Source organism: Pseudochaenichthys georgianus, chromosome 21, assembly GCF_902827115.2.
Source record: "Pseudochaenichthys georgianus chromosome 21, fPseGeo1.2, whole genome shotgun sequence".
In the NCBI taxonomy this organism is placed as follows: domain Eukaryota; kingdom Metazoa; phylum Chordata; class Actinopteri; order Perciformes; family Channichthyidae; genus Pseudochaenichthys; species Pseudochaenichthys georgianus.
Genome location: NC_047523.1, coordinates 5,449,516 through 5,521,604, shown reverse-complemented (window position 1 = coordinate 5,521,604; position 72,089 = coordinate 5,449,516).

Here is a 72,089-nt window from a genome sequence, read left to right as displayed (position 1 = left end):
CAATAACAGGCTACAGACGCGGACACACACACACACACACACACACACACACACACACACACACACACACACACACACACACACACACACACACACACACACACATATATATATATTTATATAAATATATACAAGTTCAGATTCAAACAAGTATGAGAGCACTCTCATAATAACGTAACACAATCAGAGACTGGATATATCCCCCCCCCTCTCTGGTCGCTGAAATGGGGAATTGAAATTACGGGCCAACAGTTTTATTTACAAGTATTAAAAGTAAGCATAGGACACCAAACCAACTGAGACCTGTCTGTCTATGCACATGCACGTGCACGTGCGCGCACACACACACACACACACACACGCACACACACACACACGCTTCCCCCAGACCAGTAATCCAAACGAAAATATCTTCCCTCCGTACTACTTTGATCATTTGCTAATAATCGATCAGATCGATGGATCCAGAGGAGAGGAAACTTTAAAGGCCTTTTTCTCAAAATGATGACTCGGTGAAAGTCATTATATAATGTGACATATTTTGCTTAATATTTGGAGTACAACAACAATCCTGATATCATTAGAAAGCTGGGAATATCCTCTTTCCAACAGTGTATACAACTCAAAATGTGTCTTCGGATCAATGCGACTGATTTCGATGGAGCAGGTCACTTTGCATTAGGTAAAATAGCAGGCAGACATAACAGGAAGAATATGTACATTTTAACCCAATCAAATAGGACATTGTCAGACCATTCAAATGTATCCATGTACATTACAACCAATAACAAAGCTTAGATGTGTTTATTTGTTACGTTGTTTACGTTATGTGTTACGTTGTTCAGTGTGTGTCAGCCGTTAACCGAGATAGATAAACTTGCAAACATGTCAGAAGAACCGACGCATAAGAAAACAAAATACAGTCAAACTAAGCTGAAATTCAACAACTTGAATGTCACATCCCTGACATCCACACCTCCGGAGCCTGGTCCTTCAACCATAGAACCAGCGCAGCCAGATGAACCCCAGCAGCAGCTCTGCGGCCGCAGAGGCTGTCAAAACCACCGCCGCCGGCATCGTTGAACCGAAACAGGCTGGTTCCGACTTCATGGAGGTTTGTTGTCCGGACATTGTGACGGGCAAATTAAAGCTTATTTGGGAAAAGAGAAAGGTACTTCAATGCAGAATGGTACAAAAACAGAGACCACTAAACGAGCCTTCTGTGAAATATGCAGATGTGCTGCTGTCAAACGGCTTGTAACTTTCTCCAAATGTGGAGATGACAGCTTTGTAAATACCGAGTTAATAACTGGAACTTTTCACAGAGCTTACTTCAGTCAAACACCAGTCAACATTCAGCGTGTCAAACAAGAGCGTAGCAGGAAAAAAGAAGAGATGGAATGAGCAACTGCACTGTCATATGTGGGCTGGTCTGTATAGTTTAATTTACAGGAAAGGAGTGAGCAGAGGGTTGAGTTGTCCATTCTTGTTCTGTTTTCGCTGACTATCTTCCTCCTGAAGACCCTCTCAGACTTTCATTTGCTCGCGCTACTAAAGAGACACGTTACATGGAAACCAAACAATGGTGTAGCTGTATTGAAGTCCGAGTGGAAACAGTAACATTTGGTGCGTTATGTTAGAATGAAACAAATCAGATTTAGTCAGAAATCGGGAGAAATGCGGGATAAATATGACCCCGGGAGGAAAACGGGAGTCTCCCACGAAAATCGGGAGGGTTGACAAGTATGTCACATACACACACACCTTTTGCCCCCCCCCCCCCCACTTCTGAAATGAATCCGGCACTGCTGCCCCCAGTCACGTGACTTTGTTTACAATCTGACAGCTGAATGCAAAGGACAGCCCTCCGGCCTCATATGGCTATGGTGATCATACCAAATGCCCACCTGGCTTTGGTGGCAAATCCCCGGGTCAATCTGTCCCCGGAAATGTCCATCCATCCATCTTTTCCCACTTATCCGTGGTCGGGTCGTGGGGGTAGCAGTTCCAGCAGAGAGCCCCAAACTTTCTTTTCCCTGGCGACATCAACCAGGTCTGACTGGGGGATCCCAAGGCGCTCCCAGGCCAGCGAAGAGATATAATCCCTCCACCTGGTCCTAGGTCTACCCCTTGGTCTCTTCCCAGCTGGACGTGCCTGGAACACCTCCCTAGGGAGGCGCCCAGGTGGCATCCTTACTAGGTGCCCAAACCACCTCAACTGGCTCCTTTTGACGCGAAGGAGGAGCGGCTCAACTCCGAGTCCCTCCCGGATTACCGAACTTCTCACCTTATCCCTAAGGGAGACACCAGCCACCCTGCGGAGAAAACCCATCTCGGCCGCTTGTATCCGCGATCTCGTTCTTTCGGTCATGACCCATCCTTCATGACCATAGGTGAGGGTAGGAACGAAAATGGCCCGGTAGACAGAGAGCTTTGCCTTCTGGCTCAGCTCCCTTTTCGTCACAACGGTGCGGTAAAGCGACTGCAGTACCGCTCCCGCTGCTCCGATTCTCCGGCCCATCTCACGCTCCATTGTTCCCTCACTCGAGAACAAGACCCCGAGATACTTGAACTCCTTCCCGGAAATGTCCCCGTTTTTAAATATGCTTAACCCTTGTGTGGTGTTCGGTTCAAATTGACCCGATTTCCATTTTCAAGGAATAAAAAAAAAAATAAGGATATTTTTGTTCAACCTGAAACTCAATGGCCGGGGCTTATTTATTGTGAAGGACATGTGGAATTGTTTTTTTCCACTTCCACTTTGCCCACCCGCATTTATGTCCTTTATAAGATGTTCGGGTCAGACAGAGAAAAACACACACACACACACACACACACACACACACACACACACACACACACACACACACACACACACACACACACACACACACACACACACACACACACACACACACACACACACACACACACACACACACACACACACACACTCACACACTGTTTGATCCTGTTTTACCTTGATCTTTACCCTTTGTAGTGTGTACACAAAACCATCCTAGAACATTATAAACATTTTAGATCTTCCAGAAATGTATAAACATTTTAAATTTTCTCGCACTGTCCCCCTCGCACCTGCACGCCGGAGGAGGGACTACACAGAGACATAACCTCACATTACAGTGTAGTGCAGAACTACAATTATCTACCAGCAAAATGGCCAAAAGATATTCTGCTCAGAGCCTTGGAGCTCCAGAGTGGAATGCATTAGAAGAACACGGTGAAGTGGGACAGGAAGACATTTCTGAAGATGAGGATGATGTGGAGGTAAACTCAGAATTTGACAGCAAATTGGAAGATGAACTTGACTCAGAGCCAGCTGCTGGAAGACCCCCACAGCCAGCCGCTGAAGGACCCCCACAGCCAGCCGCAAGAAGACCCCCATAGTCAGCTTCTGAAAGACCCTTTCTGTGGATCCTCAAAGGACTCAAAGACACAGACTACATGCAGAAACTACAACAAGTACATCTGTGCTATACACACGAAGAAGTTCTGTACATCATGTGTTTCCTAAACGGACTTGCCCATTGACTCACATGTTGTTCTGCAGCGTCACTTCATCAATATAGTTTTCGGATGTACTGTATTTTATGAATAGTGACTGTTAATTGTTTTTATTTGCTTTGTGTTTATATCTGTTCTATGTAATTTATAGGATGTTTCATTCCCTCTATATTTCACAGCCAAATACTTTGGATGTGTGGTTCTTGTGTTCCAATTGCTGCTAAATTGCTTTATTTCCTTCAGGGCTTTGATTATTATATGACAGATTAAACATAATAAACATTAATGAAAAAATATTTCATTTACATTTGTCCTAGAAAAGCATGAGCAAAATGTAAACCTAGTTTTTATTAGTGTATTTTTTTTAACATAAATTTAATTGTTATCAGAAAAAACGATGGACACTTCCATTGTTAAATTTGATCTAGCAAAGAGTATTTTCAAAAACTAATCATATATTTCATTGATATTGTTGGGGAATGATTTAAAGACAATATATACAAGGAATTGTGCAAGTTGAATTTAGTTCTGTATTTTTTTTAAACCCTGAAATATGTCCTGGGTCAATTTGACCCGAACATTACCAAAGGGTGCAAAATGTGAACATAACACAAGGGTTACATTGATTTTGAGTTTTCTCATGGCAGTTAGAGTAGGGGACAAACCAGGGGACTTCCTCTCGACACCGTTGGTTACTTACACCAAAAACAAATAGGCTATACTTGTTATTGTGCTTCTGTCTTTCTGTGTCTTTTCATCTGCTCCGTAAACTCCCTCAACGTCAACGGGGCTGCTCGCTCTCTTTTCTTGATCACCCTCTCACGGAGAACACTTCACTGTCCCGCTTCATTGTAGGATTTCTGCCATGTCTCTACTTTAGTTTGACCATCTCTGTTATTAAGTTATGGAATACTAAATAAATAAGTAATTAGATACCTTACCATTACTGCGCTCATAAAGAATGATAAGAATAAGAATAATGCATATTGAACTGGTTTAATTAATTAGTGAGTTTATTTAAGAAAATTACTTAGAAGCCCTATTTTATCAGTATGTCTGCACAGAAGTTACAATGGTCAAACTAGCCTACATTAAAACAGAATATGGACCGCAAAACAAAAGATTTCCCTGGATTTCATTTAGAAACAAATTCAAAAGGTCTTATGTTTTTTTTGGGGGGGGGGGGCAGGGCCCTTTTTCTAGTTTAGAGCAATATCCCCTCCAAATGTCTGTGCACGTCCCTGGCTCCTCCAGAGAGCCTCCTCGATGCTCGGTCCTCAGTCCTCGAAGTGCATTTAGAGAAATTAGATGTCCTTCAACATGGCGCGCTGAAATCCATTTCTGGGTCACTACCGGAGGACCGAGGATTCGAGGAGTCGAGGGGGGGTAATTAGTGAAATGAGAAAGGGCCATGGACCGATGCGGTGCTTCCCTGAGCGTCAAATACCGCCGCCGATGGGAATACATTGCAATCAGTTGAAAGCTCTTTGCGTCCGCTTATGAAGCTGAAGGAGCGTCGGCGCGTCACAACTGCACGCCATGGGACCCTGACCAAGCGTCACTATTGGCCTATCAGGGAGTGATACTATGTCAATGAGAGACCATGAAAGCCGCTGTTACTTTGGTAGAGTGGAGTTGAAGGAGGGGGGGTTGGGGGGTCGCTGCGATTTGCCCCTTCTGGTTCCCAGCATGACTCAGCTGCTGCTGTCATGGCAGCTCTCCTACAGCACAGGTGGTTTGTTTCAATATGTATCCGGTTCTACCTTGGCCAATGCTATATGTTTCAAACAAGTTTCATTAAAAGGTGACACAGTCGATCTATGGCAATCCTTCTGAAAAACAATCATGATCTTGGTTTTGTTAGTGTTTTTGGGTTGGAAATTGGGTGACATCTTGATTTCTTTGACTTTGTTTTGAAATACGCCAAATAATAGGTTGACAAATACGAAATAACTAAAGCATGATGCAATAAGAGTATCAAAGCAGTCGGATGAATTCCTCCGGAACATTATTACATCTGAATCAAAACAATTATTTATCCTTTCTTCTCACATTTCTGTCTTTCCATATGTTAATCCAACATTCCCATCGTAAATACAACTGACCTTGGTTTAAGTGTTACCCAATCAGAGAGCTGTATTGTTTTGGCAGTGCTCTGTTGTTCAGCATGTTCATATTAGATGATATAATGTGTTATATTGTCTGGTGTACCATAGACACACTGATTGGGGATGGAAAACATTATGGGTACATGTTCAGCTTGTAATGCAGTAGTGGCTGCTTCCCACTTAATAGCACTTACGCAGTGAAAAAGTGCTGGGTTAAAAAATAACCCAATTACTGTGTGAACACAGTGATCAGGTCAGAACACATGCTGGGATGTTTAGCTCCGACTAACCACATTTATGCGACTACAGCTGTATTAATATAAGCTCTGTATTAAATTGTAGCATATTTCTGACGCTGTGTTTTTATAATCAAACCCAATATCAAGAACAGTAACAATACACAACCCAAGAGGGCAGTTACACAACACAGGGTCAGGGGAGATGTCTGGATGTATTAAAATCCTTATTTAAAACATCCACAAGCAACATTTCAATGCATGTTTGGGTAGGAATGATACATGAAAGGAATTAATTTGTAGGAAAAAAGCAAAAATAGTTCAGTTTAAAAACAATTAAAAAAAACTATTAACTTGTAAAAAATTAAGAGAAATGTTTACACAAAATATAAATGCATGAACATCTATGAACAAGAAACACAAAAGATAGCGAAATACTAGAATTTGAAGTTGTTGTTTTTTTGTGTATTAATGTAGTGCATATTGCATAGATCCTCTGCTAGTCTGTCCAATTATGTGATAATACGAGAAGTAGGACTTCTAATGTTTGTCAAAAAGATTTTATTCATGACAAAGACTAGATGATGAGGTCATCAACAAATCACTTTGACAATAAGAACATGCAAAATCGTTGTTTTGTAACAGAAAGCAATTTGAAGCAGGATGAAGACCAACATATAGTAGCTGTTAATCTATTTAGATTTTTTTTAATAATGAAACCCGATACTTTGATACAAAAACAATCAACTTTATCATGATTTTTTACAAGCTATTAGAATATATCAAGAGAGAGACTAATGAATAATAGACGTATTAATATATGTTGAATACTGTTTATTTCACTGATCCAAACATCAAAATAAAGGATTGCATTTTACTATCCTAACAACAACAGCGGCTGTATGTGATGCACTGTCTCTGATTAGAATGCATACAGCTCCAGCCTTCCTGACTCATGTCTTTACTCACTATCCTTGGCTGTTGAATTTGTCACGGTATGGGAAAGGTAGGACCCAAAAGCAGACTACAAAAAAGGTAAGTTGGTCTAGAAAACAAAAAGCGAGCTTTATTCCAAAGCTGATCACAAAAACATGGCATGAATCAAACGGTAGCTCAGGAAAACAATAACATAACAACTGACCGTGAAACACATGGAGGAAGACCGAAGAGAAATACATGAGACGTGACCTGAAGGGAGGACAGACAAACAATGAACCAACACCGAACACAGGAAGAGACTAAATACAGGGAGGGGTAATCACGAGACGAGATACAGCCGGGCAGGGGAGGCAGAAACACAAGGGCAACAGGTGAACACAATCAGACAATCAGACACACCAGGGAAACTAACGACGGGAGGAAGACAGAGGGAAAAGGACCAGACAAGACACAAGGAGGAAAACATGAAACAGGGAGAACAGAACAGCAACAAAAAAACACAACTAGACACAACAAAACTCAAACCCTGACATCATCTCCTTATCCGTGTGAAACCTCACTAAACCTTTCGTCATATTTCTCTCACTTTTTTCTGCACATAATGCTTTCCTTATTCCCTGTCTCTGAACTTCCCTCTTCTTTTTATTTTCTTTGATGAAAGATGAATACAGATGCAGATTTGCATATGTGTTTAATATTTAAAGGCCTTCCAGAACTGGAGGAAAATTAACGCACTAGGCATTAACAAAGCCAAATGCAACGTGTTATCTAACGTTGATTTCTGCTTCAAACCACTTGTTAAGAAAAGTGGAACGTTTCATCATCAAAGACCCGGTTATCCAAATACATGTTTACATTGATCCAGGTGTACAATCCTGTTTATTAAAAGAGGACATATCAGTATGTAGTGTCTCTCCTGGGACATGTCTCCCTCCATGCTTTAATGTTCAAAAAGCTCTTTGTTTTTCTGTGCTGCAGCACCTCTTTTACCCTCCGTCTGAAACCAGAGCCCAGTGTGCTCTGATTGGTTAACCTAACACACTACAGGAATGGGAACACCCACATACACAACTTACTAATGAATTCAGTAGACCATACAGCTCTCTTCAATTAACCAGCATTTATCCATATCCCCTTTGATGTTCACTAGTGTCTGTTGCAGCAGTGGCCCTGCTATGGGTGACTGCATATTAACCCCGGCTACTAATGAATGCAAATGACAGACTGTGTCAGCCTATTAGCAAAAAGCCATTTACAGTGCATCCGCTCACATTCTGTACACTTACTGAAGAAGAGCTTATTTATAAATCCAGCATGTGTCCTCTCTTCCCACTGCTCTCTATGCTAAGATTGTTGCCTTTATCCAGGTAACAACGCTTAAACTGCTGATCCGCCTTGACCCCGTTGTGTCCTCCTGCTCTCCCCGTAGCTTCCTTCCCCCCTCATGTCAATCCCAGTCATTTTCTTTTCAGAATGAACCCCTAAAAAAGCTATCAACTCCACGAGCATTCACCGGGAATGACTTGTCAAGGATTGATACCCCGGTGCCCTGTAATCAGCTGGCAGAGGAGGAATGAGATGGAGAGCGCCCCTGCACGCTCTCTGTTGTTGCCTCTCAGATCTGGGCAAAGGAGGCATTGATAGATTGAGGTTGTCATTCCCTAAGAGGAGCCCTGGCTTTGCATATTACCCTGTTTCTCCATCACTCTAATGAAAACACCGTAGAGATACCTGGGCCGCGATTGCTTTCTAAGACCCGGAGCGCCGTGATATCTTTATCCATCACGCAGCCTCCGGCATCCGGGTCATAAATGTGTCTCATGCGGCTGCACATCGCGCCGCATCCCAGGGCTTCCTGTACATATGCTAGACAAATGCTTCATGAAACCCCATTGTCCTTCTAGGGAATATACCTTCAGCTTAAATTTGCAGTCATTCAAATAAGACTATAATACCTGAGGACGCTAGCCGGGGCTTTTTACGGTCAAGGGCAGTGATATACAACGTTGGGGTGATATAATGTCACCACCTGTTTGAACACAGCCATGGTGAGTTCAAGGTGGCAACCGTCGCGCTTTTGGTATAGGTCATCCATTCCTAAAGCAAAAACGTTCTACTGATTGTGGGCAAAAATAAGCTTTTAATTTGCTAATGAGGATATAAGCCTCTGGGTGAATATTAATTTGTTGTTGGTCAACTGTTAATGAACATAAGACTGCAGGGAATCCTGTTCTTCAAAGCAAATGACATTTTGTTAGCAAGTATGGAGGTTTACCTCAGGAAAGCAATTAGTCTCCCATTCAGCCTGAAAAGTCCCAACTGTTGTGTCCAATCCCAGTTTGTGACAGTCACTTAAACACTCGCCTGTAATGCCTTCTGGCCTCAGGGAAAGTCAAGTGTGTCACCTCCCTCTCCGCCATGTATCTGTCCCATCTTTTTTCCATCCTCTCAATGAAACTGAATGGAGCCATTTAGGCTGTCCTGCTCTCTGTATCCTTAAATGACATATTTCAGAATGAAATCAATTCAAATGTGTATTACTACCATATTCATATAATATATTTATAATAAATCCAGCATTTATTGGACTCTTTCATCATCACTCTTTGTATAGTCCTACCCACCTCACCCCCTAAAGCTGGTCCCAGCAATATGCAGAACAACACACACCTACAGCAGAGTAGACACGCTCCCGCCCCGCACCCGCGACGTGCAATACCGAACCCGCCCCGCTACCCGCACATATTATTAATAATATAATAATTGTTTGTAACTGTAAAACTGTCTGAAACTGTGCTGTTACCATTCGTGGGCCAGGACTCTCTTGAAAAAGAGATGTTTAATCTCAATGAGACCTATCCTGGTTAAATAAAGGTGAAAATAAAATGAAAAAATATTGCCAATTAGTTCCGCAACCCGACCCGACCCGTCGGCACAAGGTCCGCAACCCGACCCAAGGACATATAACCACTGTAGGACCCTGCCGTACAGTGGTTATATGTACAGTAAAATGTTAGCTTACTCCCATTGCACCACTGCAGCACAAGACTTATTCTACATGATAAAGCCATATCTTGCTGTGATTACATTCCTCATAGTGACATTGTTTGTAGTCTCGTTCGCATTAAGCATAAGAATCTATGCTGACAAAAGCACTGCTTGCAGTCTTCATGTGCCATGAAGTAGTTGCCATATATTGATAAAGCATGTGCTACAGATTCTTCCAGAGCCCACATTGGGTCAGTGCAACATTACAGTGTATAGCAGCAGCTGTGGCAGCAACAAGTCCTCCAACTCATACGACCAAATGGGCCGATTGTTCAGGCCCTTATTATGACCAAATATGTCATTTGTTCAAGCGCTTAATACGTCCTATAATTACGTTTTAAAGTGTTCGGCCTCTAGTGCTCCCGTTGAATGCAAACGTTACAGATGGTCGTTTATTCACAAATAACCCTCTCTGGAAAATCCTACATTGTAGGATAGTTTGGCCATTAAAACGCTTTTTGATTAGATTTCTAGCGAGAAGTGTATATTGTACTTTTAAAATCCACGTCCAGTCGATATGTAGGATCTATAGTTTGATAGATATTACGAAGATGATTTGAGGTATGCGGCAGCCTCCATGTAAAGTTACGGGTTGAAAACAGTATTTCCGGTCTCAACGTTTTCATAATAAAACCAATGATCAAATGATTTTACTGTGATATCTGATTTATCAGCCGCAGAAAGGTCAGGGAGGACTTTTTAAACCATCTCTACCTCGACCATCATCACAAGTTAGAACGCTGAATGTAACCCTGAGCCATGTCTACAAACAGCATCTGACTTCTCTGACAAGTTACTGTTTTCAAGATAATCAATCTTATATTGTTTTTAAGGTTTAAAGTTAAGCTCAATGCTATAATGTCCTTACCTGCATCACACAGGTGTGCAGCATCAGTGTCTGAGGGTTAACCACCGGGATGGGGCTGTGAGGATCGTCGCTCATCTCATATGGACAAGAAGAACAAAGAATAAAGTCAGGCAAAGGGCAGTTGGATGTCTGGATATACATACAACACGATGTGTTCTAGTGGTTCATGTAAGATTGAGACTATTTTTCTTTAAGTCTTAATTGTTTTTTTAGCAAAAAGCTGAACGTGATTTTGGAGCGACTTTGTAGACTCCAGGTGTGGACCTTTGTCACTCCCTTTTCTCTCACACAATCATGTCTGTTAAATGAAAGTTTGAAAGTCATAAAAGCCATTTTTAAATAAAGACAAATGGTCTTGTGATTTTATTGGGATCTTTTTGAGATGGTTACCTTTAACAAATAGCAGTTCAGTCTGTCATTCACTCCAAAGATATGTCCTTCTCTCCTTGTAGGTTTGAGAAGAAAAGTCTTGTTGGAACTGACATACCCTTAACAAAGCCATGAACACAGACTTTCAAAAGTCAATTTTAAAAATGAGCTTTGAAGGTGTTTGATGTACATTGCTGCAATTTCAGACTTTAAGATCGCTGAGATAGATAAAAGATGACTGGATGGATGACTCGAGGACAGAAGGACAGACACAGATCTTTATGTTGGTTCCTTCTCTTTCCAGCTTGCAGCTCACAGCTCACTCGACAGCATTAGGAAATGGTAAGACCATTGGCAATAACCTCTTTTATAATTGTCCTAAACATATGTACCTACTGTGAAAGTACCGCTGCTTACCTTTGCATTCTAAAGCAGACTATAAAGACAGAGTGGATACAGGGTTGTGTTTATTTGCTTTATGATGATATATTATTGTAGTGATTCTGTGTGGCGCTGCATTATTCACACCTTTGGTAGATGCCCTTGTCCTGAATGGACCTCTGGCTACATTGTAGGTACTGAACAGAGAACATACAAATCAGCTGACACTGAGCTTCAGAAATATCACTCTCACTCACACACACACACACACACACACACACACACACACACACACACACACACACACACACACACACACACACACACACACACACACACACACACACACACACACACACACACACACACACACACACACACACACACACACACACACAGTGTAACACAAGGAGGAAGTGTGTCTGTCACATTATGCATGAGCATGAGGGATACACACAAGCATGCATAGAAACAAATACACACCTTCAGATGAGTAAACAGATGCAGACACTCGCTCATCCATACTGTGAATACATATGTGCAGTCATGCATATTGACACTGACTTATAAGGTCAAAATTCAAACTGATAACGAGAGTAAGTAAAAAGGTAAATATCATGTTCATAATGTCAGCCGTTTCACTGAGGCCTTATCGTGTAGGATGGGCGTACCTGGGGGCTGTGCTGTCAGCGGCATTAGCTCCTGATAGGGCCTCACAGGGTAAACTAGTCCCAGGGGCGGGCCACACTTCTCTGGTGTCCAGCCCTTGACCAGTGTTGGGAGGGTTACTTTAAAAATATGCTCAAATACTTGTCAAAACATGTCATCCGTAACCTAATCTGAGTTTCACATTATACAAGTAATATAACCTTACCTATATCCTTAGATCCTTAACTTTAGAAATATCAAGAAGAAGTTTTTTTACAATTTGGCAGATATACATTTGTACTGTTCTAATATATTCATATTCATCAGTTTTGGGATCGGCAACCCTAGGCAATCGTGCCACCATTGGCACGTGGTACCATAACCAGTAGGAACTAGGAATAAGTGGAATAAGTGTGAAAAATATTTAAATTGTATTTACGGATCCTGAACGAGACCGCCGCCAGAGCGCCTCTCCCTGTCACCTGCAGAAGGAAACAAAACAATTAAATAATCTAGACCGCAACAGAATTAAACAAGGACAGGTTCCTTGAACACAACACTGCCGGAACGCCGCTCCAGAATTTCAAAATCTGCGTGGCTGTGTCATTAGTTGTAAGCCCAATGGCAATCTGTTCATCTGACCTAGGCCTACTGATCATACATTACAGTACAACTACTTCTGGGTCTATGTGTGTCACTCAAGCTCAGCTCTGTGTGTGTGGCCAACGACCTGGGAGTGAGGATGTGTTGGTGTGGCATGAGCACATGTTGTGTGTGTGTGAGAGAGAGTGAGAGTGAGAGTGAGAGTGAGAGTGAGAGTGAGAGAGAGAGAGAGAGAGAGAGAGGATTATTGCATCTGGTTAGCTAGCTATGCTAACAAATATAAGAAGCTTTTTCTACAACCAGGTGGAAGAAAGCTCCCCGGTGCGTTGGGGAACTCAAGCAGCGTCAGAAAATAAACCCTTTCTCTTTTCCTCCATACCCACATCTTTTAAAAACGGGGGTACAACGAGCGGATACAGATTTGCTGCCAATATGACGTCAAATCGGCCGCGAACCCACATAAAGTTGCTATCAGAGACAATGCCTGACGTGTTTTGGACGTAATCTCGTCTTTGTTGACATTAGCAAGCCTCGCTAACACTCAGAGCTAACCTGTACTGTAAGCACATGTGTTTTAAAAAGCAGGAAATACAAAAAGGAACTCACCTTGTGATAAACCCGCAAGAGAAAAATCATTTGAGCTCCATACTGTTTCAGAAAGAATCCTTGATGTGGTTTAGAACAGGACGGCGTTTTATCACTTTATGTCCGGTATAATTCTGATCAGGCATTAGCTCCGCCTCCTCTTTCTTTTTTTTCAAGCTAAGGACCCAAAATCCGCGAGGGGTATGAGCAGTATGAGCTATGGCTACAATGGGTGATCTGTTTAGTATTTTAAGCAAAAAACTTCACAGACATGTTTTGTATATGTATGGCCCTACAATATGTTTTGCCAATATAGTATAATAGGTCCACTTTAATGTTGCTCTCAAAGTGCACCAGATTGATGCTTTTAACTTCAATATAAAAAAAATCTTCCCGGGGGAGCATGTCCCCGGACCCCCCTAGAGGAGGTTAGGTCCCCCCCCACTTAAATCATGTTCACATGGATAGGATACTAAATACATTTGCACACATCTCGTGTCCATATCTTTCTGTTTTGGTGGTCATGCCACAACCGTGCACGTGCATGCATGCGCGAGTCATAGTAATCTTAATGTGGATTTGGCACACTGGTCACATTTTTTTTTTTAAATGGCACTTGAGTATGTGTGTATATATATATATATATATATATATATATAAGTGGGTGAACAGGTGTGTATGTATGTGTATATATACACATATATGTATATATATATATATTTTGATTCTTTGGGATGGTGAGAAACAGAATTTCGATCTCTCTGTCTGTATGACACACAGAGGAATTAATAATAAAGTTACATTCACTTTGGGGGTGGAAGATCCCGGGGTAGAATCATTACAACTCCCCAAGAAGAGCTGGAGAATGTGAGAGCTTGGAAACAAACAGTCCGAGTTATCTGACTCAGTATTCTGCCAACACTACCTGACCCTGGATAACCACCCACAAATGGATGGTTGGATGGTACCGGCTAACAATGGCTTAATAGTGTGCACTTTCTCTCCCCTGCACTGTTCATTTCCATACCACCCACCACCACCAGCACCACAGGGCAAAGGTACACAAACAGAGAGGAACAGGAGCAGGTCTGAAGCAGCGGCGACAGTCAAAACAAATGAGGGGGATAAATGGAGCAGCTGTTTTCTATTTCGCTAAATACCCCCTTTCATATAGGCGGTACAGAAATAATAAAGCGACACAATTAGTGAAGCACTCACTTAAAAAAAAACTCTTTCTCTCTTTGTCTCACTGGACTAATTATAAGCGATCTGTAAAGAGAGACAGAGAGAAAAACACAGAGTGGAAACCTGTAAAGGGGGGTCAGACGAGGTCGCTCCATCTGCAAGTGAAAGTAGTTGTTGTGGGGGGGGTCTGGGGGAGGGCTGTGTAGTCGCAGTGACCCACGACTGCTGAGCCAGCGATGAACATGGGGAAAGAAGCATCTGAAACCAAGCGTAATTTGGATTCAGACAATCATTCTAACTGTCAATAGCTAATTTTGCGCGAACCCTTCAAGCCCCTTTTACTCGCTACATTAACGGACGGTGTTGTGAAGCAACCAGCGTCTATTGTGTTTAACAATGCATTAAATGATGTGATTAGGCTGCTGAATTACTCACATCATGTCAAACACAGAGCCAGACGCTCAGCCTTACAGGTATGTTAATAAAGAGGAGTACTCATAATGCCTTATAGGCACACATGTAAAACAGTACTGAACCCCTGACTGATTTATGAAGCTAAACATATTTTTCTCAGGTATCAAAAATACTGGATCACTTTAAACAAGTCAGCTTAGTTTATTCTTGACCTAAAGATGAGTGTTTTTTAAAGAGGACATCTTTTCAGTTTCTTCATGTCTCCATGCTCTAATGTTCAAAAAGCTCTTTGTTTTTCTCATACTGCCTGTGCTGCAGCACCTCTTTTCACCCTCTGTCTGAAACCAGAGCCCAGTCTGCTCTGATTGGTTAGCTGGCCGGCTCTATTGTGATTGGTCAACCACTTAGAGGTTTGTCGGAAATGTCTCGCTCCTTAGCCTATCATGTACAATGTGTTGTAGCCCAAGCCAATAGATTTGCAAGTGCTACATTGCAATGTCATTATGTTAGAGAAGTAAACAAAGGAGTCTAATGGAGGCGTTTCAGGCCGAGGAGGTTACGTTTAACAGAACATTTGCATGCACACAAACCTATAACAGACTAAAGGAAAGGGAAAACTCTAAAACGCATAATAAGGCGTAGATGACCAATGTAAATGCCATACTTCATTTCTGATATACCAAGTGAGCCAAATAAGCACATTTTGCATAACTAAAGCGTGTTACACAGCTTCGAAGCGTGGCTGCGGACACTTAGTCGTGTTGATCAAACCAGTCTTAAAGGCTGGATTACCTGCTGGGCCAAGCAGCTGTTTGATCTTCAAACAGTGCTGGAATTGGCCTGTTACTTTCCAAAAACCAGAGGTGGGCACTCGAGTCACATGACTTGACTCGAGTCGAATATGTTTGGACTTGAGACTTGCTTGACTAACATTGATAAAAGACTTGACTTGACTTTAACTTGGTATTCATGACTTGAGACTTCACTTAAGCTTGAGATAGATGACTTGAAAGGACTTGATTTTTTCAAATTAATTATTGGATTCAAGGATTATTTTGTCGATGACGCTAATAAGAAGAGAACAGCGGTCTGCAGGGTCTGCAGCATAAAGATCGGTGAGAGGACCACCACAACATCCAACTTCATTCGTCACTACAAAACAACCCACAGAGAAAGGTACGTGAATGTGTTGTGTTAGCTAGAAAGCTAACGTTAAGTTTAAGCTACGTTAGACTTGGTTTCAAATCGATTAAGCAAAGAGAAGACCAAACGGTAAATGAACACTAGAACCTCCAAGGGATTCATTTAGATTAACCCTGATACTGACGGGCTGTCAGGAGAGGGAGAGAGAGGAAAAGAGATGCCTCGTTTATTTCCCCTGTTATTATCAGCATTTACTGTAAACTTTTGAATAATGTAGTTCATCTACTTTTAGTAGTTTGTTTAAATGTTTAAATGAGTCCTCACTAACACTAAGAAAGTGGATCACATCACTCCAGTTCTGAAGTCTTTACACTGGCTTCCTGTGTGTCAAAGAATAGGTTTCAAAATACTGCTGCTGGTTTATAAAGCACTGAATGGTTTAGGCTCAAAATACATCTCTGACCTCCTGCTAAATTATGAACCATCCAGATCTCTCAGGTCTTCAGGGACTGGTCAGCTTTCTGTCCCCAGAGTCAGAACTAAACATGGAGAAGCAGCGTTCAGTTATTATGCTCCAAATATCTGGAACAAACTCCCAGAAACTCTGACTACTTTTTAATGCAGGCTGAAGACTTTTCTTTTTGTCGCTGCTTTTAATTGAACTATTCATATCTTAAACTGCACTGTAACTTTTATCTTTTAATGTTTCTTTTATTATCTTTTCTTTTTAATGCTTAATGTCTTTCGTTTTTTGTAAAGTACTTTGAATTGCCTTGTGTTGAAAAGTGCTATATAAATAAACTTGCCTTGCCTTGCCTCATTCTTTGATTTATTGTAAAATGTTATGATGATAAACTGAAGCAATTTCTAAATTAACCCAATGAAGTGGGTTTTAAATTGTCCTACTTAGTTTATAAGGAAATTATGAAGAGGAACAAATTAAATGATATCTATGTAGGTGCTGACGCTGTTGGCGGTTCTAGTGTTAACAGAAATTTAAATTAATTATGTGTAATGGCAAATGCCATACGATTTTCTTACCTGGAATTCTGCCTTTCTGAACAGACTTTTTGAGTCCTTTATTGTCTGCAGTTCTAGAGTTAATATGAATCTAATATGATTGTCATCGGTCTGAATTAGATTTCAAATGATTAACTGTGTATGTAATGAAGATCATAGTGTGGGTTGAATCCATTTTCATAACCACTGTCTTTGAACTGATGCGGAAACTGGGCTTATTCATCAGAATTGTGTATGACTTGACTTGACTTGCTTGACCTGAGCAATGACTTGACTTGACTTGCTTGACTCATCACAGTGACTTGGGACTTGCTTGATACTTGTAGGTCAAGACTTGAGACTTGCTCATGGTTTGCACATGTAGGACTTACTCCCACCTCTCCCAAAAACTGAAATCTGACAACCTCGTCCATTAACAGAGCGTTTGGCCAGGTGTGTGGAGATGGTTTGATCTTCTTTTCTCTTCACACAACTATTTTCCAGTGTTGACTTTGGTTGGATGACATTTTGTACAAAATACTTTCTGAGACATACTGAACCCATGTTGGGGCCTCTGTGCCCGCTGGTTTGTTCTGTGCCAATTACTATTTGGTGTCACACATTCATTATTTCATCAAATTATAAAATCAAAAATGAAATACATCGTTTTTCTTTCACGGTGGCTTTAATAATTGCCTCCAATCGGCACAAAGAGTAGACATGTGTTAAAATGAAGTTTTATTTTACGTCTCAGTTAATATATTTTCACAATTTTATCGTGGAATCAGTGGTACGGAGGGGGGAGGGGAGGGGGGTTGTGATCATGAGTCCACAGATCTGTTTTGCCCTCAGCAGCTAATCCAACCATTAAAGTTATTTCAAATTGGATGTAGGCCTATTACTTATATTATATGGATTATATAGATTTTTATTTTCAGTGGTATCACATGTGCTTCATATTTCAGTCTCTCATAACATTTTACATAAGTCACTTGCATGCATTTTTCATATCATACATACATATATCAGTCCATAATGGAAACATGTTAAGGATAGATTAATACATAGTTTTAAAACAGAGTTATACATGCTCTATATGGGTTTCACACGATTTAATAAAACATAGTATATTACATTCATGGCTGACTTTGAACTCCAGATGTAAGGAAATAAATGATAAAGTGGTAAACTGCAGTTGAAAAATGGGTGAGTGTAGGAGATGTCTGTATGTAATGTAAAGGAGTAATGAAGGAGAATGAGGCAAACCCGCAGAGTGTTGGCTGTAGCCACCATACAGTGTTGATGTGGGTAATATATCATTTCAGCACATGATTACATAGCGAGGCTAAGGGAGGTGTGTTGGCTAACAACGCTGCCAGTGTGACTTATTGCTTAACATTTCTGAAGGAATGATGTTTCTAAATCCTACCAACTTTTGGGTGCCATCACTGAGTTGAGTACTGTTACAGCAGCTGCCATGTTTAACTTGCACGTTGCCATTGCTGACTAGCCAATCCTTGCTGGAACAGATTATGTCAACAGGTCTCAGAGCAGGAAAGGAATCCACGTCAAGACCCTCACACCGTGTGGAAGGCCGGGGCTGGCAGTGTCTGTTTGAAAAACAAGCCCAACCCTGTTTGACCCCCCAACTCCCTGGCGTGCAACTTCTTACCTCATTTCTGACACCTCGTAGGGTCCACCCTTCAGACTTAGAGAAGAATGCCCGCATAGCGGATAACACACTCACAAGGGTCATCCAACCTTTTATTAAGTCTACCCTCTGATAGTGAGCTGTAGTGAAATTACTTCCCCTTGTTTGTTATCTTACAGAAAGGACGACACATATATTTGGCACACACAGGGATGTGTGTGTGCTCTGAAAAGTATATTTTCTCTCTTAAAGGCCAAACGTTACGGTGCAGGCTGCATGGAAGAGGCAGCTCCTGCCCAGCTGGAATAATAAGAGCCTGGATGACACTTCCTCCATAAACAACAGTGGGGAGAGGTTGTGAGGGGGGGGCAAGCTTTGCTAGCAGGCCTGCCTGTGACATGAAGCACCACTCAAAAAAGAAAGGGGAAGGAGGGATGAGAACAGAAGGGCTGTTGGCACCACTTGAAAGGCACCCCTCACTCTGTGTGTCAGTCGCTGTCACATGAACGCCCTCCTCTTGAGCTGCAGTAAGTCATAGGCCAACTGTGTGTGCTTCAAGTCACGTCAGGTTATTTATCGAGCACCTGGGACATAGAAAGTCCCAAGCACTTTACAGATTTATTTAAAAAATAGTTAAATATGTATGAAAATAATTCTCCTTGAGGATCTAAGGTAAACAATATGCGTGGTAACAAGGGAAGGGGTATCCCACAATCAGCTAGCCATCAAGGCACAAGCTTGAACTAGAGCTAAAACCATATGTTGGTCAATTGATTAGATGATCTTTAGAACAAACAATATGATCACTCTGAAGTCATTTTATTTATCTTAAATTGCCAAGATTTTCTGTGCCTTTTTTTTCTCTTCATAATGGGCATCTAACTAAAAACATTTAGAAACCACATTAATTGATAGTTAGTTGAGACAAAAAAATTGTAGATGTATCGCTAATTCAATAAACAATTATTATTTGTTCTTCGCTATTCCTTGGACTTTTGAATGGTAATGTGGAAAGAAGAGAGTCATTGATTTAGTATCCAGTGAAGAGAGAGATCTTTCTTCCCGGTGCCTGTGAAGAGGCTGCATTGAACTAGGCAGGATTTCCACTGAAAAGAGAGTATCAGTAACATGTGAACGTTTTACTTTCAACCTTTGGTGGAAAATACTAATGGTAACAACAACTACACCAATATGTATTGCATACTGTATGAATGGATATTTGAAGGCAGAAACCTGACATATTGGCATCCACTAATGACATTGCAAAAAGAAAAGCAACAAACACTGTCTTACTCTCAATTAGCTTGAGAACGTTGTTGGCCATCTGGCATTTGGCACATTTAAAGAAACTTTAAAGAATCTAATTTGCACATCCTTCAATCTGTTAAAAGGGGAAATAAAGCTGCTTATTGTTAGGGTTTTAAAAACAAATCAGACAGGACCTAAGATGGACCCTTGGGGTACACCATAAGAGAAAATAGCAGAATATAGTTAACGGTATCAATGAAGAATGAAACAGAACTATTATGCAAATAAGATGCAAACCCCTGACTGCAATCAGTAAAATGGTTTTAAGACTAAAACATTGTGAGGATGCAGCTTTCTTTTTGAAACCTAAGGTCATTAAAAACCAATTTTATTTTTGATTTGACAGAAAGTTATTAAGTACAGACATATCTATGATGTTCTTGCATTTGCCCCTTTAGGCGTATACAAGACAGAGACGTACACAGGATTCATGCATAGACAAATATTTGTGTCTCTTCATGAGATAGAGAGAACAGAGGGTAAGAGAAATAGGAAATGATAGATAGCACATTCACTAATTGCTTTCAGGGGCTGCTTGCGACAGCAGTCAAGACCACCCACATTATACTTTAGCATACAAACCTAATTAAAACACTTCCCAGAGGTGCTGCATTCTCATAAAACCCAAACCACAAATTTCCCAACTGTCTCCAGCTTTATCACCTACTATAGACGCAGACATCCCCATCTCGTGGTTTTCATTAAGTCGATATCCCGTCAAGCCCCTGTTTGACCCCCCCGCGGTTCTGTATGATGTCAGGCTCAGCTGGATTGAGACATTTAAATGCCAGCCACTATAATATGATTTCTGATAAATGTCTAAGGCAAAGCCCTTCAGGGGGTTATTTCTTTACGAATTTATTTTGGATGCCTGTCATCTAAAGTGGAGGATCTGCACTTGCGGACCAAAAGAAACACAACTTTTGATGTATTTTTGTGTGGAAACTATCATTTACTTCTGTGCACCACACATTCATTCTCAGTTTATTCAGTCTGTGTTGATAAGAAATAGAAATACACCATTTGATACACATGACTTGAGCCTGTAATACTTTATCGCCAATCGAGGGCTCAAAAGAATCCTAATTGTGATTTTCATTTGGACAAATTTGTCTTTGGCCCTTGCCTTTTTGAGAAGAGAAGGGCTTAATATCACTTCCTGATAATGTGCCAGATTAAGCTGCTCTGTGATGAAGTTGCACCATTACATCTGTTGTCAGGAGAGTGGCTCCAAAAAGTGAAACTCATCCAGTCATCCAGTCAACGCTTCAGGGCCAAAGGAATGACACCAAGATGTCTCATGTCATCAGTTTCAGTAAGTTAACTGCAGTGAATCACTTCTTTTAAGGTTCATTAGCACATGCAGGACAAATAAAAAGGAGCACTAAATGGATGAAGGAATGAAGTTGGCGTTGGACTACTGTACTATGTGACACAAATGGTCTTCACCGTGCACCCTCTAGTTTATCAATGCACTTACACTTTAGACTCTCAAGGCTTGGAGGGTTACACAATGTCTTCTGCTAGGGTTAGGGGTTAGGGTTACTAATTACTAGTTACATGTAAATGAATTAATCAGTAAGCCAAATTGTGTATCAAAATATAAAAGTAACCTGATTTATTTCTGTTACTTTTGGATTTGTTACATTATCAAATATGCATATAAATACAAGAGAAAATAAATACCATAACATAACGCTGTTGACTGGAAGTTGTTGTTGCTATGGAAACGTGAAATGCTACATGATGTGTGTGTTTGTGCTCTGCTCAGCGTGTTCGGTGTATGTGTGTGTCTGACACCGGCATTTGTTTTCAAATTACAATGAACAGTAATTTACACACATCTGACTAACTCCATATGTATTCCCAAGTGAAACAAGTTCGTTTCATCTTAAACTCGATGTAGGCTAGTGCTAAATGCTGTCGGAGTGCACCGGAACGAACACCACTATCATAATATCTTCTGAAATCAAATGTCCACACAGACACACACACACACACACACACACACGCCCTGGCGACCGGGCATCTTCTTCCTAAAACTAATAATATGGCGTCTCGTGTGCACAAATTAATAAAGCGTGGCCTCGTTTTATTTAAAGGACACCTATCATGCTATATTTGAACAATATATTGTAGGGCCATACCTATATAAAGTATATAAATATATAAATATTTTTTTAAAATACCAAACAGATCCTGCATTTTAGCCATGCCTCATTTCGCTCTATTTGCTCTTTCCAGCGCTGTTTTTGCAGAGGGTTGATTTTGTGGGCTGCAGCTGACCACGCCCCCCTGCAGGAGAGGGGAGCGTGCTTTGAGATCAGCTGCTGGGCTGCAGCGGGGAGAAGACGGGGAGAAAAAGAGATCTCCGTCCACCGTGTTTTATTCTTATAGAAGTAAGAAGAGAAGTAACGGGGCAGAAACCCTCCTTTGTACGCAGCGGTCCAGACATAGACATCAAACGGCGACACATATTCAGTGTGCAGTTCCTTTGGCATTGGGCAGGGATATCTAGATACTTTCCAAGGCTTGACATAATGAGTTGTGCTACTTTTAAAGCAAGCAACGATGTTTTCAAATCTGTAATCAAAAGCTCCTCAAAAACACTATAGAAGCAGTTCCTGCCGTTGCTACGTTAGTTCAAACAGTAACAACGGATTACTTTTCTTAGCGGATGCATGTCAATTTAAATCAATACAACTATTTTTTAAATCAATAAAATCATTTTCTAAATCCATAAAAGCATTTCAATTATTATTGGGAGTCATGTCGTTACTTTTATCGAGAATGTGGCCATGTGTAATAAGCGGGATAATGTGCACATTGCATAATGTGCCTTCATGCCGATCTAGATCCCTCCGCCTCGCGTCGAGCTCCTGATCAGCCTGTCGGTGTTGTTTTCCCCATAATGACCACGTTGTTGCACATTATCCCTTACATATGATTATATAGAGTCATTATTCATTTGTTTTAAAGCAGGAGGCGCAAACGCTTGCCTCGGGGAGGGAGAAAAAGAGCCACAGCGGAGAATAAACAGAAGGGCAACCATGGCAACCATGCAAGGGAAGTCTTCTTCGCTGCTTTTGTGGCAGACTACAGCACTACTTACAGGCCTGGCATATGTACTACAGCGTCTCCAGCGCTTTCGAGCAGCAATGGCCGGCCGTGGCCCAACCTCTCATTCCCCTGATAGGTGGAGAATTGACCAATAGCTGTAGCGCCACCGTCCTGACGTCAGTAAAGTGTTCAAATCTGGACCAGTCTAGGTATCAGATCCGTTGCAGCCCCTTTTTTAGAGATTTGGGTATTGAGGAAAATAGAGAGGGTTGTGTTTTCTGACACTTGGTGAGTTCCCTGGGAACACCGGGGACACATAAAGACTTACAAAAGTGCATTTTGCATGATAGGTCCCCTTTAAATTGAGGCCACAAATTACATCTCGTGCGCACAAATTAATAAAACGTGGCCTCGTTTTATATTTGTTTTCTCTCTATGAACCCTCCGGGGCCCCGTAGTTTTCTGATAACATAATCAAAATAATGAAAAAAAGTATGAGTGCAGCTCGAAAACATGTCAATGTTCCGTGTTCTATGTAAACTGTTCCTCAGGCAACATACTGTAAAGGGATACATTTGCCTCGTTTTAATCATCATCAATTGGTAGATTGCAAGTAGTTGAATTTCAGAACTAGCTTTGACTGTTACATAAAAGCAGCAGGACATGTGGTATCCAGTCAGGACATCATTACAAATGGCTATCAACAAGCATGCATCAGTAAAATAAATGCTGGAGCTCAAGCTCACTTATTACTTCAAACCCTGTATAATATTACTATAACTTGTTTGAAAGACTTACAACCTATCTGGTAGGGATTACATACTTCAAAGGGAGCTTAGCTTACTTCCTTTATGTCATTTCTACTTTCACTATAATACGTTTAAACAGTTTACATTTCCTCTCATGGGTATTGTATTCTAATGTATTATATTATTACATACAGTGCATTATTTTTTAGAAGTTTAAACATGGCTTTATGACCTTCTTATTTACTATCAGTATAAAAAAGGGGGTGTGTTTGTCCTGTTAAGTCTCTCCATATGACTGTCACGATCACAGGTACAGATCAGAACCCAATAGCACGACTCAGATACAACCAGTGTATAGCAATGTTCAGTTTATTGAGGTCAGGCACAGGCAGGGTCAAAACCAGGAAATCCGTCAGACAGGCACCAAAACCAGACAGGGAGCAGGCAGGAACTCGAGATCCGTAAACAGGCAGGCAGGGATCAAAAACCGGGCAGGACAAACATCTAGGCTAGAGAACAACACTCACTGGAGAGCTTGGTGGAAACGACAAGACAATCTGGCAAAGGCCCAGTGATAGTGAGGTGGTATAAATACTGTGGAGTGATGAGGGAATGAGTAACAGGTGAGGGGAAGGGCTGAGGAGACCAGGTGAGGGAAGTGAGCCGATTACAAGGACCTGGAGGAAGGCGGGATCTGAAATGACGGGAGAGTTGAGATGAGCCACCAAACAAACAATAATAGAAGTGTCTAACTTGTGACAGTAACAGTGGTAGCAGTAGTCATGTAACTGCAGTTGTTAAAGCTTGTAGGTAGAATATGTACACATTATAAAATCCGAACAGCACGGGCCTGTGCAGATCAGAGTACCAGGATTGGGGAGCAACAGATCATATGTAACATGATTACATCATCAGAATACAAAACGAGTTACTGGACTTATAGAACTAACTGAATCTGCTTGATGGTTTTCACTTTCTTTGCTTCATTTGTTCTGTTTTTAATTCAGCAGGTGAACCTATATGTTCATAAAATAGTGTGTGTGAGCTTCGCTGTGTGTTGAACTAAAACGTCAGAAGTTATTTCTGCTTTTATAAACTGTAGTTTGTGCTCATGTGTTTCAGTGTTGGTGTAGCTGCTGCCTGAACATGCTGAGTGACAGGCAGGGTTTCTATAAATAAAATCATTTCTGATCCTAAATATCTTGGTTTCTTCTTTTCCAAGGTCACATAGTTCTGTTTTTGCACACAATACACCCAAGTAAAAAACATCTTATTGTTATTTATGTTCTCTTTTATTTATTTGCAATGCTTTTAATAGTGAGATAATTCAAAAGTAATAAAAACATATTTAATATTTCATATTTGTATAGTCAACTGTGGCTTCGGTTCACTATCTGCCTGAAACCAAACATCAAACTGTAAGAGAATAAAACATTTAGAAACTCCAGGACAGTTTTTCCAGGATCATAGCGTTATGGGCTCAAACATAACTTCAAGTGAATTAGTATATTGCTCCGTGTCACGTGGCAACTGTTTCTGATCATGTTTACTACATGTGTACCACGTCTTTGATGTAATCTGTTCCTACGTGCCAAACACCAACATCAAAATACTGCAGCTGTATGAAGAGATATATGAAACTGTGACCATGAAACATTCTTCGAAATAAAATGCTTCTCAGGGCTTTTGTGGAATCATTTCAGATTCATTCATTTCATTTTATCCATCAGTTTAGCATGTGGCTTTTGGTCCACCCTGAAGCTGTCCGATGCGATGCCAAGTAGACAACAGGTTTACCTACTGGTGCCTGACACCTCCTCACCTGTGACCTTTAACCCTCCGGAGGCTTGTCCTACATCAGCTGTCCAGCTCCCAGCTCCACAGCCAGTCTGAGAGCAAGCCCAGCTCTGCGTAGCGTCGTGCAACGTTTTCACTGCAGATGTTTGTCATAAATATTCATAAAGTTGCCTAATGGCAATCATTACTCCGGCTCAGTCTCTTTGCCTTGGCAGAGCCCCTGGTGAAGCTGCTGCCAGAGCGGCTCTTGAACCCTGCTCTCCAGCGGCCACTCTGATTGATCGGGACTGTCATCGCAGGAATCCTCCGGTCGCCTCACTCACACAGCCGGCCAGACAAACATATGACAAGCACACAGAGGCACTACAGCGGAGCGCCGAGTCATGAATAGTCATTCAATCCACTAATGTGATCAGCCATCAATCTCATCGCCCTTGCTCTCTCTCAGTGTGCGTGAGTGCATTTCCTCTGAGGTGTTCCAACACGTTTACATGCTTGTATACAAAGAGTCTTGTTTGCATCCTGTTGAAAGCACTTGTATTTGACAGGCGCCCACTTTTTCTTCCCATAATTCCCCTGTGAAAAGTTTAAACCCAACAGGATTTATCTCTGGTCAGAGTGCGAGGGAAAGGTGTCTATATATGGCGCATGGAAAAAGAACAGGGATTTTTGAAGGCATTTTTAAGAAAGCAGGATGCTGACGGAGTGCTTTAAGGAATTCTGAAAGTGGATAAGGGTGAGTGGAGCCCGAAGGCCTCCCCCCCCCCTGTCTCACTGTAAGTGCTTTAATGGTAGCCAATAAAAGTGTGAGGGGTGGGTGACTGGCAGGGGGCCGGCTGCAGACCTCCCTCTTCACTTCTCCTCCTCTTCGTCAGTCCCTCCCTGCGGCCTGCGGCTGCTGCCTGGCTCTCAGTCTGTGACATGAGTGAGGCCTCCATAAATCTTTTGGGATTAAAGGAAACAGCTACGGGTCGCCTCCGAATTCAAAGCTGAAACCACTTCATAATCCACAGGAGAGAGAGAGAGAGGGGGGGGAGGCAAACATAGGGGGGAAAACATTGACTTTGGCAGGCACACTTTGGGAGTCATTATAAATAACCTCATACACAAACAGTCATATCAATCATTCTGAGGGAAAGTACAGATTGACACTCACAGATACATATCAGCTGAACCTTTTTATATTAAATCTCTCTTTGCTTTCTGAATATTTTCTCAAATGTTAAATGTTCTGCCGCAAAACTTTCTGTTGTCTTCAAAGTGAAAGCATCACTTTTGTACCCGGCAGCAGACTTGTGAGACACAATGCAGAGTTACTGTCTGTGTTCACTAAACTTCATTTCCCCTCATCTCGTTTGTACACGTCTTTTCAAAGAGTTCCCCCGAGACACAGGAGTCAGCAGGGAGTCTGTCTTTGAAGACGTGTGCACAGTCGACATGCATGCCGGTGCAATGCCTGTGTGTGTTTGGAATTGCATTCTTGGAAATTTAATTTTCCCTTACATTTCATGCCGAACTCTCCTGTCACGTTCGGGTCGAATCTGACCAATTTACTAAATTCATCAGTCATAAATATTGTGTTTGATATTTGATTGCTTCCAGGATGATGATATCTTCCACAGTGAGGCATTTGAACGTATGAACTTGCTGCTCAAAACTTTCATTTAATTTTGAGTGGTTTGGTCAACTGTGTTACACTTGTTGTTGCACACATGTGATCCGTAGTGTGTATCATCAGATAGTACCCACCCCTAAATCAACAACAAGTTAATTTTGGAATGCATTTTCAGTGTATATTATATTTGTATTCACCGCAGTTATTAATGTAAACTAGTATTTTGAGACATTGTTTACAGCTTAAAATGGAGTTAAACAAAAGTTGGTGATGATTATTAGCAGTTTAAACAGACACCGAAGTCAGGTGGGAGAAACGAATAGGACAGGAGAAAATATTTAGATTTTGCATCACTTCTACTACTGCCGGTGTTTGATGGAATGAGACTGGAAAGGCCGCTCCTCAGAACTCTCACTTTTAGAAAACGCGCTGTGGGGGTGGGAGGTGAGAGTGATAGAGGTGGAGTCCACGATGCTCCTTTACCTCTGGGCTCCTCTGGGAACCTTTGTTGGCACACAAACCTCTGTTTGTTTGAGCGGCTCCACAATGCCCCCACTCACCAGGAGAGAGTCCATAGGGGTGTTGGATTGCAACTTGTGGCTTTCCTTTCCTCTTTCCTCTCCCTGCGCAGCGTTGTGCGGTGAGTGGGGGACAGGGCGGTAGGCTGGGGATGGCGAGCAGATTAATGAGCTCGGAGGGCCAGTGTTGCACATGAAAGCACTGGGAAACGGACACTGGATCTCTGGTTCCTGGATAAGGTCTGATGGTCCGTCTGTCTGAGGATAAAGGGAGTTCGGTTGGGAGGTCGTGGATCAATGACAACATTATAGTTTTAAGCGCTGTGTGTACCTGAGTATCATGCACCCGAATCCTTCTTTAGTGGGTGTTTTACTGCAATAAAAGCTTTAATTCAGCTACTCTCATTGTGGTCCCCAGGTTACTCCTCTAAGTTTCCAGAAATAAATTACACTTACTGTCAAAGTGAAACTGTGGCTGCATACATGCTCAGGGATCTCTGAAACCACCAACTGCTCATGGTTAGGCAGTGGTTTGCATTGGAGTGTGAATGGGTGAATGAGAGGAACATTATGGATGAAAGGGCATATTTTCCCTATATATTTAACAGTTGTATTAAAGCCCTCAGAAACCTTTCAAACACAAACACCTTTAGAGTAAAAAAGACAAAACTGTCATTAGGGAAAATATATTTATTTTGAGCCTTTATATTTGACCATTAAGGAAAATATCATGGTCATTGGATTTGAATGCGATTTTTGTTTTATTGTGATGAAAAACCTGATTTAGTAAGGTAATTGGTTTGCATGCTTTCCCAAAAAATTGAAAATGTACGACATTGGGCATTATGTCTGAATGTTGGTACATAAAATTACATCAATTTTGCCCACTTTTTCTCATACCTCCTCCTTTCACAAAGGGGCCCCTATCAACCAATGGGGATCATGAGAGCAAACCAGTCTCTAAGTGGCTTCCCACTAACAAACTGCTGGACAAACTGGTCAGTGTTCATGTTATTTTTTTTACATAGCATGCCATTTTACAGCCATGTCAATTCAAAACCATTTATCACTAGCTAGCATTCTTACCACTGGCAGTTATGAACAACCAATAAACTCTGAATACAATGAATGATGAAATATAAATAAATGAATGAAAAACAGGCTGATAGTAACACTGCGGGGTCCGGGACCGAGGGTTTTCATCTGATCTCAAATAAAAACAAGATCTTGGCTTTCAGATATTTCAATATTATCGGCAAATTCAGATTATTAAATATGGCGTTAGAGCCTGTAAACACCCGAAGAATAGAACCGCAGCTGCCTTTTTCTTTTTCCCATAATCCCGCTTTAGTAACAGTCATTACAGTATGTGTCATATCTTGCTGAATATTTGAAGAACAAAAGCCATAAGGATATATTTGAAAAAAGCTGAGACTCTTTTCTTTTTTGTGGGGGCGATGAGATTTGATAGAGCAGATCAAATTATTATAATGATAATATGATATATAAGCCACCAATTCATCCACCTCTTCCTCCACTACATGATATAAATACCATGCATATTTAGTTAAATTCAAACTTTCACATAATTTTGCAGTTGTTTTTTTTTTAAGCAGCTCTTTTGACTTATCCCAGCAGAAAAGCTCAGGTGTAATAATAATATCAATAGTGTTCATATTCTACTGAAGAGAGAACTGTCAGTGGATGCTCGCACTAAAGCTGCTTAACAGATTTCAGCCTTACCCATTTTATAATTTACAACATGTTTTTTACCCCAGACTGTTGTGTGTGCTTATGCACCCAACAGCAGTTCAGAATATACGGCCTTCTTGGAGACCCTGGAAAGAGTCCTGTATGGGGCTCCTGAAGGGGACTCTTTAATCTTGCTGGGAGACTTCAACGCACATGTGGGCAATGATGGAGACACTTGGAGGGGCGTGATTGGGAGGAACGGCCCCCCTGATCTGAACCGGAGTGGTGGTTTTTTACTGAACTTCTGTGCTAGTCATGGATTGGCCATAACAAACACCATGTTCGAACATAAGGATGCTCATAAGTGTACGTGGTACCAGAGCACCCTAGGCAGAAGGTCCATGATCGATTTCGTTATCGTATCATCGGACCTGAGGCCGTATGTTTTGGACACTCGGGTAAAGAGAGGGGCGGAGTTGTCCACTGATCACCATCTGGTGGTGAGTTGGGTCGAGTGGCGGGGGAAGCCTCTGGATAGACCTGGTAAGCCCAAACGTGTAGTTCGGGTGCACTGGGAACGTCTGGAGGAGGCCCAAGTTCAGGAGGCCTTCAACTCACACCTCCGGCGGAGCTTTTCGGGCATTCCTGTGGAGGTTGGGGACATTGAACCAGAGTGGTCGGTGTTCAAAGCCTTTATTGCCGAAGCCGCGGCGGGGAGCTGTGGTCTCAAGGTCCTAGGTGCCTCAAGGGGCGGTAACCCTCGAACCTCCTGGTGGACACCGGTGATCAGGGAAGCCGTCCGACTGAAGAAGGAGGCCTTCAGGGATTTGTTATCCCGGGGGACTCCCGAGGCAGTTGCAAGGTACCGAATGGCAGCAGCCTCAGCCGTGGCCGAGGCAAAGCAGCGGGTGTGGGAGAAGTTCGGAGAAGACATGGAAAAGGATTTTCGGGCGGCACCAAAGTTGTTCTGGAAAACTGTCCGACACCTCAGGAGGGGGAAGCAGGGAACCATCCAAGCTGTGTACAGTAAGGATGGGACGTTGTTGACCTCAACTGATGGAGTGTTGGGACGTTGGAAGGAACACTTTGAGGAACTCCTGAACCCGACAACTCCGCCCTCTATGTTAGAGGCAGAGCTGGAGTATGACGGGGGATCAACACCTCCCGGGGGGAGGTCACTGAGGTCGTTAAACAACTCCACAGTGGCAAAGCCCCGGGGGTGGATGAGATCTGCCCAGAGATGCTGAAGGCTCTGGGTGTTGAGGGACTGTCATGGTTGACACGTCTCATCAATGTTGCGTGGAAGTCGGAAACAGTACCGAAGGAGTGGCAGACCGGGGTGGTGGTTCCCATTTTCAAAAAGGGGGATCAGAGGGTGTGTGCCAATAACAGAGGCATCACACTGCTCAGCCTCCCCGGGAAAGTGTACTCTAAGGTACTCGAAAGGAGGGTCCGGACGATTGTCGAACCTCAGATTGAGGAGGAACAATGCGGATTCCGTCCTGGTCGTGGAACGACAGATAGGCTTTTTACTCTCGCAAGGATCCTGGAGGGGGCCTGGGAGTACGCTTATCCGGTCTACATGTGTTTTGTAGACTTGGAGAAGGCGTATGACCGAGTTCCCAGGGAGTTACTGTGGGAGGTGCTGCGGGAGTATGGGGCGAGAGGGTCATCCAATCTCTGTACTCCCAAAGCGAGAGCTGTGTCCAGGTCCTCGGCAGTAAGTCGGACCCATTTCCGGTGAGGGTTGGCCTCCGCCAGGGCTGCGCTTTGTCACCAATCCTGTTTGTAATATACATGGGTCGGATTTCGAGGCGTAGTCGTGGGGGGGGGGGTCTGCAGTTCGGTGGACTAAGGATTGCACCACTGCTTTTTGCAGATGATGTGGTTCTAATGGCTTCATCGGACTGCGACCTTCAGCACTCACTGGATCGGTTCGCAACCGAGTGTGAAGCGGCTGGGATGAGGATCAGCACCTCCAAATCTGAGGCCATGGTTCTCAGCAGGAAACCGATGGACTGTCCACTCCAAGTAGGGAATGAGTCCTTACCCCAAGCAAGGAGTTCAAGTATCTCGGGGTCTTTTTCTCGAGTGAGGGAACAATGGAGCGTGAGATGGGCCGGAGAATCGGAGCAGCGGGAGCGGTACTGCAGTCGCTTTACCGCACCGTTGTGACGAAAAAGGAGCTGAGCCAGAAGGCAAAGCTCTCTGTCTACCGGGCCATTTCCGTTCCTACCCTCACCTATGGTCATGAAGGATGGGTCATGCCCGAAAGAACGAGATTGCGGATTCAAGCGGCCGAGATGGGCTTTCTCCGCAGGGTGGCTGGTGTCTCCCTTAGGGATAAGGTGAGAAGTTCGGTCATCCGGGAGGGACTCGGAGTTGAACCGCTCCTTCTTCGCGTCGAAAAGAGCCAGTTGAGGTGTTTCGGGCACCTAGTTAGGATGCCACCTGGGCGCCTCCCTAGGGAGGTGTTCCAGGCACGTCCAGCTGGGAAGAGACCGAGGGGTAGACCTAGGACCAGGTGGAGGAATTATATCTCTTCGCTGGCCTGGGAGCGCCTTGGGATTCCCCAGTCAGAGCTGGTTGATGTGGCCAGGGAAAAGAAAGTTTGGGGCTCTCTGCTGGAACTGCTACCCCCGCGACCCGACCACGGATAAGCGGGAGAAGATGGATGGATTGATGGATGGACAACATGCTTTTTTCAATGTGACATGTCAAAATATATTTTGTTTGAAAAAGAAAAACTCTTGTTCTACAGGATAATGCTGATGAATGGATGGCCACATTACAGTACACAGTGTCAAGTCAGCTTTACATTCCTTCAAACTGCCTGGCATTTATTATATTGCCACATATGGCAAATCCAAAAGAGGGCAAAACAAACACTAGAGACGTATTTGCAAACAGTTTATTCTTTCAGCTCGCAGACAGCCTGTGAGCTGAAAGCATTTACACGTAATTGTTTCAGTGTGTTCAAGCTGCATCTGTTTATGGGAAATAAACAACAACATTGGGTGGAAAAGGGTCCTCATATCCACTATTCTAATTGCTAGACATTATTCCATCTGTTCAGAGTTTACCCTGGAACCTTGATCAACTGTCACTAGCTAAACAAATCAACGCCTTAACTGCAAGATGCAATTACCACCCTTAATCGGTGATTGATTTCACCTGTTGTTCGACGCACACTCAAACACTCACTGTCACTGGATAGAGCTGACACTATATTTAGGCAGACAATACCTCCTGTGGCACACTTTGTTATGCTCTGAAATAGAAATGGTTGTTTCACAACTACTTGAAGGTTGTGCTAACCAAACCATGAGGAAGCAATTAGATATGACTGGAGATGAATAATGGACCGGACCTAGCTAGCTGACATTTTTAGGAAGCTAATTGAGTTTGGTTTTATGGCAAGTTAAATATGTCAAACAACATTTTTTTTTTTTATTTTCTTAGGTAACATTGTTCTGTTGTACTAAATAATACACTTAAGTAATTCACATCCTTCTCTTTTATTGTACATTTTACTTTAATTTCTTATGCTTATATTATATTAAATTGTTTTATTGTACATTCTTACATCTTAAGTTTATAGAATCCTTTTCTATTTGTAGTTTGTCTCATTTCATTTAATTTCAAACCTTTATTTAATCAGATTGGTCCCATTGAGATCATAGATCTATTTTTCAAGGGAGACCTGCAGCATAGGGGAGAGTGGGGTAATTTGTGCCAAGGGGCAAGTATTGCCACCCCTGTTATCTCGAAAACCATAGAAGAAGTTGGTCATGTGACCACACATTTTTGAAAAGGCATCCATTTAAATCATCCTGCAAAGAAGGGAGACACATGGCTTGAGAGGTAAGCACATTTAAGTTAAAAAAACAATTTTTTGCCCTCCAAAGTAAAATGTCTATGATCAAGGTTTTTTGATTGCTGTGTTTGAACAATTTAGACAACTTTGAAAACAGTTCACACATGTGTTAGTGCTTTAGTAAGCTACACCATGAGTCTATACAGTTAGCATGATGTTAGCATGATGCTAGCTCAAAAAAGCTGGGGGATGCATTTTTTTCAAAATGGTGGGCTTGGGGTGATTTGTGCCAGTGGCACAACTTACCCCAACTTATGATTATTTACTATAATTACTTTATTGTATTTTATTGTTATTGTACATTGTATTCTTACATTTGATCACTAAAACTGTGTGACATTCTTAATTTTAGACCAAAATTCATCATGCCACGCAAATACAAAAGGAAGACAGACAGGGTTTCAACTCCTTTTGAGGAGTTGAAAATAGCAGTGAAAGAGGTGCAACAGGGGAAGACCATACGTCAGGTTGGAAAGGAGATGAAGATCTGCAGGATGACATGCCTGCCAGCTGGACCAGAGACGAAAAAGCAGGTTAGATCAAGTATAGGCTTGGATAGTTATTTGGAGCGGATAGCTTCAACTTATCTGAATATAAACTGCAATGTGCTGATAAACTTTTATTCTTTTCTAGGACCTGATTGGTTCAACGCCTTTAAAGCACGCTACCATTTGGCATGCCGCGTTCCTGAAGCAACCTCTCTTGGAAGAGCTACTGCCTTTAATAAGCACAACGTGGGGGAGTTCTTTGATAACCTCTCTAAAGTGATGGACTAATCATCTGGCTTTGACATGCTGATATGATCACATGAACACTCCGAGTCTCTCTCTCTCTCTCTCTCTCTCTCTCTCTCTCTCTCTCTCTCTCTCTCTCTCTCTCTCTCTCTCTCTCTCTCTCTCTCTCTCTCTCTCTCTCTCTCTCTCTCTCTCACCCCCTGACTAGGTAGCCTGGCAGCCTGGCGAGAGGGCACAGCATCTCTAGAGGGTCTTCTGTCCTCGGCAGCAGAGTTGACATTTACACACTCCAGAAGTCATTCTTCCCTTGCCAAAAGCCACAGAAAGAAAAAAAAAATTGTAAGAAAGAAAGTGAAAACAAGAATCGTGACCGACACACCAGAGAAGATGGAGTTGGAGAAGGCTCACAAAGAAAAAGAATGAAAGAGAGAAGAAAAGGGCTCTGAAAGCTGCAAATCAAACCAAAACCAAGAAGAAAACAGCTGTGTACAGTAGCTCAGAAGAAAGCTCCACCACCAATGATGAGGCAGAAGATGGCCTGGAGAAGACACACAGCAGAGAAAAGGAACGGGCTGAAAAGAAGAAAAGGAGTGGAAATAAGAAGGGGGCTCTGAAAGGGTCAAAACCAACCAAGCCCAAAAAGAAAGTGCTCTCCAGTAGCTCAGAAGAGAGTGACTTTCCGATTCCACTCCAGCGATGCCACTCATTATGAGAGTTCAGATGTCCAGAGTGATGATGATGATGGTGACAAGGATCTGTCTGCTGGTGACTTTGTCATTGTGAAGTTTGCAGGTAAAAAAATCCAAATCCTATGTTGGATTGGTGGAGAATGTTGAAGGTGACGAGATCAGTGCAAAGTTTCTGAAGTATGAGTATGTGTTCATGTGGCGCTAGGCCTTGTTTAAGAAAATTGGCCACACCACAAAACTTGGTGGTACAGCCAGAAGGGAACAGAAGTTCATATGTCCCTGCAGCATTGGACAAGTAGGATGTTAGGTGTTCATAGGCCTTGTTATAGAAAAGTGGCCTTTGATGTTGTTAAAACTTTAAATAATTTTGTATTGAATTTGTCTTGCTTTTATATACCATTATTGTTTGTGAGATTAAAATGATCTGTTTTACTTCAATTATCAATGGCACAATTTACCCCAGTGTATTGCTCTAATGGCACAACTTACCCCGCACCGGGGGCAAGTTGTGCCACAAAACCACATTTTTTTCTAAAGCTATATTTCTCAAACAGTTTATTTAAGATCCAAAGTGATTGTTCCCAGGGATGCACTACATCCTACACTATATGTACATATTTTAGTTGGATGCATTACTGTAATCCCCTTGCTTTAAAGGCACTTTAAGTAAACATTGGCACTACTTACCCCACTCTCCGGCCTATGGGTTCCACATGAAACATAAAACAATAAAGGACATCATACATTATATTTACAGGATACATAGTTATAGACATTTAAAAGGGCCCATAGCATCAACGAGCATTTCATTTAGCCTAGCTTTAAAAACATGCAGAGGAATGAGATTGCTCAGTTTCAATTCTTGCTGAAGATTGTTCCAAGCAAGTGGAGCTGCACATAAAAGCTGTCTTCCCTAAAACAGTCCTTGCTCTTGGCACATCTAGCAATACTACATCATGCGATCTCAGACAATAGCTGCTTGCAACTCTCTGTGTTATCAGAGAGCAGATATAATACGGGAGTTTACCAACAAAGCTTTATAAATAAACTAGGGCTGTCAAACGATTACAATTTTTAATCAGATTAATCACAGCTTAAAAATTAATTAATTAGGATTAATCACCATTCGAACTATGTCCAAAATATTCCATTTATTTATGTATATTGTTGTGGGAATGGAAAGATAAATGAAAGAAGGCGGATATATCCATTTAACATACGGTATCTATGTTTATTATAAAAAATGTCTGCGTGTCAAAATGAAAGACAGCCCACACACCTATCAATCATCAAACCGTGAGGTCTTAATTCAGTATGTGTTGATTTCTATCAACGCCAGTTTCTACGCAATGTTTGCGATTTATAAAATACTAACTTAACGGGAAAACGTGCGGTCCTCCACGCAAACTCTAACCCATGCGTACGCACAAAGCACAACAACGGGAGAGACGAGAAACTGCGACACCGTTGGCAGAAGGAAGGATGGAGAGAAATATGTGGAAATAATACTATAAACAAAATGTTACCTCTCATTTATCATATGAAGAATTCATTTTCAAACATTGATTAAAGCCAATCTTTAAATGATTAAACAAACGCGTGTTTGAGACTCCTCAGCGCACACAAAAACATAACTTGGAGAAATAAATAAATACGGATATGTTATTGAAAACCACCTCGAATATGTTGTGTTAATGTTATGAAATGTTTTCGCAAATGATGCGGTAAGCAGGAGGACAGAATTACGTCTAAACTGACGCCGTTTTGCATTTCTATAGGTTGTAGATACGAGCATGGTTTTATATACCATCATGTTTAATCGTGTTTTATGCCGTTTGCCAAGACTTGATAAGTCGCTCGTAAAACACAGGAGGTATGGAAACTAAGAACACCATATGTGGTCAATTGTACAGCTAATATAACACAACACATTAGTTGTATTCCCTTTAACTGGTGGATATAGGGTTCCTGCGGGGGGGGGGGGGGGGGGCTGCAGTGGAGACGCACAGGCTGCAGTGGAGACGCTGCGCATGTCGACAGCTAGAACACAAACCACCAAATACAACAACATAATTCAGATCCAGTGTTGGGTGTAACGCGTTACAAAAGTAACGGAGTTACAGTAATATATTACTTTTTGCTGTAACGAAGTAATGTAACGCATTACTAATGAAATGTGGGTAATATATTACCCGTTACAATGCTCAGTAACGCAGTTACAACACATTTCAACCCGAAATTAAATGGTGTTTTGTTGTTTAACAATGTACTAACATAGCGAGACATTCCGACACCAGAGACAAATTGTGCGGGTAGATTAGTAAACCTGGTGTTTACTCTTCAGGCTTCACGTCGGGATCTTCGGGCAGTTGAATGTTATGCACCCTCTAATCAAAAAAGAGAACGGAGCGAAAAATACTAACAACAAATTGTGTCAGGTGCGCGTGACCTGCTCCGCTGCGCGTGCATCATTTCCAAAGTGCTCATTTCCAGCTCGTGGTATACAAATAAACAAGGGCTAGAATATTCATGTGAAAATAGTGCCATATTCTGCCATGCCTGTATAAATGTTGGGTCAACAATAATGCATACAACAGCACAGAGGCCTTCACCACGAATGGCTACAAAAAGATCTCATATCCCAAGCTTATCAACAAGCTAATGTTGCAGCTGAAATGTTCTCCAGGTCACAAAGTCAACCTCACATGATGATGTGATACCAGTTTTCCAGCACAGTAGATATTCTCTTCCCAGAGTATATGATGGGACCAAGGTGATGTTTAGTAGGCTACATGGTTTTAATAATACTTTTGCTTTTCAATGTTTGCCATTTCAAACCATGAGCTGGTTTAAATAATATTTGCCTTGATTTACAATATGTTCTCATTTGTTTTATCAGCACAGCTTTGAAGCTTTTGTGTTTTTCTTTGCCACAGTCCACTTTGGACTGTATGAGATATTTCAGGATTGCACTTTTAACTCACTTGAAATGTTCTCACTTGCTTGGTTTCAAAATATAACAAATGCCATCATCTGTTCATTGGGGACCATCAATGCTATTTCTCATTACTGTTGCCGGCCACTACTGCTGCGCCCCCTGTAATCTCAGAGGCACCCTGAGTCATTTTGTTCTGGAACCGAAGTTGGTTTGTACACGGCCATACACTAAACACACTACAGAGCCCATTCCGTGTCCTGTTAGTGTTTACTTCCTGTCTGCCTTCTTCTGGGGATTTATCTGACGTCCAGCGCTCCGTCTTTTAACCTCTTTTCCTTTCTCTTTCTTGATCCTCCTTAGCAACCTTCATCATAGTCCTTGACAGTGGTCTGTACTACTGGATTAACAACGTGTCACATGTTAAGAATTTACAATCAGAATTGAGTATTCAACTAAACCGTGTAATACAAGTTGTTAGTAGCCTTAAGGGCCTACACAGTTGTTATGCTATACCACATTGCCCTTCGCTGGATGTATAATGCACTAAACTACATTTTAACATTTAAAATACCTAGCCATTATTTTGCAGTTATTTTGGTGAAAGTAACTAAAAAATAACTAAAGTAGTGTAACTCATTACATTTCAGAGACAGTAATTTTGTAATGTAACTTATTACTTTTAAAAGAGAGTAATAAGTAATATGTAATATATTACATTTTGGAAGTAACTTGCATTTTGGAAGTACACTGTTCAGATCCAGTCGCCATGACTCCACTCCGGGGGGATTCCCCATTCACTTCTTACAGTTTCTCATCAAGGGGTGTCTCCTGTCCCCGGTACAAACACACTGCCTGAGGAAGGCTATGTGTATTGTTTTTGTCATTAACCTTTTTCGGGCCATTTATTTATTTATTTTGGTGACGATCCGACCTCCATGCTGCTACTCTGGTTCAAACTGCATCCACCAAACAATATGATTTATCTCCACCTCCCCAAAATAACCAGAATCTGACACGGTGTGAGATGTCTTTTTTAGCTGTTCTGTCGTCATTTCCTGCGGTCTTCTTCATAAAGTCAGTCAGAATGAATGAATGAATGGGCGTTTCTTTGACTATTTATAGGCAAATATGGGCGTTACGTGAAGTCCACAAAAGCTGCACCGCATTTCGAGTCGGTTGTGATTTATAAAGGGAAACCGGCGTAGGAAGTGCTGTACGCACTTTCCTCGCCGGTGCGCAGAATCGGAAAATGTCAGAACATTTCTGTACCTATATTTTGGATTTCTACCACGTAAGCAACCTTCCCACGTGAATCCTACGCACGGCGTTATAAATGAGGCCCCAGCTGTTTTAGCGCAGTTCTCCAGTGAAGGGGGGAGTCTCCCTCCGCAGCCGGTTGGCGTAGTTTTGGCACAATTCCGTTGTACAGACCGACGTTAACAGCAGCCCTGTCTGTGCACACGGAGACCGACTCTGTCGTCCGGTGATCTAACCACCTTCTGGAAAAGCTTCACAAGTACGTCGGTACGCAAATGCGCTTTGTGACACAAGTGACGGTACGCATTTCAGATTACGCACATAACCTGCGTACCAGTTATGTGCACCCCTGTACTACAGCAAAGGTATTCTCTGTCGGGACTTCCTGCAACAACACCACCCCGTTATCTTGATTCTGATTGGCTAGAAGACATTATCAAAGATGTTCTATTGAGAAGACGATCACTACGTGACAAAAGTTTTCAAAACCGTTTCTGGTCTTCGGTATTTCCAGACAAGTGGCTACTGCCCCAGTGAGATGATAGTGAACTGTTCATGAACTTGTCATGAAAAGTTCATGGAATATCAGTGAACCATATTCATGAACAGCTCATAAACAGCTCATAACAAAGTTGATGAACTGTTCATGAAATTGTCATGAACATTAAATGGCACTAGGGCAGTTCATGAACTACTCATGAACCTCCTGTGCTGGAATGGTTCATGAACAATTCATGGAATATGGTTTTAGGCAGGTTCATGAACAATTCATGAAATGGAGTTTTCAGTGAGTGTGTAGGGATATTCAGTTTTCAACCAAGAACATATCAAGAACTGTTTATAACAACTTCATGAACAGTTCATACCCAGTCACTGAATATAATTCAATGGCTGGCTATGAACTGTTCATGTACATGAACTGTTCATGTACATGAACTGTTCATGAACCATTGACTGTGGGTCAATTGGCAACCATAGAAAACAACAATTATGTCAATCACAATGGAACTTTACTCAAATTAACATACAAACATACATGTATACAGGTGGAGCACTACAATTAATCCTATCACTATTTGAAGCACAGTTCTTGATACTCAGCTGCACACAAAAATGTGTTACGGGTCCCAAAAGCTTGGGTACCACAGCAACAATAAATGATTTCTGTAGAAAACAGAAAAGTGCAGCAGCAATAATTATACACAGGATCCGGTTGATCGTCTGGATTGCTTCTTATTCAAAATTCGAAGTACACAGTTACATTCAAATAGCTGTACTTTACAAACATCACATTTCTCCATTTAAGTTATCCGTCTGTCAGTCAATTACTGTATCTCAAGGAGAAATTCAACATAGTCAATATAAACACATAACGCTATCAAATAATACTTTCTATCAATATATCTATCTTTACCAAATATAACATATTATGGAGATCACAAAAATACACTGTCAATGTTAATAAACAAAAAACAAGGCAATGTGCCTGCAAGACACACTCAGGTAAACAAAACATATTACCCGTGCGCAGCAGATAACCTGCCTGCGAGCCTTCGCTCAGGTCACACTTACCCAGGCGCGGCTGAGGCCCGCGAAAATGGCATCTATTGTTGCCGACAGTTTAGTATTTTTAAAATACTGTTACTATGTCAAACATGCTCAAAACTTTCTGACACACTCTCCTAAACATCTCCAACATCATATCTAATTCACACAAGTTAACATCGATCATTTTCATTATGTACTGACCTGTAGAAAACAGAAAAGTGCAGCAGCAATAATTATACACAGGATCCGGTTGATCGTCTGGATTGCTTCTGAGGAGGGGGCGGAAGTGTCCCCCCTAAGGTAACCCAGATGTCACCGCTCACCTGCCAAAGGTTCCACCTTGGCGCTACTTACTCGTACTGCTTCTCAAACAGTACAGATAAACCATACAATGATATGAATGTCACCAAAATAAATACAGATAATGTTCAGTTTCAAATTCACTATTGTTTTGTTTTAAGATTAAAAGTTTTAAAAAATAAAGAAATGTTCAAATAGTAGATGAATATTCAAGAGGTCTTTAAAATCATCACACTGATCATCAAAAGTTCATAAAATGCTCATGAATATTCAAAAATATTCTGAACTTGCCACAATCATCCACAATTCATGAAATGCTCATAGTCATGAAAAGTTCATGAAATACTCATGCACACTTTTTGGGGTTTTAATTATAATTTTGTGATTGGCTGGATCATGATAAATTCATAAATTGCTCATACAAGTCTGTCATGAGCAAAACAGGAACTTTATATGAATGAACAATGTTCATAAAAGTTTCATGAACTGCTCTTTAAAATGGTTCATGAGCATTTTAAGAATTTTGGTTCATGAACATGACAAGTGAACATATAATGAGTTGTTCATGAATGTTTCATGAGTGCTCATGAACAGCTCATAAAGTCATGAACTCCATCTCGCAGGGGTGAAATCAATCTTACTAACTGCTGTCTGTGCAATTTACTCCGCGCGAGTTGGCAGACTTTATTTTGCTTACTTTAGCATCATTTTTCATGGTGGGGCTAAGCCATTTATTGGTATGGGTGTAGCCTACCCCAGCCATACCCTGGCGCTGCCACTCGTGGGATGTATGGGGCGGGCCATTCTGCACGTTAAATGCGTTAAATATTTTAACGCAATTAATTCAAAAAATTAATTACCGCCGTTAACGCGATAATTTTGAGAGCATTAAAATAAACGTGTACCAATGACTGAGCCTCTTTACAGTAAGTGATGGCAAACCTGCCTTGGCATACAGTGTACAGTGATGTGTAAGTGCTTTACAATTTCTGACAAATCTCAGTGCGCTGTGATAGGCGGCATCTAACTTGTTCGGGCAATTGGCAGGTGCATTCATATACAACAAATAACCATAGTCCAGCACAGGTAAAAAGGTCACAGTAACTAGCCTTTTCCTGGCCTCAAGCGAGAAACAGGACTTGTTTCTGAAAAAGAAACCTAGTCTAACCCTCAGCTTTTTAAGCAGGTTATTGACATGAAGTTTAAAAGTAAGACAATCATCAAGCCAGATACCTTATAACAGGTAACCACTTCTAGTACTTGTCCTTGCATAGTAACAATATCTAAAACAGGCTCTGGTGTCTTTTTAGCTTTTGAAAAGAGCATTACCTTGGTTTTATCAACATTTAAAAGAAGCTTTAGTTCAGAGAGCTGAGTCTGAATAATGTTAAAAACAGCCTGTAATGTAAAGCATTAAAGCAATTTAGCATAGTGGTATTGTCCGATATAGAGCCAGATGCTGTGGTAAGGCACGGAGGTAGCTCATTACGGATCTCACCGGTGGAAATCGATTTTATGGCTTTCCAAAATTTCCAAGGATTATTTAGGTTTTCTGTGGTAACTGACAAATAGTACTTCGACTTAGCACTCTTGATATGTGAAGTGAAACTATTCCTTAGCTGCCTAAATCGCAGCCATTCTACCTCTGAGCCTGATTGCCTAGCCTTTGCCCAGGCCTTGTTTCTCTCATGAAGTAGACTGGACAGTTCAGCAGAAAACCAAGGATTGTCTCGTCCCTTTACTCTAAATGTACGCAGGGGTGCATGTCTATCAATGATCTCCATACAACCAAGATAAAAATAAGACCATGCAGTTTCTACATCAGCACACATATCGATTTTTCCCCAATCAAACCCAAACAGATCATGCACAAAACCCTGCTCAACAAAATGTTTTATGTCTCTCTTAATAATAATACGAGGTTTAACCTTTTGAACCTTAGTGTCCCTAATTGTGGCTACAGCACAGTGGTCACTCACATCATTCGCAAATACTCCCACAGATGAGTATTTATAGGGAACATTAGTTAAGATGAGATCAATTAGGGAGGATTTATTAGGGGACTTAATGTTAGGGCGAGTAGGACTGTCAACAATCTGAGTAACATTCAATGAGATACAAAGGTTTTTTAAATCCTCTGATACTGCAGTTAACCAGTCCCAGTGAAAATCTCCAAGTCGCACTATTTCCTTGTAGTCTAACTGCGATAAAATATTTGACAGCTGAGGGGGGTCTGTAACAGCCCACCACCATGACCTGTTGCCCCTTCTATATTTAAGGCTAAACATTTTTAATTGCTTACTTATAGATTTGGAAACTAATGTGGATACACTGAAGTTATTCTTAACATAAATGGCAACGCTACCACCTTTATTAGGCCGGTCGGAATGATACACATTATAACCATTTAAGGCAATGTCAGAGGCCAAAATAGATTTAGCCATGTTTCTGATAAAACAATGACGTCAGCGTCAGTCGAGCTTACCCAAATGCAGACACAATCTAGTTTACCTAACAGACTGCGCACATTCAAGTGGATGAAACCCAACCCAGACCTAGCTTTAAAATCAGCAGGAGTAGCGATCTGACTACTACTACTGGGCAGACCAGGGTTAGGTTGTACATTTCCTGACAGTAATAGCAACAAAAAAACCAGGCATCTTTTCCTCTTAAACGACACACATACATTGTCATCTACTTTAGAATCACCGGAAAAGTCTGCGAGAGTGTGATTTGAGCTTAAGAAGCAGTCCTGAAGAACCATCATCGCAGGAAAACAAAAAAGACAAATATATTGTGTCGAGCAAATTGTCTGTGACAAGGCAACCGGTAATTGTTTGTGCAACACATCCGAACCTTTGCAGGGGATGCCCACAGCGGGTAGCAGAACATACCTGAATCCAGTAGACTTCTCAGAATGACTAGAGATCTTCTCATAGTCCAAAACAGTTAACAGGCACAGCAGAATCCCGATATGGGCCATTTTCCCAGACCAGCACACAGTATCCGCGATGTTCCTGGAGCAAATCAGCACAGCAGCAAAGGACAGGCGAAAGCAGCAGCGTGGAAGTGCTCCGGTCCCTTCGTGGTATCCCCGGGGTGAAAGCAGGCCTCTGCAACAGCAGAACCAGGACAGGTGGAAAGCAGGCCCCAGCGGTGGTAAAATCCTCCTCCGTACAGCAGCACACGCCCGGTGGAAGCAGGCCAAGCCCGAAGCGTGGATCCACTCCGTCTCTCCGCGACGACTCCGGGGTAAAAACCTCTCCAGTACAGCCGTACTCTACAGGTGGAGGTTCCCCACCCCTGTTCTAAACTATCATGAAAACCAATTTGCCCTCTGTAATTATGAAAGTATTTCTGATACAGATTTCAAAAAGTCAAAATGATATTTATTAATAATATATTATTATTAAAACGAGGGGTTACGTATGGTAACCCTTGTTATGTAAGCACAGGCAGAGCCCTCTACTGGACTCTATGGGTACTACCTTATCATCAGAGTCGGGTGTAACGCGTTGTACGTAATCTGCGCGACTTGCGCGTCCACATCTCCACGTGCAGTGCTGCATAAACATGGCTGAGTCAGCGATAACTTTCGAGGGGTGGAGGTATGCCCATTATTTTGAGTTCGTCCGAAGAATAGACAGGAATGTGACGGTGAGGTGCAAACAGTGTCCAGGCCAGAAGCTGTTATCCACTGCTGGAAACACCACATCAAACCGCAACACACACCTGCAAAGAACACATGCTAAGGTGAAGCTAACGCACACGCTATTTGTTGTTTGTTTATATCACGTAGTCTGTTCTTCTTCTCTGTCTTCCGGTTGTTGCCTGTTTTGAATGACGAATACACACTACCGCCGCCTGCTGGTAAGGAGAGTTATTGCCACTCACGCATGCGCAGTTACTTTTTCTTAAAGTAATATGTAATTTGTAATATATTACATTTTTTTAGTAACGACCCCATCTCTGCTTATCATGCAAGCATTCACCTACTGAGATTTCTATAGACGTAGCCAGCCCGGGGCGGGCCTACCTGAATGCGTGCTCATCACACCGTATTAAATGAGGCCTCACCTCCTGACTGTCATCCTACACCTCTCTTCAGCGAGCAGCATAGGACCGACAGGCCCCAAGTAGAGGGCTCCGCCTGTGCTAATATAACAAGGGTAACCCCTCGTTATATCTCTCACAGGCTCCCGATGTATACACGCGCTGTCGTCCAACCACACCGTTCCTCCTCACTGCCCCTGACCAGCTTTCTGGTTAGCAGCCGCTGTACCTCACTCAGCTCTACCTTGGTTGTAACCGTGGAGAAGTCTGGGCTGCGGCTGACATAGCACACTCTGACGTGCTTACCTCGCGAAAAGTGTGCTCGGAAAAACAGTGCTGATAGGTAGACGGAGAGAGTCCCCAGCCTGTATGGGCTCACTATGCATCACCTCCCCGGAGTCCCCAAGGAGCCCGGGGAGAGCGCAAGTGCCTCAGGTCCCCCACACTCAGACACTGACCCTGTGCAGAGTGTGCGTGGACTATAGTGTGGAGGGCTCTCCCCTCCTGCCCCCAGACAGGCGAGGAGAGCCCTCCAGCCCCGTAAGGGCCCAGTGCGCACCACGTCCCCCAATGCCTGGGAGCTTGCATGACGCTCAGGTTTTGAGACTGTCCACATTGTGGGAGTTGGCCAGTCGTGGCAACTACTTTCCAGGTTGCACCAGGAACATCGGTGGGGTGAATGCTGGCTATTACATCCTGGGAGACAATGCCTATCCAATGCAAAAGTGGCTCTTAAAACCCTTCCCTGACACTGGACAGCTGACAGAAGAACATGTGGTATACAACAAGAGAATTTGCAGAGCATGGGTAGTGGTTGAAAACGCTTTTGGTAGACTGAAGGGAAGGTGGCGTTGCCTCTTGAAAAGAAATTACTGTGATGTGAAACTTGTGAAATCTATGGTGCTGAGTTGACATGCTCCATATGCAGAGTCTAAGAAAGATAACCTCAATCTTTCTTAGACTCTGCATAACCTCTGCGAGAGTCATGGAGAGGCCTATGATGATGGGTGGGATGCACCAGCAGCAGCAGAGCCTGGGGTAGCAGTGGCACAAGGTGCAGAGGAGGAGGGCACTAACATACGAGAGGGTTTGATGCGCTACCTTAATAGCTAAATATTCATTGTATTGTATTCATTGTATTAAACATAATTTCACATACATTTGTTTGTCAAATGATTTAAACAACATTTTTGTTTATCAGAATATACTATTTAGTAAATATTCGAATTTCAAGCACCAGTAATTACTGCCCCATAATAAGAACATTTGAGAAAATATCAGATCATGAAAAGAAAATCTTTCTAATAAATTAAGCAAATATTAAAAGCAAACTATACACATAAATACAAAAGTGTAAAACACAGCAAAACTATATTCATAAATAGAAGTGTAAAATAAGTGTGGAAAATTGTAAACATGGATAGAGGCTAAAGTATCCACAGCATAACATAATATATTAGAATATAACCTCAATCTTTCTTAGACATGTTAAACGCTTGCTTGAATGGGTTAGGGGGAGCTTGTCCCTGCACAAGGGCCTGCCGAGTTGATCAGCGCAAGTAATCATCTTCTCTGTATTTGTTTGTTTTTGTTTGCCAAAAGGTTCAAGGTTTTTTATTTTGTAATAAGAACATAGAACATAATAAGAACATAGCTAAGGTGTAGTTTTGACGATGAACATCTTAGGTCACAGGCTCCTCCAACAGTGCAACACAATAAAACAGATAGAGAAGAAATATAGTGCAAGTAAATAGTAAATAGTAACCGCTGTGCACCGCTCTCTTTGTATAGGTTTTGTATTTTGTTCTGTCTTCTCTTTGAAATATATAAGGACTGTGTTGTTTGAGTCTAGTACAACGAGGGTATTAAGATTGAGCAATTGTTACTACATGTATTATTTATCATTTATTATTCTTAATACCATTACAAAATAAATATGTAATGTAATAATGTTTTAGAGGAGGACCTCAAGCTAGCAAACTCAATTTCTTGCTTTAAATCTCTTAATATGAACTTTGATCTTATGGGCTTTTTCCTAACTGATGGTGTTTGATATTGCTTTATAAATTCATGTATGTTTATATCTTCTCAAAATAAAGATTATGTGAATTTGATTCAGATGATGGTGTTTATTATATTTCTCACTGCAGAGGGACGCCTAGATGATGCCATCTTTCTGTAAGATCGCTGTTGGGTGCAATTATTTATCAACAAGAGATAAGATAAGTCAAAGAAGTACTTTATTGATCCCAATTTGGGAAGTGTTTTGTTGCAGCAGCATTAAAAAGGCAAGGCTTTGTACAATACAAATACAAAATGTTTGTATTGCAGCAGCATAAAAAGTCATGGCATTGTAAAAATAAAATAAACATTTTAAAGATAAGAAATAAACAAGAAAGTACAAATGTTGCATTTACAAATGAACAATAACAAGATATAAACAATATATTCTCAGGCAGAGATTATTTGTTTGTTTTATCACAGAGGCTCGTCTTCATGAGGAGACGTGCCACGCCGGCTGCCCATTCCCCCTAGCACCTGGTCAAGACTGCAGGAAGGCTAAATTAAATGTCTGTGCTTGAGTGGCCTCCTCCCTTCTCAAGGTCGCATCCATCTCCCTCGTCCGGGCAGCAGCCGCTAAGCTCAGGTCAAAGTGCCGATCCATCTAGGCCAGGTGCCGTTCGTGCTGGGCCAGGTTCTGTTCATGGTGCCGTTCCTGCTGGGCCAGATCCTGTCCTCCTTGTTTCCTCTTGCCCGGGTGACAATACGATAATCATAGCAAAAGCAATTAGCAATAATAATGAAAAACAAGGACAGGTACAGGTCACACAAGGATATAGGAATAAAATGTATAAACAGAACAACAGTGAACTAAAGGAAGCCCGAGATTATGGAATTAAACAAATAAATAAAAACAAGGATAATTGTGTGTTATTGGTGAGTAATTAACAGTGTGTTATTTAGAAAAGAATAACAAATTAGAAGGAAAACAAGATTTAAAAAAATACAGATTTCAGTATTCTGAGGCTCTGAGCCCCATTTCTTTTCCTCACAGATGACAAAAAAAGTCCGACATTATACGATTTAAAATAAAAACAATAATCGTGGCTTGAGAAGAAGATGTTTTATGAACCTCACAGCTTCTGGTCTATCAAGACCTGAACGGACAAAAAGACGTGCTGCAGGCACGAAACATACTACCAATAGAAATACATTGCTTTTAAAATTGTTCTGTGTGACACGAAAAAAAGGGAACATCGTGTTGATGATCACGAATCAATATATGAAATGTTGTGACTATAACACGAAATGCCGTGATACTGGGTTGGTTCTTCAGTTGATATTGAGGACGGAACACTGCCATCCCCCGTTGTTCGGGACTGTGCCTCCTTGTTAGTCCCAATGTTATAATCTAGAACAGCAACATGACTTGTTCATTCCGAAAACTACTGCAGCACAATACTAAATAGCAACAACAACTCTAGAAAAAGAAAACTGAACGTAAACAATGGCACATATCGTGTTAGCAAACAATAGCTCTAGCTAATGCTATCTCTAGCTATGTAGCTCTTCGGGGCTCCATAAAAGCATGGGTTGTCAAACATAAATGTAAGGATAAAATAAACTTCTTTGTTAGAAGTGAGCTTTAGAATAGATAGGGACAAAACCCTTTCAAGCAAATAACAGAGCGTTAGCAAAAACGTACCATGCAGAGACTCAAGTAAGGCAGTTGCAGTGTCCAGGCCTCCCTCCCTCCCAACGTTAGCCGGTCTATGGCCGCAAATAGCGTCCGACAGGTCGAACCACTCGTGCCGTTGTTATCCTTGAATAGGCGATATTCACTCTTCAACTTTTTTAGTTTTTCCCTACACTGCAGGAAAGTCCTCGAAAATACGCGTTCGGACAACAGTGCAGAGACCTCCTGAAACACTTTTAAATTGCTAGTGGTCACCAGTCATTGTTTGAGCCTCTTTGGATCTAAACGCAGGCTGGAGAACCACCTCTGCAGGCGGCGCATATGCAGTAACCCGACCGGGACCACAACGTGAGCAGCCGCCATGAGACCCAGAGTCTGCATGATAGTCAAAGCTGTCACTGTTGCCTCCTGTCGCAGCCTGTGAACCGCCCGGAGAAGGGATGCACTTCTGCTCTCTGACAGGGTGGCACACAGCACGCCTGCATCGAGCACCACTCCCAACTACAACGCCTGTTGGTGAGGTATGGGGGTGCTCTTTTTTCAATTGATCGCAAAACCTAATTTGGTTAGGTGTAGGATCAATTGTGCTGTGCAAAACATTGCCTGTTCCCTGGACCCGGCCATGACTATGAGGTTGTCCAGGTAATAGAAAACTCTCATGCCATGGACTAGCAGCGGCTGGAGCGCAATGGCCACACATTTGCTGCACATGCGTGGGGATAGGGAGTAGCCGAACATTAATCTGTTGTACTCGTAGGCTATTCCCTGGAAGGCAAAACACAGACACTTTCTGTGCTCCGGAGCAATTTCTACATGAAAGTACGCGTCTTTCAGGTCGATGGTGGTGAACCAATCGCCTGGCTGCACAAGCCCCAGTAACTGTTTATAGTTAACATGCAGCATTTTCTGCAGGCCATGAATTCCCCTGCCTTCTTGAGAACCAGGAAGTACATGGAATAAAGACCCTTTTCTCTGTGCAGAGGGTGCACAACAGACACCGCCTGTTTTTGCACCAGGGCCTGAATCTCTGCCGAGAGGAAACCCATCTCCTCCTGGGATGATAGATTTATCTCTCGCATGCCTTTGAATGGAGGTGGGACGCTGCAAAACTGGAGTGAATAACCCCGTCTCAGCGTCCTGTCCATCCACCTTGTTAACACACAGCTGAGTTTCCATTCCCCATAACATTGTGTTAGGGCACAAGCCCTCAGCTGTGGGGCCCCAGCGATAAAGCTGTGGTACTCTCTGGTGACCCGTTCCGCCGCAAAACTCCCCGTGAAGGGAAGATCTGCCCATTGAGGGTCGACACATAAAGGGCCGATTCTCTACTGAGGTCCTTGAACGCACCGCGGCGCGCTCTTGTGGGAGCGCACGCTCCGCCATGATGCATTCACCCAAACGGTGAAATGCATCAAGCGGAGTTTTGAGCCGCGGAATCAGGCGGCAGGCATTGCAGGCCGGAGACTGGCCCAGGCCGGCCGCCGTGTGGTCAGACCCCAGGCACTCGAAGCATCGGCGGTGGAGATCGGCACCTGCAATCAAGCCGTGGCACGAAGGGCAGGGCTGTTGCTCCAAAAGTGGTGAGTCCATGATTCAACTTCTCCAAACTTTTCAAACTTCGTCTCTTGCTCAGTTGTTCCTTGCTTGCTAAAGAGAAAAGGATGACAGTCAGAAGGCGAGGCCTCCTTTTATACGGTGTGATGCGCGCGCATTCAGGTAGTCCCACCCCGGGGCCGGCTACGTCTATAGAAATATCAGTAGGTGAATGCTTGCATGATAAGGTAGTACCCATCAGGCCAGGCTCCAGGATGAAATGACTGAGGGGGCTGTTAAAAAATCAGAGGGGGCGACTTTTTTTTCACAACTGTCACGGCCTGGTTCTTATAATTATTATTACCATTAAACTAAACAGAGCTACCACAATGGGATGTGTTAATCAGTAAGATCAGTAGTGTATGTGTGGGTGTGTGAACATGGTGTGGTCGTGCAAAGTGTTGAATGCCAAACTAAGGTGAAGGGAAACAAAATCATAAGTCAGGTATGCTCTCCAAAAAAAATCCTCCAACAGAGAGAGCAAGCAAGTCTCTGGCTCGGGCCTTTCACTCCTCATGGCCGTACCGACAGCCAGGTGCCCTCAATCAGTGATGAACGTTAAAGGGACACACACACACACATCAGTTATCAGTTGCACATTTCCAATTACAGAAGCCGGTTTGTGTAAAGGCTTTGTCTGCATTAGCACTACACCCTATGTTAAACTTTCTACATGGAAAGCAAAATGCAGCATCAGCCACAACTGAATATTCCAGCCACTTTCTTCCATTAAACCAATTCTTGGTAAAGGTGCATTTTTGGCCATTAATTATTCGGACAGGGTAGGACTGCAGGATAACCTGGGCTGGCCCCTCTGTCCCAAGATCGTCAGGCGCAGTGGCATTAAAAGGTGGAGCTGGAGGCGACTGTTGACCCATTCTAGTGCTTATTGTGGAACAAGATGCTCTGGCCGCTGCCGGGACATCTTCTCTGGCTGGTGGAGTTAACTCGCTCTGAACTAAATCCCTCTCTGGAAGCTCGGCCTCCACAATATCTTTGCTGCTGCCAGAACTACCAGCCTTCTTGTTGGACAACCACTTTCGGATATCCATCCTGACCTAAACGTGTCTTCTCTTTCTTCCTTTCCTTCTCACTGCTCTATAATCTCTTTGCTTCTTTATTCCGGATTTCCCCCTCTCATTCTGTTATTTTCCTCTGATCTTTAATTACAGATAGTACATTATTAGATGGCTGCACTTCGGTTAACAGACTAACTTTGATTTCCTCAATTCATAAATTGACAGGCTCTGTAATTATACCATAACCTTTCTCCTCTATCCCTTAACTCGTCTTCCTATACAGATTGACATACTTAATTACTATCTACTCTAGTCATGTCAGGATGAAAGAAAAATGAATCATTAATCATCATTAAATGGTTGATTTTTTATTTTCAGAATTGAATGTTCAAACCAAGACCTACAACCTGGCATTTCATAATAAAGTGACTAATATATAAACCAAATGTAATATTGGATAAGATACTACACCAAATGGACAGACACAGATTAAAAGCAAAGCCCCCTGGTTTGTCTCTAGAGTCTAACTGCCATGAGAAAAATCGGTACCACTTTACAATAAGGCTACCCTTATAAAGGGTTTACGAATAGTTTGTAATTCATTTATTAATTAAGTTGTGAAAACTTTATAAATCATTAATAAGCTTTTATAAGATTTGAGATAAACAGGGCATCTGTGACCGGTTGCTTGCCAAATAGTGAGCCCACATTTATCTGTACTGCTAAGCCTTATTAGAAATGTTAGTAACTCATAAATAAATGGTCATAAAGAGATGTCAAGAAACATCAAGATGGAAGGGGTCTAAGGACAGAGGGTGTCGTATTGTCATACTGATATTTTGTACAAACTGTGAAGTCCACTGAGACAAATGTAACATTTGTGATATCGGGCTATATAAATACACATTGATTGATTGCTTGATTGATTGAAGGGGGGGAATAAACTCACTGAACAACAGATACCAAGGATGCTGGCTGATGAAGAAGACGAAGTAAGCTAGCCAATATAAGGCTTAGTCATCTTGCCAAATAGTGAGCCTGTGTTGACATATGAAAACTATGTTAGAACTGGTTTATAAATGGTTCTTAATGATTAATACAGTGTTTACAACTTAATTAATAACCTAATTATTTATGAATTCTTTATAAGGGTAGTCTTATTGTAAAGTGGTACCGAAAAATCGAATCAATGTTCCACAATCCGTCACTAGATGTCACTCATTATACCAATACGGTTTATATCATATACAACATCATTATTATTATTATTATTATTATTATTATTATTATTATTATTATTATTATAGTAAAAATCGAATCTAAACTAATGTAATATTCAATCCCACACTTGACGATTGAGAACATACATTTGTAATTTACCTCGTTTAAAGCTTTGTTGTTGTACTATGTCAATATTTATAATATATTTCGCGGGATTAGTTTTGTATCATAAAGATAAAGCAACACTTTCTCAGAATAAAGCAAAACTATGAGTTTAAAAGAAAAAAAAACTGAGTCAAGCAAAATAAAATAAAACTATAAGTTGCAAACAAATCATTTGTGTAATCATGTAAACTATAAGTATTTTTTCTTTGTTTTAACATAGGTTTTTGTTTGCAGTTCTTGTTTCTTCTTTCTCAATGATCAGACTTTTGCTCTCGCGGCAGCTCTCTCTTTTGCGCTCCCTCATTTTTTGTTTGAGATTCTGACACAAACCTCCCAGGTGGGCGGGACTTTCAGGGGTGCGTCCCCATTGGCTACTCAGTTTTTGAGTGACAGCCCAGTCCGCCAGCGATTGTGCAGGCAGCTGCGGTGTGGTGCGGTGGCTGCCAGAGCGTGGATAGAACACCCGCAGAAGAACCAGCATTTCAATTATTATAATACTACAAGTGAAAATATATGTAAGTATTGATCATTTGTGTTGTTTGTGCTGTACTATACGGTCTGTTTCTTTATTGTGGTAAGTGAGAAGTAAAGCTGTGCTATGAAAGTTAGCTTTTGCTACCTAGATCAATAACAATGCAAGCTAAGTAGCAGTTAGCTACATAACTAGCAGTGAGTGAGCGTTCAGACACCGGCGCACACACTCAAACGGACTCGTGTGCCTGACTCTACCAACAGGCTTTCATGATTCTGTTTAGATATGCAAGTATAAGCCATGATAGCTTATTTTATTAACATGCTAATTTGATATGGAAATCAATGGAGGCTGAGTTAACTTTGTAGGAAAACCTACCATCCATGAGCCCCTGAGCTGTGTTTTATTTGTTAACTTCATATTTTTCATTTCCTAAAACATTTAGTTTCCTCTCATATTAGCAGTGTGGATCATTGAGACAGCGTGGCGTCCATAGCATGGTCCAGAGTCTTATCCCGTTTTCCCACTTCCTCTGAGGGGACATCACTGAGGGGGGGCATGAAGAAAGACCTGCACCAGCTTCATCCACGCTGGCGTTACTGTTATCACTGGCTCAGTGTCATTTCATTTGACCAAATGTCTTACATATACATGTAATAGATTTTATTATTATCCACCTTTTTGTTTTATATCCTTTTATTTAAAACATTCTTTGAGACTTCATCTTCTGGTTCAAATTTCAATACATGTAATTTGTATAATCACTCTTTTGTCTTTATTCTACATGAAAATGTTAGAGATTCCATTCAAATCTGTTGATTATTCATATCTTCCTCAGGCTAGGAATAGTATGTCGAATTTGTAATGCTAAATGTATATCATTTTCTCACAGGATATAGAATGAAACAACACCGGTTTTATTCATTGTGTGTGAATGCTTCAGCTTTTCAGACCAACATAGTAAGATGTGAGCATGGTCCTAATTGTGTTGGAATGCAGCCTAGGTCTGCTCTGTTTAATAAAGCAAATCTGCCACTTTTATATTGTAGAATTTGTTAAATTAAAGCAGTCTTTAATTGTTTGTCCTAAACATAGCACTATATGCTTTTGAAATGTAACATGTCTTTGAAAAATAATAGTATACAGTTTTATATTGTTTATCACCTTTAGCTTGAAAATACATAGATGTGTTTTTTTAATCTATACAAATAAATAGACAGACACTTAATCAATCCCAAATTGAGAAATTATTTAACAGCAGCAGTGTGTTCAGGTATTAAAATATTTAAAGTTGGAATAACTTTCTACGCGCACGTAGACAGACTCCGCGAGCAAGTGAGGCTGTCTCTCGCGAGCAAGAGGGCTGTCTCTCTCGCGAGCGAGCGCATAGCCGCTCGTGTATGGGGGTTATTCCCTATCTTTATTCAAAAGCGTGGTATTTAAATTTGAGAGCATACTTTATGTATTTATTTCCCTCAAACCCTGTCCTCGCACTCAAATAGTGCCTGCTTGCACTTAGATTTGCTCTGCTTCTGCTCAAACTGTACGCTTGCTATGGAGTCAGATTTGGGTCAATATTCTAGCACGCAAAACAAGCTACTCACGATAGCTTGTTTTGCGTGCTAGAATATTGACCCAAATCTGACTCCATAGATACCGGCCACCGAAGACTTTGCCCGGAAAACGGAGACGATTTGGTCTGTGGACTGTGTTTACACACACGCTAACTACAAGCTCACTTGGGGTTGAGACTTTTTTACACGTTGCTTGACTGCTTGCCCACATATCTGATCCAAACATAGTAACGTATATTGGGCAAAATATTTATTTAAAGTTCTTTAATAATTGTGACATTTATCGTACTTTTTGATGGATGAATGATGGTCAAAGTGAGGGGGCAAAGAATACAACTGAGGGGGCAATGCCCCCTTTTGCCCCCTCGTGGCGCCGGGTCCGGTACCCATAGAGTCCAGTAGAGGGCGGAGCCTGTGAGAGATATAACAACGCTTCCTTTGTTTCATACAATGGTTGCAAAACTGATTTTTTTTTTCACTGAGATGAGCTGTATCCTCTTCTAGTAGCTTTACTTGCGTGAGCCTCATACAGTGGTTGAAAACACCATCTCTGAATTATATTTGTAATGTTCCCAGCAGACTCTTTCTTAACCTGTTTTTTCACGAAACTGTGTCTCAGGGCTTCTTAACATTTAAAAACCTATTAATGTGTCATACATTACATTACATTGCATTTAGCTGATGCTTTTATCCAAAGCAACTTACAATAAGTGCATTCGACCAAGAAGATACAAACTTGAAGAAAACAGAATCATATAAGTACATCAGGTTTCATAGAGCCAAAACATTTCAAGTGCTACTCAACTGGCTATAGATAAGCCAGGCCTTTATTAGTATATAAGTGCTTTGTTAGTAATTATATCGCTCGAGGTGGAGTCGAAAGAGATGAGTTTTCAGTCTGCGCCGGAAGGTGTGTAAGCTTTCTGCTGTCCTGATGTCAATGGGGAGCTCATTCCACCATTTTGGAGCCAGGATAGCTGATGGGAACTTGGGTCCCCCTCGCAGCGAGGGTGCAGCGAGTCGTTTGGCTGATGCAGAGCGGAGTGCACATGCTGGGGTGTACGGTTTAACCATGTCCTGGATGTAGGAAGGGCCAGATCCATTCGCAGCATGGTACGCAAGTACCAGTGTCTTGAAGTGGATTCTAGCAGTTACCGGAAGCCAGTGAAGGGAGCGGAGGAGCCGAGGAGCGGCGTGGTGTGGGAACATGTAGGAAGGTTGAAGACCAGACGAGCCGCTGCATTCTGGATGAGCTGCAGGTCGGATGGCACATGCAGGTAGACCAGCCAGGAGGGAGTTGCAGTAGTCTAGGCATGAGATGACGAGAGCCTGGACCAGAAGTTGCGTCGCTTTCTGGGTCAGGTGGGGACGTATCCTCCTGATGTTGTAAAGAATGTATCTGCAGCAGCGGGTTGTGGCAGCGATGTTTGCTGTGAAGGACAGGTTGTTATCTAGGGTCACACCCAGATTATACCCACTTAACGAGAAGAAACTCAGCTAACTGACGATACGAACCATTTTTACCGAAACAAAACACAAATCTCACAAGAAGCGTCTAAATGAGCCCTGAGCGAATAAATGCTAACACACTTTATACATAACTCTAGGTATAAATACCCTTACATATCGGATCTTCACAAACAAGATATCGATTAGCAAACTGAGATTCCACAGATTCTAGAGGTATTAGGATCATCACTGAGTGAGCAGAACTTGCGACAAGCGAAGCAAACACAGACATCACAACACTGCGCTTTACGGAGCAAAAAGATTATTAATTTACCCCTTTTAGAAGTGAAGTTATAGTCATTTGTTCTGGGAATGTCATTTTCGAGCCTGAGACCTGAAAAACAGGCTCAGGGCTTAACATTTTAAATGAGAACAGGGCTATATTATTTTCTGAGCAGAGTGGGTGGTCCACGAACATAATGGGGGTCCAAGCCCTAGTTTCTCCTGTTCACCTGTTGGACTAAAAGAGACAATGACCCAGGGTGGGAATTTCACTTTGGCCGTGATGCCCTGTTAAAAAAAATGCAATTCACGGCCAAAGTGGCATTTGTGCCCCTGTCAAAAGTAAAAAAAAGATGTCCTGTGGTATTGGTATTTTGACTAGCAATTTAGTTAAATTGTTTCGTTTATCAACGCTACAACATAGCGTTTCGTGAGTCGGTTGTCGTTGTTAGGGGGGAAAGCAAACAGCTGTTTGCTGCTCGCGATGTGCTCCGCAGCAAACAGCTGTTTGCTGCTACACTTTTCCGGGCCAGTGGTTACAATGGTGGGGCCAGTGACAATACCATTTTACCCTTACTGTCTACCCCTGACTGACTTATGTGGTTTATGGCTGAACTTAACGTATACGTTTAAGAAACACTATTGCTATTCAGCCGTTTGTACAACGACTGGTGTTGACGTTAGTGCTACACTTTTCACCAAACAGCTGTTTGCTGTTGAGCACAGTGCGAGCAGTGGGTGCTCCTTCTTCACTACAGACTATCGCGCCACCTAACCATTCGCCAAAATGTTTTTAATACTAGCGGTAACCGGCCAAGCGCCGTGCAAAAAACAATCTTCAAATAAAAGAAAGTCACCGGAGGAGTTAAAGGACTGACAGGGAGTTGGCTGCAGTGCCTCGTCCTAAAACCCTTTTATAATCTATCGATTAGATTTATGATTCGAAAATTATAAAAGTAGGGTAGACATGTGGAGATTATCCGGCTGAACAAAACGTGCATTTATCAAACAGGTTTGTTTTCCACAGACCTTATTTCCAGCTATTTTCCAAAACCCTGTGGAGAAATTCCATTGCTTTTTGTGGAGGGAACCAGCAGCTTACTTCCTGGTTTCAGGACGCGTCACTGCACCTCTCAATATGATGCCAGTATAAACAAGGTCTTCTGTCGGCTCTGTACATCAATGCCGACCTATGCTGACAAGTAAGTGAAGAGTAGACAATATAAAGGTATTGGCTAGAGGGAAATGTCCCAGCAGTTTAGGATAATGAAGGTTCTAATCAAATCAATTACATATAGCCATTACATGTCTAACTCCTAATGACAGGAAGGCAGAAAGCGCATTATACAAATAATAATACTCATAACAATGACCAAAATATCATTATTTTAATGAACCAAATATGAACAATTGAGGAAAATGAGGAAGAACTGATGATTAAAATGTTGTAGTACAAGTAGAAATGTAGTTAGTGCATAAATTATTGCAACAAATGTGTTAATTTTCTTCATTATTAGTCGATTTTTTTTTTTGGTGGACGAATGCTCCGGGCCAGTGATTACAATGGTGGGGCCAGTGACAATACAATTGTACCCTTACTGTCTACCCCTGATTGACTTATGTGGTTTATGGCTGAACTTAACGTATACGTTTAAGAAACACTATTGCTATTCAGCCGTTTGTACAACGACTGGTGTTGATGTTAGTGCTACACTTTTCAGTCATGTTGATTGACCAGCGTAATTTAACCAAACAGCCTTTGTGCCCTGTCATGTGGCCTTTGTGCCCTTAAAAAAAATGTGAACGGGAAGGCCAAATGGCCTTGCCCCTAAAATGACGAAATTCCAAGCCAATGACCCCCATTTCACATAATAGTAAGACGGTAGGCCTACTTTTTTTTTAAATACCTGTAAAGCGTTCCACTTCTCATAACAATACTGCACATATGTTATGTCATATTATACTGTACATCGTTTTTTGTTATCTTCGTTATTTCATATAGATGTTGCTTACGTTACGTTATTTTATTTATTTTGTATTTATTTTTCATATACATATATATTTGGCCTGTGTTTATGTATGCACCATATACAGTACATCAAGGCAAATTCCTGGTATGTGTTAACCTACTTGACAATAAACCTGTGTGGTGGTTTCTTCTGTGTGTGTGTGTGTGTGTGTGTGTGTGTGTGTGCGTGTGTGTGCGTGCGTGCGTTATTATGTAACTAGTAATAGTTGCAGGAGGCCCGGCTGGTTTCTCGTGCCTTTCTAAGACTGGGGAAGTGTTCTTCCTAAACTACAAAACAAAACAACACAAAGTTACACACATACACAAGGACTCAAGTCTTCGTAACGACGCCAGCTCTGTATGGTACGGCTTATTGGAGCAGGCAAAGTTAGGCCCCTCTTATGCACCATTCACACTTTTGAGCCATTAGCCCCGAGTGGTGGATCAGACTTCTCTTTAAAGGCCCTTTGCATCTGTTTTCCGTTTAAATGTCATAAATATAAAGTGTATATATGCCAAGGTCATGACAGACAGATGGTGGCGTAATGATTTTCAGAGCCCGGGCCAGGCAGGAAGTGCACGGGCCTGCTTAGGCTCTCCTCACAGTGCCTTTACTGTAGCTCACACAGGCCTTTTCTTCCTGGAAGACAGAAATGCTCATTTTAACCTTCAAAGGACAAATTGTTCGTTTTCCCCCCACTGGTTGGTGAGGGGCCGGGTAAATTATGCCTAAATTGCAGCATATTCCGCCAATATTATTTACATGGCTGTCACTTTGACTTGCGGCGGGGCCATTCACAGCCCTTTTTATTTCCATTTTTGCTGACAGCTCTGGGCTCATCTCTGAACTGTCATAATTTGCTGTTCTGCTTCTCTGTGCTCTGTCTCTTGAGCTGAGGAACACTCGGGCATGCTCACATAGACACTTAATGTCTCTAAAATGCTGTTTTTTCATCCCTTTTTCACAGTCCCTCCCTCTACCACTCTTTTTCTTCCCACTTGTGTGGATACTTGCGTGGGAGCTGACTCGTAGTGAAGGCAGCGGGCTGGAAGTCAACAAGTTCAAACGCTCCAGAAGTTCAAACGCATGGGAAAGACACCCTATAACAAGATACGGCTACATAAACATGCCATGATCAAGCCCTTACCGTGAACCTATGTTAAAAAAAATCGTTAGATGATCAGAAATCACAAATGAACTCTGACTTAGCATCTCCCTTTGAAGCACTTTGAATGCCTTCATCTAGGAAATGTGCAATATAAATAACCTATTTATTTTATCACATACTTTCATTATCCAGCTTGGGAAAACTCAAACTTACCTTGAAATGTCTACACCTCACAGACCCCTTAAACACAGTGAGTGGACATGTAGTAATATATGTGTAATCATTGTTTGCATTGGTCTATCCTTGAACCAACTACACTGTAAACATTGGAAATCTTGCCAAGTATATTGGTCTAATTTCTAGTCAGAATATGTCTTTACACTTGATATCAGTCATAATAACTTAAAAAGTAACAATGCAGTGAGCTATAGGGTCTTGTTTTAACCCTCCTATTGTCTTCGTCCCCCCCCCCCCCCCTTACTTTGATGTTCCCTGTCAAATTTTACATTACATTAACACAAAAACCATTAATCATCACCAAATTTCATTTAACACCCTTTCAAACTGTAAATATTGTATCAGACTACTGGTATACATGAGCAACTGCAGTAAATATACAAAGAACATACACTGAACATGTATTGCGTGTGCCAGGTGTGATCCATGTGGGGGGATGGGCACATACAAGCGGGAAATGTGTCAAATTGTTCTGTGTGTGACGTGTGTGTTTGTGAATGCCAGGTGTGATTCACATGGGGGGATTGGGCACATAAGGGGGGAGAGGAACACATTTAGAGTGTGTGTGTGTTTTATCTGATCCGGATGGTTACTAATTCCTTTTCTTTATGGCGGGAACAACATGGGTTTTACAAAGTTGACTAAATCATCCAGAATGCAATGAAAGTGGTGATCAGCAATTGTATATGTTCAAATGTCTAATGTGAAGGATATCATGAATCCTTAATGCAATCAAATGTAAAACAAAAAAGTTAAGATTGCTGAAAGTAGTTGATAAAACATTGAACTACCCATATTCCTCGGCTATCATTGAAGCTCGGTGATTGGATGTTTTAGCCGCAATGCACGTTGGGATATGGTGTTTATGCGATATGAAATCCTAAAACATTTAACAAAAAAAAAGAAGATAATACTTTATTCCGAGTGTGCTTGCTTTTTTCTTTGAAAGTCATCACATAACGGCCTTGAAATACACGGTTCAGCTGCATTCAATACTACACATCTGCCGTAGATATTTATTTATAGAGCCCTGATTAGAAGACTTCTGGACAAACTGGAAGAACTGCCACCGAATCTGAATACGTGACGTGGATCATAAATATATCAGCAATTACACAACATCTTACATTTCTCTTCTCACAATACGTCTCCTTGCAGTATGCCCGGCGCCGTGGGAGGGCCAGGGCATACCATTTGACATTCCTGCCCTCCCCCAATAAACACGTTTTTTATTATTTATAACATTTAAAAAAAATGTTTACATTTTTTATTATAAATAAACTGTGAACATTTATGCCACGATGTATGTGATGTCAGATAATAGGCTAACAAAAAAACCAAATGCAGGCTACGTCAAATAAATGCATGTGTCTGTTGTGATTTGTGATTCGTCCACAGACAGCGTCACACTCTGCCGCCTATTCTGGATTTGTTTATTGTTTATTGTGCATTCTGTAGACTCCCATTTCTGTTTGAATTACAAAATGGACATCAGAAATTGGCTTAAAAGGTCTAAGGATTTATTCAAACGAAATAGCGATGACACAACTGGCCATGGCTTGAATATTCGTTAAAAGCAGACGCAGCCTTTTGTTTCCCCTGTAGACAGTTTAAAGTAAATACGTCTTCATCTGATGCGGCTTTTGCTGTCAAAGGTTTTTGCGACTGGAAACACGCATTACAGACTGATAAAGGACTGCTAAGGCATGCCGCATCAAAAGAACACATTTCATGTGAGAGTGTGTGGAGAGAGAGAGACAGATATGCGTGGAAACAAATAAGGAAATGAGTACTTTGGTGCAGATCAGCTGGCACGGAACCGTTATTACGTGTCAGCTGTCGTTGATATTATAGCTTTTTTAGCTGTCAACCAACTCCCTCTCAGAGGTGACCACGATTCACTCCACAGCATGTCCGACTCAGGCAGTGGGCTCTTCCTATCGCTGTTTGAGTATTCGCTGCACAAAGATTCAGAGTTGGCCAAAATAATATTAAGTTAACTAATAAAACCGGAAGTATTCCCCTCACTGTCCAATGAGGACAACATTGGACAGTGAGGGGAATACTTCCGGTTTTATTATGAAAACGTTGAGAGCCAACTTTACATGGACGCGGCGGAAAGACGTAGTATATTAACGTTCTCCTGGCAAGACCTCAAATCATCTTCGTAATATCTATCCAACTATAGATCCTACACATCCACTGGACGTGGATTCTAAAAGTACAATATACACTTCTCGCTAGAAATGTAATCAAAGCATTTTAATGGCCAAACTAGATTTTCCAGAGAGGGTTATTTGTGAATATACGACACTCCGGAGCGTTTGCAATCAACGGGATCATGTTGTTTCTTACACGACCACTAGAGCTGCTACACTTTAAAACGTGATTATGGGTCGTAATAAGCTGCTGAACAATCGACCTATTTGGTCGTTTTTTGTAGGAGGACAGGCTGGAAAATCACCAACTAACGTCAGAAAATCTAAAACTTTTGAGCCTTTCTGGCTTATTTTCTTAACTCAACCTTTCCTGATCCTGGTAAAATAGTTCAGAATGCAGCTAATTACAAGATCTCTTATCTAAATATCCCATCTTATTTCAAGAAATCTTACCAGGCACATTTGATTTAATTTATATTGACAGATTCTTTAACTTATTACAAGCGAAAGCATCTGGTTTTTATTTCTCTTTGCCTTGATTTTGGAGCAGCATTTCCAGTCTCCACCTCCCATTCACTGCAGGGTCGCCATGTTTTCCCCTCTTCCATTCACTTTGAGGAAAGCAACTGAAAATAATAACAGAAAGAGGAGCGAAGAGCTGGAGAAGTGACGGATGAATGTGGGATGGGAGCTCTCGTACGGAGGCTCTCAGCAGGTCTCAGGTCTGATTCACACAGTCTTCGCCGGCAACATCGCCTATGGAAATCGAAACATTCCACATGGTTCTGTAGATGAAGCGAACACCCCAGGGTGAAGCCTGCTGTGTTCCTCTCCTGCTCTATGCTTTCAGGCGAGTGAGGTGCTACAAAGGCTTCCATTTTTGCCCACCAACACACACACTCTCTGTCATCAGTGTCCAGGGAGTTGACTGACATTGACTGACAGTTGGTACACTTTGGCTTCCAGTGAGCTTGTATTTGTTTTCGATTCATTTCCCCCCCGTCATCTGCAGTGTGTGGGTTTATTCCCTTTTTTTCACATTAAGCTTCATTGATGTTTCCTGCTCAAACATCCAGTTTTATGGTTGCAGCTCATACCCTGCAAAGCATGCATGTGACTTTTTTTTTCTTCTTTTGAGAATATCAAATCAAAGCTGGCACGCAGACTTATATTCATGGATAGGAAGACTCTATTTTGTTCTATTTTTATCGCAATGAAACTTCTTTTTAAATATGTTCTTCCATCTCCGTACTCTAAGAATCAGGGTGTAATTGCTAAATCTGATAATACCAATAGTTTGAGTCTGGACCTGTGCACTCTGAGGCCCCTAGGCATCTTCCAAAACACAATAATTTACAGAGCTCAGCCAGCACCTGCATAATACAGATTTCACAGAAATCTACAATATCTTTGAGTTGTAATCCATGAGGCAGCGAGACAATATGAGATGCTTTCAGTTTTTACATCAGTAGCAAATATAGTACAGTTTACCACATGTATATGACAGCTACTCTATCTGATGACAATTCTACATAACAAAACATCTGGGGTTCTTCAGTTGGACAAAATATAGTTTGAACCGTAAAGACCTCTAACTGAATAGTAAACATCAAATAATGCATGTCCCCCTCAAAATCTAATATTTCGCATTTTGAAAAGCTTAGGCTGAGCTACCTACAGTAAGTGGCTCGCCCCAGCTATGCCCGCATTAGCATTAGCCTCGTCCATCCTTTGCTTAGCTTGTCTTGTTTCTGCTGGAGACGTTCGTTCTCTGAAATAGTCAGGCTTAAACGTTGGTATAGTTGTTGACATTTCAGATTGCATGTTTCAAAATGCAGCTTTTAATGTTTCCTAAACTGGTAAATAATGGGTCAAAGAATGGTACACCACCGGTTCAGCCACCCACCATTACCGGAGCTCCACAATCTGAATATCACTGAAAATAAAAAGTCATATAATTTAGGCTTCTGTAAAGAGGCTTTTTTTCTAACAAAACAGTCCTTGTACTAATACTATACAGTCAGGAAGTAAGGAAAGACATGCAGCAGGAGGGGGAGGTGGGCTCCTTGGGTCCGGGTGACCCAAGGAGACACCTCTGCACTTGTTGGACACTTAACAATTCATGCATGAGAGCTTACGCTGGCACAGCAATAACGCACTAGACACTAGTTAGACAGCTACTCTTGGAAAAAGGAAATATTCACACACGCCTCACACCACTGAGCATTTTCAGGTTTTGCTCAAGGACTAAATTGAAGACCTTGAGGGCACCCCCACCCCTTAGAGCCCCCTTTAGCTTTGCCTCACACCCAGCACCTCAGCTGAAGGGCAGCGTTGCTAGCAGATACTTGGTATACTGGCTTAAAATTCATATTTGAAGGATAAAAGTTAATGACCTTAGCATCTCATTTTCTGGGGGACCCGTCTTCTGAAAAGCACCTCACAGCTCAATGGGACAGAACAGACGAGAGGAGCCACTCTGCCATGCAATGTATAATGACATCTTCTGTTATAAGCCCAGAGTGGTTATAGGCCATACAATTGCAAGAACTCATAGGATCCATGGTCAAAGAGGAGATCAGTGTGTGTGGTCAAGAGTAGGACAGCTGTGTCTGTCTGTCTCTCTGACCTGCTGCTGTTAAAATGTATTTGAAACCCAAATAAGCAGAATTCTCTTTCAGCCCAGTTCTACTTTCCTTGGGCACAAAACATGTTTATGCAGTTCAAAATCAAAAGAGATGTGCTGCATTTCCATATTTGACATTTCACATCTGCTTGAGCTCTGTTTGTCCTAATGCTAACGCTAGCTAACGTGGTCCGACCTCAGCGTATTATCTCAAAGCATCGAGGGTTGTAAATCAGAGGGACTCGAAGGAGGCTGAAATTGAATCAGCGTTTCCTCCCATCAGCATGAGAACTGAAACACAACACCGTAAGCTGGGAAACACACGCATACACAATGTCAGCTCCACACACTCACACACCCAGAGCTGTGAGCTACCTTAGCCCTGACTGTTGTGTTGGGAGCCAGCCAACGTTTTTAGTCATAGACTCACATTTTCACCTCGCTCTCTTTTTCACTTCTGAGATATAGCCTTGGCCTCGCTCCCAAACTTAAATGGCTGATTTGCTGTGGGTTAACTGGAGAATTGGAGGGTGAAGTCATATATATTATGTGTGTGTGTGTGTGTGTGTGTGTGTGTGTGTGTGTGTGTGTGTGTGTGTGTGTGTGTGTGTGTGTGTGTGTGTGTGTGTGTGTGTGTGTGTGTGTGTGTGTGTGTGTGTGTGTGTGTGTGTGTGTGGGGGGTTACTGTAGCTGAGTGCTAGATCAATTTGGAGGAAAATAGAAGGAACCAGATGGCCATTGAACCTCAGTCCAAAAATAGCAGTAGATGAACAGCTCAGGTATTTATGAGCCTTAAACTCTGAATATAGTGCATTTTAGCTTGGTACAAAACTTTAATGGGAAACTGTTTCTCTTGCTACATGATCGTGTTTACTTTCATGCTTGTGCTTAAAAATCGATGTACATCTCTTAACATGACGTGCTGTGATAGTAAATGAAGAGTGGGCGCAGACCTCTTATCTGTGAGATACAGACTTGATCTATGATGTAGGAAAAACTGTCCAGCCCCATTACACATCAGCTCTCGTTGGGAAGGTGACATCTAAGGGCCTTTACTTCTGTTCAATTAAACCGGAGCAGCTCGTAAACCAAAGCAATCAAACAGCAGATCGATGGCTGCCCATGCTCAGGGCTATCAGGCCTGTAAATCACTGTGTGTTTGGGTGAAGAAGGGGGAAAGAAAAAGGGTTGGGGGTGCAGATTTGCCAACCTTCATAACCTATTGCCAGGCTTTGGGAGTAATGGAATACATGTAACAAGATAACATAATCATACAATTACCTTTACAAATAAGTAATCAGATTACTGTTACATTTGGAACATATAGAGATTACTAGCAGGATTCAAGTGTTACAATAGATTTTGAAATAAAGACAGACAATTTATACACACACACACACACACACACACACACACACACACACACACACACACACACACACACACACACACACACACACACACACACACACACACACACACACACACACACACACTCACTAGCGATGCGCATCTCGATAGTTGCCAACGATACGATACATTAACGATACATTTGAAACACCAGGCGATGCGATACGATACGATTCACCCCTGTTGCGATACAGTTCGATACGATTTGATTCAACATTATACGATACGGGGCGATACGATGCGATTCAACACGATGCAAAAATAATGATACTTCAATATGGTACGACAGAGGATTTGTTGTATTCCTTGTATGCAGCAAATCATAAATCAACAAAAAAGTGCTTTACGATATTATATGAATGAATCCGTTTTTTACCGATGCAAAGACGCTACAATCGATGCATCGCGAGTTCAACCCAAACTGTAGCCGATGTGCCTCTTTCAACCGGTGCACTCGCATCTTGAACGTTTATGCCGGTGCACCGAATCGGTGAATCTTAACATCCCTAACACACACACACACACACACACACACACACACACACACACACACACACACACACACACACACACACACACACACACACACACACACACACACACACACACACACACACACACACACATACAGTCATTTTCACATTAACATTAACCCCAGCACCATTACTGCTGTGAAGTGCTATTAAGAGCCAGACGAGAGGCCAGGGGGGGGGGCAGATATTACCAAACTGTCTCCTCCTCTGAGACTCATTCCATGGTTCTCTGGCTGACAGGGGGGGAACCGCTGAGATGATTGAAGAGAGCAACAACGCAGAGGCAATTCATTGAGGTTGATTGTATTGATTGATAATGTTTAGGCCAATTTAATCTAATTACAAATGTGTTTCTTGGATCATCCCCTGAGAAACAGCTTTTTGCTTGCATGACAAAGTGTCAGACCCAAGAGGTCAGAGACCCCTAAACGCTGGTCCTTGCCATCACCTTGGAATTGGCTATTACTGCTACAGTATTGATCTGCACACAAAGGGAATTATAGACTTTCAAAAACATACAAGAAAATACACATGATTAATGATTTCATGGCCACTTGGGTCATGCATCAACGGGTTACAAAGCTACTCCTCACCCCCACCAACCCATAGAAGGGGTGACGGCCAATCAGAAGCCAGTCTCAGAAGTAAATGTATACCTGGATCTTTACTGGATGCATGTTTTTATTCTTCATTCGTTCTAATGTCCATTTTATTTATCTTTTCATCAGCATGAGTTGATAACATTTATGTTTTTATTTCTCTGGTTTGCACTTTAAATGGACTGCTTTTATACAGCACTTTTCTTGTCTAATTAAGTGAGCACTCAAAATGTATTAATACTAGGGCTGTCAGTCGATTAAAATAGTTAATCACGATTAATCGCACATTTTTTATCTGTTCTAAATGTACCTTAGAGGAATATTTTTCAAGTTTTTAATACTCTTATCAACATATGAGTGGACAAATATGCTTTATGCTAATGTTTGTTATCATTTGAACAATGACAAATATTCTCATGAATATTAAACACAACAACCTCTGAACATTACAAATATTCGCCTCAATTCAACCTGGAACCTCTCTCATACAATAATACAATACAGTGTGCGTGTGCGTGCGCGCGTGTGTGTGTGTGTGTGTGTGTGTGTGATGGATCGTTATAGCTATGTGCAACTCAAGGCATATGTTCGATCCGGAGCTGCCTGGACGCTGCAATCATGTTGCACTATCCGAGCTGAGTGTGCTGACTTCTCCTACAATGTCCCGCTGTCTGGCTTCCTGCATAAAGTCAAGTGCAGTTGTGGCGAGATGTCGCTCCTCTGTTTTCGCTCAGATGTCTGTTTTCAGATGTCTGTTTTCGCTCAGATGTCTGTTTTCAGATGTCTGTTTTCGCTCAGATGTCTGTTTTCAGATGTCTGTTTTCGCTCTGATGTCGCTCCTCTGTTTTCATTTAAACAGCTCCTTTTATCCGTTACCAGATGCTAACAACAACAATACACGTAAGGTCTCTCTCTCGCTCTCTCGGGCCACACATACACACACCCTCCCGGTCCTCTCGATGGCCAGTCGGTGCCTGCCGGTGAGCGTGGAAGTGTGGTCTGCCACAAGCGGGCAGCAGGAGCGGGGCTGTCAGCATCAGCTTGTAGATGGTATTTTAAACTCGATGCGCTCTGAAACTACGGGGCGGCCGAGGAAAAAAAATACACATGCGTTAATCGCGTTAAAATAATTAGTGGCGTTAATTTTTTTATTAACGCGTTAACTTGACAGCCCTAATTAATACACAAGCCAGCATTTACCCATTCATACATACAAATTGCTATACCTTCTCATCAGAACAGATAAACGCTCACATAGCAACAATATCAGGTTTCAGTGTCCCACTCAGCGACACTGACGGCCCCTACACACGGCGGCGTGCGTTGCCGCTTGGCGGTGGGTGTGTCTTGAGCTTGGGGAATCAACGCGAGCACGACCAACAACCAACCACATGAATGTCCCGCCCCAGACATACAAAGCAAAGCATTCATGCTACATCCATGCTGGCTAAATATACTGTCTATGCTTGCTAGCTGTCCATTCAAACGAAATACACTGGATATAAACTCCCCAAACAAGCGAAAACCTACCAGTTTCCCCCACTGTCTCTGCCCCCTCCCCCCATGCCTGGCTCCTCCGGGTTGTATCCCTGTATGTAAAGAGAGACTGGTCATAGAGTACCGGGTGATTCCCTACCGCCACGATCATTTTCTCCTCCTTTTGTTGACATATGGGAAATAACTGCGGTCTGGCTCTCCCAACATACACCCGGTTTGATTGGCTACTGCTTGTACTGTCAGATTTACATACGAGGGATTTGATTGGCTGACGTCTCCGTTGAGGCGGCAAAAGTAGAACATTGCTCTACTTTTGCAGCGAGCACCTCGAGAGAAGCTACGTTTTGCTCCCATAATGCAGTTCGGCGAATCGTGACGTCACCCCATTCAAAGTGAATGGGCAGAAGCGTTGAAGCGGCAACGCATGCCGCCGTGTGTAGGGGCCGTAACATTAAAGCTTCGACGGATCCACCTCCCAAGCAACAGCTGCATATTGAAGTATTGTAATGACCATAGGCTCTGACCTTTGAAAATAACCGCCTTGAGATCCTACTCCTGCTTATAAATCTCGGTGATGTAGTTGCTTTTTCAGGTTTCATATCAAGTCTTTTTTATTTTCGATCCATCCACCATCTGCCCAACTACACAGCTGAGAATAGGGGCTACGTCACTTCCTGGTCACTTCCCGCCCACTTTCCGTTGAAAATGAAGAATTGGCACCAAGCGAAAACATTTCCTCAATCAGGCCATAAAAGCTTCTGTGTCGTGAATAGCACATCAAACAACAAAACAGATCCAAAGTTGAAATATTCTTTACTTTTATCTAGAAAAAAAAGACGGTAAAAGTAACAGATCTGTGTTTCCAAGGAAAAAACGTTGCTAATGACGTTAACGTCTACCACAAAAGTAAACATGTTTAATGTGAACAGTTAAAGTAGAATATGTATATGCTGTATTGAAATATAAAACACTGACAAGCCAAGGAAATACCAGCTGAACGTGTTAGCCTGCTGCCTGCCAGTCGTCCACCGTTCAACAATCCCCTATAGCCTACTGTAGCTTCTAATTCGACAACAATCATCCATCTCCATTGGCGTTATGTCATTATTTGCCTGACTGACCACTGTAATTGTACTTTGTATATAAAAAATGCCCTGTATTCCCAATTTGTTTATGTAATTTGCAAAAAACTTTAAAATCTGTATTTACCGCCAGTCCAATGACAGTGAATGTTTTCCCCCAAAAGCGACGTGGCCATGACGAAGACGGAAAGTGCCTGGATGGGTTGCTCATGTATTGTCATAGAAAACACAGCAAAGCATCTACATCAAAGTTCCAGTCAATATTTGCTCAACACAACAGTTGTATTGTCTTCAACAGCCCCAAATACATATGGAATAGAACTGGAAAATGCATTTCTTTATCCAGAAAAAAAACAGGCCTCATGGGTAATTAGTTTTGTCGACAAGATAGGGTATACATAATCACATATGTGGCTCTGCTTCATACATACTAAATGACTGTATGTCTTGATCTAGGTGTGTGTGGTGTAGATCAATAAACACCATGTCCACAGGATGTGTGTCATGTTGTTGTGCTGCCACACTGCACGTAGTATGCTACAGACACGTCCCCTGACTCAATATTAGCTGCAATATTTTCCACAGGGAAGTGATCAAAGTTGAAGTGCAGTGCTGAAATAGAAATATGTTTACTTGTTTCCCAATAAGATGTTCTCATAATTGTAGCCCAATATATCTTAGTAGTGGAGATTCATCACACACACACAAAGCTTGAAACAAATCATCAGCATCTGGTTTCCTCACTTAAGAAAACAATCGTCATTCAAATTACATATGGTATATTTAATCAAAAAATGTTTTTTATCTCAGCATTATCTAATCAAATGACTTCATTACGTCATACTAAAATTGTGTTTGTGTATTCTGCAGGATTTAGCTAATAACTCAAAGAGCTCAAAATATGAAAGGAGCATTTCATCATGTTAGCTAAAGTCAAATGTGGCTAAACTAATCCAGACTACCATGATGTGTCTGTGCGTTTCAGTAAGGAAAAGCTTTCTGGGGACATACACAGAGGGCATTTCGAATCCAACAAGTTTGTTTTATTTAAATATACATACTTAATTTAACATTCTCACACTGCTGAAGCTTCATTTTGACTTCAATGAATTTAGAATGTATTTGATCACAGAACAAGACTGTGGGTTTTGTTCCCCATGTTATGAGAAAGGTTTTTCTATATGACGTGTAGGAAAGGAAGGAATGCTAACAGAAGTGGGGTGAATATTTCACTTAGAGTTAGCACATGTAGCTCTGAGCTTTAGATACTGCAAAGTGAAAAACATGTTGACCAACCACAATTTACAAAGACAGTTCTAACAGCTGTAATCAGGCTTGAGGAGGAACAGAGTACACTGTAACTGTTACATTTCTAAACATTGGGGATTACTAGCAGGATTACAGTGTTAGTTCAATTTAAAAGGACATATCGTGTTTGCTACTTAGAGAGGTCCCAGTTCACCTCATGTGGTGCCGGACACTACCCCCCCACCCCCCCATAACATAAAATAAGCAGGTTACATTACATGTATATCTCTTTATCAGATTAAGTGGCCTTTGTGTAAATCCCCCCTCACAATAATTCAATATTAGTGTTTAAAGAGACTTCCAAAATGAACTGTCATCTGCAATCCACGTGTTACTGTGTTGCATCTTCACAAAATAAAGACTGACCACAGTTCCCTAAGCGATGTTATCCCTCTCTATTATTATATTTTTATTTCGTCACATATTCAACACAGAACAACAATAACTCAGCTGCACTTTGGACGCAGAACCAGATTTCTTGCCACTAGCAAATTGTTGCTTGGTCCCTGTATGACAAACACATTTATCTGTACAGAGTTCGGGAGACCACACACACACACACACACACACACACACACACACACACACACACACACACACACACACACACACACACACACACACACACACACACACACACACACACACACACACACACACACACACACACACACACACACACACACACACACACACACACACACACACACACACACACACACACACACACACACACACACACACACTGGAAGAGAAAAACAGGCAGAAAGGAAGAAGATCGGATTATGTTTGTTTTTCTAAATGCCTTTATTATGTGTGTGCAATCATTCAAACAGTCAATTAAAACCCTTTAAGTAATCTTGACTGTATGAAAACAAACGTACAAGTTATTACATTCCACTCAGCCGGTGTCAGTTGCCTGCCACGTTCACTGTGCATTTGTTCATATGTGTTTCATGTCTTGTGTTAAGAAAGCAAGAGAGGGAAGGTTCTCAGGAACAAGAGACGTCAAAAACAATTACCTTCATTGGGTACTATTTCCCAATGAGGCTGGGAATGCGTCTTGATGCAGGCGGCGCTTCCCAACAGGGCGAATTCTTTTTTTATTTGCTCTCAAAATACAGTTGTCAATCAGCCGAGTCGCAATACAAGGACACGCTGTCGGGAGACTTGAGTCTGGGCTTCTTTCCTGAGAGTAACCAACGCAAACAA